The sequence below is a fragment of the Manis javanica genome, chromosome 4 (genome assembly GCF_040802235.1).
Source record: "Manis javanica isolate MJ-LG chromosome 4, MJ_LKY, whole genome shotgun sequence".
NCBI classification, from domain to species: domain Eukaryota; kingdom Metazoa; phylum Chordata; class Mammalia; order Pholidota; family Manidae; genus Manis; species Manis javanica.
The window spans coordinates 125,229,086-125,293,756 of NC_133159.1; the positions used below are offsets into that span (position 1 = coordinate 125,229,086).

A 64,671-nucleotide genomic window follows, 5' to 3' on the forward strand; every position below is an offset into this window, starting at 1 on the left:
TTCTTGGAACTTTCTAATTTTCTATAATAAGCATATATTCTTTTTCTATTCAGAAAATAAACTCCACATGCTGTGTTATAAATATCATAAGATCACTATATGCATGTGTGTAGTAAATTGAGTGGAAGAAAGTTACCCCCAAATTATTAACAGTGGTAATAAGTCTTGGTAATTTAAAAGTTTCCTTTTAGTTTTATGCATTTTTCCCAACTTTCTATAATGAGCATGCACTATCTTTTAAATAAAATTTACTGTTTTAATTTTAAAAAGTGGAGCTGGAGGACTCACTTTGAATAAAGATGCCCCACATTCCTGAAAGCAAAGCAGCAGATGCTGCAGCCAGTCTCCAGTAGAACGCCTCTATAAAGGAGCCCCAGTAGTCACACAGAGGTCGGCTTAAATCAGGTAGACTCAGCTATGAATGGGAGGAGTACCACTGGGCACTCACCGGAAGGGGCAAAGTCTGCCATCAGACTGTTCTGAACTTGGCCCCCTTTTTCTTTCCTCTATCACCCTCTAACAGGCACAGAATGTATCAGTTCCATTTGTAATTGGGGAATCTCTGAGTTGGGGCTGGGCTGAGTGAGTAGCAGCTGAACCCCTTGAAAAGGGCTTGCCTTCTCTGGTCAGCCCAGTCCCCATCACTCCCTACTGTATCCCTTATAAGACAATTATTACTGCTTTGAAGAGACACAATTTCTAGGCTGTCTTTCATATTAGCCTATTAGATCTACCAGGAAGTGGTGAGAACTACATCAAGTAGGAGTGCATAAGCCCCATCTAAAAAGGGCTGCACCTCTCACCTCCAGCCGATCATTACAATGTGGAAACAGCAGCCCAGAATGGTCTTTCATACTGTTAGAAGACAAAATACACTAATTTTTAAATGATAGCAATTAATTCATTTAAAAAGAAAATACTCTCTGGGTCAAGGAATTCTGGCTAAACACAAGATGTCTGTGAGCCATGGTTTGTTTTTGGTTGGGTGACTAAAAATACATAAGCTCCAAGTCCAATAGTCAGAGCTAAGATGTCTTATTCTCCCACATCTATAGCAGCTCTTAACCACTGATACTGAATATTAGGGATGGAACCTGTAATTCCAAAAAATAGTCTTGGCACCAATAAACAAGTAATAACCTTAAGCTAAGGGGAATGACCAGGGTATTTCAAGAACCCAGAAGTTAATGGATAAGAACTCTTGGGTACCAGCATCTCCCTTGGATCCTGAAAATTGGGGATGTAATCCCACTTCCTGGTAGGTCATAGGATATAGATTTTATGGCTACATAAGGAGCTATTAAACAATATGAGCCGAGTATATTCTACATGAACCTCTGACCGCTTACTTCACTGAGCTGGCCCAGAGCTATTGCTTATTTCCACAATGCCCTTCACAGGTCAATAAAGCTGCTGAAGATTCTGAGCTGGACTGGCCTTTGGTCTCACTGTGTTAGCTCTGAGGCCCCTGTGAAGCTGTGTCACCAAGAAAAAGGCAGTGTAGCAGTAAATTGAAATCATGTCAAAAGACAAAAGAAAGAAAAAGACAAAATACCAAATTCCAAACACTTAAATCTCTCCCTCCAACTGTCACTTCTCAACCAAGAAATCTTGGAGAGAAATATATTCAATAAGAGTAGAGCAAAATAAAGAAACATGATTGTCTAGGGCCATGAAGAATTTTAGTGCGTTTCACTGGAACTCACAGAAGACTCCTTTCCTCTAGTTAAGATTGGGAGGAAGAGGAAGAGGGAGAGACTCCTCTCAAGTCTAGAGCAGAGCTGATTTACTCAGAGTGCCCGGGCCTTATTAGACCTAGGCAATTCCATTTCAAGGTGTTCTCCAGGTCAGCTTACACTGACCATGGGGGACAAAGATCTCGTAGGATGAGAGGCCAAATGGAGAAAAAAATGAGAGCGTGTCTTTCTTTTTGGAAAGAATAGCTCTAGCCCAGTCTTGTTTATGCAGCCCTGTGAGTAAGCATGCCTCACATGCCTGTGTGTTGGGCAGTGGTGGTGGAAGGGAAATAGGGGAGTGTAGTGTAGACAGCCAAGGTGAAACTGTGGTTGGCCCCTCTGTCCACTAGGCGAAGTCCCTGCCCTCCAGACTTCTCTGGATGTGTGAAGAAAGGATGTCCCTGGGCTTTCCCTTAGAATGGGACCAAATACTGTTTTCTAGGATTTGGTCAGTCCAAATCAGAGGTCCTCCTCTTTGGATTAGGGTGGGCACAGAGAAAGGGAAATAGACTAGGAAGTTGCTTTGAGCTTCTGCCCCTTCAGAAACCAGACATTCTCCTGTCTTCCTGTTAACTTAAGGACTCAACTCAAGCCTATGGTCAATCGGTGGGCAGGGGTGTCCTTCCCTCGGAAGGAGAGCAATAAGTGACAGAGAAGTCCCACAGATGCTATCTACACCTTCACGGGCTGCCTTGCCAGGCTTCCCAGATCCCCTCTGATCCCCCAAGGACCGGGAAGGAGCAGCTCGCCCCTCACAACCACTCAGATAGTCCCTTTGATTCTGCTCTTGGAGACTGATGAAACAGGTCAAGCTAAGACTGTGAAAATTAGGTGTGTCCCCAGGCTGTACTGGCCAACTGTCATTCTTCTATTTTTCCACAGAAATTAAGCTTAACTCAAACTCCAGATAAACTCATCAGAATGGCCTATACAAGATACACCAGAAAATAATCTAGCCCAAAGAAAGCAGCACCTTCAATTTAAAATGCACAAATTCGTTGCCCTCCAGGGAGGTTTCTCAAGATGAACCTCGCTGCTCCCACTGAAAAAGACACAATCTCCCTGTTCCCTTATTTACCAGGGTGCTAGTCTGAACATGCAAGTTTTTGATGTCCTCTCCCACTGTAAACACAGAGCTCACTTGGGAGAAATCCCCGCGAAGGACAGGAGGCAGGACAGGAGAGCGCTGGCGATTCTGGAGCCAGGCCACTACTATCAGGGACCTTGTATTTACTCTTTGTGCTTCAGAAAACTCATCTGCAAACTGGATGTTACAATTGTGTTAAGTCACAGGGGCTTTGCGGGGTATGAAATAAGTTAATACATGTAAAACACTTAAAACAGTACTTAGCCCAGAACAAGCAGTTAATGAACGGAAGAAGATGTGACTTACTTTCAATATCTGGTGTATGTGTGTGTGGAGGAGGAGGAGGGATTAATTATATAACTTTCTCCCTCTCCCAAGTAGTAACTGTAGTAACTGTCCCCCTTGTTATGGCAAGGTCTGAATAAAGAGCCTGTGCTTTGCTCATTTAGGTGGTCTTTACGTATTTCCACGTGTGTCATTGTGATTTCGGGCTGTTTCAGCAGAAAGCATTATCTACTTGGAAAAAATATAGGTCCCTACCCATGGTGAGCTCAGATACCTGGAAGATTTCCTTTATCCCAGGTAGTGGCCTGGATAGAGCAAGCCATGGAGCATTTCTCCACTTTGAAGTTCTCAAACTTTAGAGTGCATCAGAATTAGCTGGAAGTCTTAAGAAAACACAGGTGCTGAGACACACTCCCAGAGCATCTGTTCCAGCAGATCTGGGTCAGGGACTGAGAATTTGCATTTCCTAACGTATACCAGGCACTGTTGGTGGTGGCCCAGGATCACACTTTGAGAACCCCTGGCCCAGCCCTAGAGCAGAACAGGCTGACCCACTCCATCCCAGGGCTCTACGGGGCTGGGTCGGCTTCCCACTGGAGAGTCCTTACAGTCTCTGTGACTTTAGGCATGATCTCAGTATCTGAAGGGATCCTGAGGAGCAAGGAGCAGTGGCAGCCCAGTCTTCTCTCAGGAACTGTCACCTCTCCAGACACCTTTTCATATAAGAAGGTCTGAAGGAACAAAGAGAGAAAAGGAGATAGGAGCAGAGAAACAGATGAAGACAGCCAAAGTGAAAGGGAGAGAGGTAGAAAGGAGGAGAGTTAAATGGGGAGAAACAGAGTCAGCTCTCCCCAGGCCTTGGCCCTATGGAAGGAAAGGCATCAAAACAGCCCAAACACTTCTGGACCCTGGGAACGCACTGGAATCACATGGAGAGATTTTAAAACACAGCTCAGGGTTTGGGCCCCATCCCCAGACACTGCTTCAGTTACCCTGGGCTGGGCCTGCATACTTTGAAACATCCCCAGGTGACTGTAAGGTGAGAACTGGGCTAGAGAACTGCTCATCCAGGTACTCATGCTGAGCCCTTGGAGAGCGCCTGCAGGTGGGCTCTGTCCAGTGTATCCCAGGAGGAACTTGACTCATCTGGTTCTGCGTCTCCTATAAAGAAAGGAGTTGTGGCTAAAAGAACAGGAAGACAGTGAAAAGGACCTGACATCTTCCTCTTCCTGGAGGCAAACAAGAAAAATCAGGAACATCAACTTTGAATGTGAGAAAAAATAGCAATTAGATAAAGACTTTAGGGTCTCTTCACTTCTTCTCCACTCTGGTACCTTCAAGAATGGCATTCATTTTTCATCACAGCTCTTTCCCACCTGAATCCTCTTCCTACGCCCACCCTCATGACCAGCTCAGAGGTGAACATCACTTTCCAGATGTTTGATAACACACACATTGCTTCATTGATTCACACAGTCATGACTGGATGTATATTTTGCAAATTTATAATCCCACTCCTGCCAGAAGGGCCAGCTCCCTAAACCTCTTAGATGTGTGAATTCCTCCAAAATCTAGAAGACCTCCTCTAAGAACTAAAATTAATGCCAAGCTCCAGAATTCCCACAATCACTCAAAGAAAGAGCTGAGGAGGTTTTATCAGCAGTTTTCCTTGCTCTGCCCACCTGTATCCTGGGTGGAAAATGCACAGTTACACTCTATAGATTATTGTGATTAAGTGGTGTGTAGAATTCATTTTAAAAAAAATAGCTTCATTGATGCTTCATAGCTTATTTTTGTTAAGACAAATATGTGTGAAAAGCAAGTGAGGGTTTTTATTGTTTCACTCATTTAATTATTTCTTTCATCCTGGGAATTAAACATTGAATGGTGAATAAACACAGGGACATGTGTCCATGTTAATTTCTGGTTTACTTCCTTAATTCAAAAACAGGGTGAAAATCAAGAGCTACCTCTGTGATCTGGAGTCAAAGCGATTGAAGAGCCACCCTTCATATCTCATCTAAAAATTGTTCTGGGAAGTGTTTCTCATGTTTTCTCTCTCAACTGTGTCCTACATGGATTCCTTCTCCCTGAGCAATAAACATCTTCATCTCTTCTTTCTTGAAGAAATGTTTCTTCACCTGTCACTTGCATCAGCTGTGACCCTTGTTAAAGGAGGACAGAAAATGCAACTCAAACTGGCTTACAGGGGAGGGGCTGTCTTCGCTCATGTAAATGCAAAGCCCCATGTGCAGGTTACAGCTCAGACATGTCATCAGGAACTGCTCCCTCTCCTCTCTTAGCTCCACTTCCATTGCCTTGGCTCCATATTTTCAGTTAGCCCTTCCCCGCATGGTGCCAAGACAGCCACATTAGGCCTGCTCTATATCTTCCTAGGTTCAAGTCCAAGAGAAAACAGGAAGCACTCATTTAACCCAAGAGTCAAACCAAAGCCTTGGGTCTGACTTGACTGCTCATGGGATCACATATCCATCGCCACATTGGTGACTGTGGACAGGGAACAGCATGATCCAGTTAACTGAGGCCAAGTCACACAATTCAGCCTGACATTGGGAATTGAACCCTACCAAAAGTACCTGGGCTGGGGGTAGGGTACCCGGTGATTCAGGGGATGGAGATAGTTCCCCAAAGAACAAGTGGTGAACAGTTTAGTAGCAGGGTGAATGGGATGGGCAGGGGTAAAACACATGAACAAGCAAAAACATTGTTCATTAAATCACCCTTCTGCTGACTTTGGAATAATAGGGAAAGTGCAATATGGAAAGTAACTAGGCTCTTAGAATGTAGAGAGCCTCTAACATTGTCCATTTATTATTATTATTATCAATAATAACAAGTTTGGGTTGTCACTAGATGGTATCTCTCTCTGAAGACAAGACTGCTGTGGATAAAATGAGAGTTCCTGTGGCCAGGATTCTCACCTGGCTGTGGTTGACTAGCTCGCTGCACACCTGTGGGCACTGCATGGCTGTTGACTCTATAAAGAGCTCCACTCAGTGCTCTGGGCACGACATGGTGGCAGGGCTGCAGGAGAGCAGAGCAGAGGCTGGAGTGGTGGCAGCACCGAGGACCGAGGCCCAGAGGATGGCTGTGTGGGATGACTGTGCAGAGAAGCCCATAGGACAGCTGTGCAGACAGAAGGGCCCAGAGGCAGAGACTGGCTTGCTGCATACAGACTCGCTCTGAGTGAATGGGATTCTAGTGACTGACCTGCCACCTGGAAATAAAGTTGGTTATAACCCTTTCACCCCAAAGAGCGTTCTGCTATCAATTTTCTTTGGTCACACTGAATCCATAGCGAACTTGCCCAGGGCTGAAACCCATTGGCAAGACACTGCGCACTATCCATCACTGCATCCCCAAGGTGGTCAGAATGAAAGGCTATTGAAATTCCTGCTACTCCTACAGCCCACAGAGAACGTGCTGCGTCATGAAGGAGAAAAGAAGTAGTACCATTAATAACCATTAATGAGAAAGCACAATATGGATTTGTTGTTTAAAATTATATCTAGCTAGGGGCCTTAATGCAATCTCTCTGTCTTGCCTGAGGGTTTCAGCCCCAGGCAAGTTCACTCTTGATTTAGTGAGACTGAAAAATGACAACGGAATGTTCTTGGGGTGAAAGGGCTTTATTCCCACAGTGGCAAGTGAATCACTAGAATCCCATACACCTCAGAGCAAGTCTGCATGCAGCAAACCAGTGTCTGCCTCTGGGCCTCTTCTTCCCCACAGCCATCTCAGCCTCTGTCCTAGGCACTGCCACCAGTCCAGCCTCTGCTCTCCTGTAGCTGTGCAGCCCAGAGCACCGGGCACAGCCCTTTATATAGAGTCAGTAATAACGTATTGCCCACAAGTGTATAGTGAGCAAGCCGACAAGGGTCAAGTGAGAATCCCAGCCATAGGAACTCTCATTTCCCTATACTCTCCCAATTTTTCACTGGAACAACTGAAAAAACACACAAAAAGAAGAATGCCCTTCACTTTAATGTATATGACAGATTAGCTACACGATTCCAGAATCTGCAAAGAATGACCTTTTACCCTCAAGCATATGGAAACCACCAAAACACATTCTGAACTTAACTTGATGAAACTGAGACTACTTTATACCTTTCCCACCTTGTGTTCTTATGAACCAAAAGATTTGGTAATATCTAATCTAAACTAGAAGTTAGGAAACTTTTCTGTAAAGTGCTAAGTATTTTTGGCATTGTGGGCCATCCAGTCTCTGTACAGTTGCAACTGTTAAGCTCCACCCTTGCAGTGTGAAAAAAGCCATAAATTTTTCATAATTCATAAATGAATAGGCATGTGTCTTGCCAATGGGTTTCAACCCTGGGAAAGTTCACTATGATAGATTCAGTGAGACGGAGAAATGACAATGGAACATTCTTGGGGTAAAAGGGTTTATCACCCGGCTTTGTGCTCCTGGCGATAGGTCAAGCACTAGAACTACGTCTACGTCCAGCAGTCTGCAGGTCTGTAATTCCCCCTCCTCTCACGTTCGCCCAGAGCACTGACCAGAGCTCTTTATAGAGTGACTTGGTCAATAATAGCTATTGCCTAGGGGTGTGGAAGCATTAGCCTAGCAGTAGGCCAATTACATCATCAAGGAGTTTAGGTTCTGGGTGAGGATCCTGGCCATAGGAGCTTCAGTTTTCTCCACAGCATGTGTGTGTTCCAATACAATTTTGTTTGCAAAAATAGAAGATGGGATAGATTTGGTCAACAGGCTATAGTTTACTGACCTGTGATGTTAACTTAAGTGCTGAGTATGTGAAGTGACCAAAATAATGTTTCACTCCCTCCTATCCTCCAGCATAATCTTACCCCACACCGCCCAACCTCATCATTTTTCTACAATCAGAAAAGAAACTCCCATAAAACAGTGGGACTGGATGTAGGTGGGATTCTGGAAGGTATGTACTAGGAGGCAGTAAATAGTAGTATTTGCACGTTATAAAGGTATATTTCTCATGGTCACAAAACAGATTTGCACAAAAAATTAAAAATAATTGTCTTGCCAATGTGTTTCAGCCCTGGACAAGTTCACTATGTGTTCAGCGTGACCAAAGAAATGACAGTAGAATGTTCTTGGGGTGAAAGGGTTATACCCAACTTTATTCCTACAATGGTAGGTCAATCACTTAGAATCCCATCCACTCAGAGGGAGTCTGCATGTATGTAGCAAGCCTGTCTTTGCCTCTGGGCTTCTCTATCACCACAGCCGTCTCAGTCTCTGTCCTTGGTGCTGCCACCACTCCAGTCTCATCTCTGCTCTCCTGCAGCCTTGCAGCCGTGCCACCGCGTCATCCAGAGCACTGGGTGGAGCTCTTTATATAGGGTCAATAACAACATGTTGCCCACATGTGTGTAGTGAGCTAGACAACCAGGGCCAGGTGAGAATCCTGGCCACGGGAACCTTCACTTTATCCACAATAATTATGTATTTAGAGACTGAATATACAGACAATGGCCAGAGCATATATAAAAGCATAAATCTGATACATGATCTGCAGCAAACAATCCAGGAAGCCAAATGTGGGGAAAATGGAAGTTCGTTTGGCCAGGATCCTCACTTACCCTAAACTACTTGATGATGTAATTGGCCTCCCTCTAGTCTAATGCTTCCACAGCCATAGGCAATAAGCTATTACTGACTGAGTCACTATGTACAGAGAGCTCTGCCCAATGCACTGGGTGGAGCTGGAGACTGGAAGTGGATTATGGACCTGCAGACTACTGGATGCAGACGTGATTCTATTTTTCAACCTACCATCATGAGAATAAAGCTGGATATAAACCCTTGTGCCTCAAGAACATTCTGTTGTCATTTCTTGGTCTCACTGAATCCATAGTGAACTTACCTGGGGTTGAAACCCTCAGGCAAGACACCCAACAATAACCCCTGTAGTAATCAGCCCAAAACCACCAGAATATGATTAGTAACTGACAATTTACTTAATTATTGCCCCCACTTCCAATTTAGGCCCAATTTAGGACCAAAAACACACCCCTAACCAATCACCTAAAATGCTTGGCCACTAGCTGCCCTCCCCCAGCTTCCACAGGCCAGCAGCCTGTAATGGGGCACCTGAGCCTTCCCTTTGTTCCACAAAAAAGCCCTCCCACTCCCCTGCCTGCCTTTGTTCTATGTCAAGAAGCAAGGGATGGTGGCTGACTCCCTTGCTAGAGCAAACTCGGAATAAATGACCCTTCCTTCTTCTCACTGGGGTGGTCTTTGTTAATTTCCAATACATTGTTGTTTTCCTGTATCTAAGTTTAAGTTGCCTCATGAGATCCTATTCTAAATTGTTTGTTATCAATCCGGTGCCACCATCCTTTATAAGGCAGGGAGGGAACTGTCAGAATCTCCTTTACTATATGATTCTTTGTGACAGTTTGCCACTGAGTGGAATTCACATGGCATTTGGAAGAGGGAATTGAAATACATGCTGTAATTCATGGATACAGCTGCCATATTTCCCAAATAATACTACAGGACATCTAGTTAAATTTGTATTTTAGTTAAATAATGTTTAGTATAAGTATATCCGATTTCCCCACACATCCTTATATGCACTATTTGGGGCATACTTATACTAAAAATGTATCTGTTATTTACCTGAAATTCAGATTTCACTGGCCACCTCTATTTTGTCTCAGTCTCATTTACTTGGAGGACACAGTGGCCAGGTTCGGTGCCTTTGCAGACCTCTCCATGAACTCCCGCTTTGTGGTTCTGCAGATATATGCTTTTTAAACACATGGCAGAGACAATAGTGTGAAAGGCATGTTATTTCTTTTATTTTCTTGTAAGAGCCACCCACTTAAGAGGGAGGAAAGGCTTAAATTGTATTGCTTGTTTGTTTTAACTCTGAGAGCTTGGCTTTGGGTATACAGAGCAGAGGGCCACATGTCGATATTGTTAGTGACAATTTCTCTCTTTTTCCAGCTCCAACCCTCCAGACCTTCACTTCCTAGCTCTTCCCACAGTCATCTAAGTTCTACTTGTTATAGTAAACCCCTTATTTCTATAATACTTGGAGTGGCTCTGACCAAGCCCGGGCTGATCTACCCCTGCCCCACCCCCGTCAGCCATAGGAACCAGTCTTTTGAGTTTCGGGAAATTCAGAATTCTTCCCGTTACCCTCTTCTCAGAAGGTTGTGAGTTCCTAGAGAGCTTATACCTACTGGCCATCAGAAGCGGGTCTACGTCTGTCTTTTGCCCTCACTGAGATGTAAACCATCTTGTTAGTCCTTGTAACCAGTCCGTGTAGACATCCACCAAGGCCTCCAGGGGATGCAGATCCTGCTGTGTCCTTGTCAGCCTGACCCTATGCTGGCCCTCTAAGCATTTCTGTTCTCCTCCTAACAATGAAAAAGGCCCCTGTCCCTGCAGCCTGTGAAGGCAAGGCAGCATTGAAAAGCCACCTTCCGGTTTCTCTCCTCAAACCCGGCCCTCCCCCACTGCTGCTCTAGCACCGGGGCCAGGCTGCATAAAAGGACTTCACGTCCTCGAATTGCTCGTGTCTTCCCTGGCAAGCCAGGCCCGGGTGTCCCTTTCTCCTGGACACCCAAGCTCTCCCAGTAGCTTTCATGCCTTCCCCCTTCCCTAGACTCTCCAGAAAGGATCAAGAATTCTACAGCTCTACTGTGCATGCCCACCCCTCCCCATCCTAGAAAGAGTTCTTAGCTCCTTTTAGGGAAATCTGCTCATCACGTCACCAGGCACGCCTAGCCCACTACCTTTTAGGATATACATTCTAGCCTCTCAGTCTTCCAGACCATGCTCTGTATATTCAAAGCCAAGCTCTTGGGATTAAAACAGACAAGCTGTACAATAACTGCTTTTCTCCCTTTTAAGTGCTTGGTTCTTACCATGAAAGAAAAGAAATAGCATGGCTTTCACTTTATTGTCTCTACTATGTGTTTAAAAACTATTCAGGAATTCAGTGGACTGTTTTAGGCTGTATCCACACTCCACTAGGGCATTAAATGTCACTACCCCACTGAGTAGAGAGCCACAGGACAACATCAAAACATATAGTGCCAGAGTGCAGCTCCAGCGGGGCGGGGGTGGGGTGGGGATGAAGCCCAAAAGGATGAGACGGAGTCGGCGCATGGAGAGACAGGACACGGAGTCAGATGGAGGTGGTCTCTCGACAAAGTGCCGATGACAGCTTTATTTATACCATTTTGCACAAGGATATCATTTTTTATGATTCTGATGATTAATTAGTATAGGCAGTTGGTTAACAAGTATAGGCAAGCTTTTTTCTTTCTTTTACTTTCTAATCTATTCATGGTTGGTCAAGCGTTAGACAGGTGATTGTTTTTCTGTTCTTTGACCAAAACTTTTCCCATTAACATGTATTCTATTGTGTTTTACGTTTCTATGCAACACAGTTTCTAAGAAGTGCATGTGACCGTAGGAGCGTGCAGTATGTAGCAGCGACTATGGAGTCTATCAGCTCAGGGTGTAATACAGGTCACCTAGTGCCACAGTTAGCTAGGATTCTTTTCCACAAAAATATTCTTAGAGGCTTTAATAAATTTGTAATCAATCTAAAATCATAAACTCATATCTTCACCTTATACTCCTTTATAGGGCACAGTAGGCAGCAAACTAAATTTCTTCTTCTTATCTACATTTCTCTTTCTTCTGTGTGGATACTAAAATCTCCTTGACATATGTTACACAGGTCCCCAAGACTCCACTACTGCAGGGACTAAACAAGTTCTTACATGGAGAACAATGCAAGGGCATTCATATCATAGAAACTCTGTTTTAACTACAAACCTTAAACTATAAACAATCAAGTCAAATATCATGTATGATTAGTCATTTGATTTTTATACTTTATATGTGAATTTAATAAAATGTTAATGTAGTAGGTAAATGCAAGATATAGATAGAAAGCATAATTTAGAACTGTAAGAAGGCAGGTGTAGATGATCAGGTTTGTGCCTACAGACCAAGTCTTAATCCAAGCTGAACAAGGGCAACAAAACATCCACAGGTGTAGAAGATTTCTCTCAAAACTGGGGGGTGAGGTTCTAAGCCTCACCTCTGTTGGCCCCCTTTTTCTCACCTGATGGCCCCCCTGTGACTGTGCCTGTCTTAGGTTGTTCCTCTCTTGAGGAATCTTACCTGTCTCTGGCTAACCAGCCATCTTACGGGACCATATAGGGGGATGTAAAGCTGGTAAGTGAGAGAGAAGTAAAATTGTTTGAAAAGGTTAGTTTTTCACTTCTTTGCAGATTTATGCTCCATGGCTTCTATGCCCAGCACTTGTTTTGAGGTATCTTTACTTCCTGAAAATTATGGTACTTGGTAATTTCACGTATGAGGCACAAATTCTAGTAAAGGGCCGTAATTAGGAAAGAAGAAAAACAAACTATAGAAGTAGTAGAGGGAAGAAAACATGAGATGATTAATTAAGTGTCAACAGGGTTATTCTATTCAATATTCTCTCATAACTTGATTTCTAGAAAACTTTCCATCACTAGTTTCACTAGCATAAACAAGGGGGGGGGCATTCTCAGTGGAAATGGGGTGGTCAGTGTTTGACTAACAGCAGGTTTCAGTACTTTATGCTAAGATCACCATTTGGCCCCTGCATGTTCTATTCTTCAGGAGCACTGTCCTGAAAAGCTTTTGGGAAGTTTATGTTCTCATCTTTTCCGTGCTGCTTAGCAAAGGTTAGCTTAGTCTTTGGCAACAATGCAAGCAAAAACAGAGCCAATAGTATAATGGAAAATAACAAAATCAAGGTGGGTAATAGAGGGAGCCAGCTGCGAAGGCCCCTGATTTGTGGGGGTCTTCCTCCAGCCTGAGCTTTGCTACACAGCTTGAGTAGCATGGCTCCCGGCAATATAGGAATAAAAAACCTCAGTTAGTATTTCAAAATGTATCCCTTACTTATAATTTTTAGCACATTCTCTCAATCTACACTACCAGAAAACCAGACCAGAAAGTACAAATGGAAAATAAGTAATAGTCAAAGATATAGATCAGTCTTTCCTACTGTAAAGGAACACATCACGAGAACTGAATGGGCTCCCATAATTCAGGCAAAAATCAATTCAGTGGGAGTTCAGCTATAACCTAAAACATTTTTAACAATCACAGAAACAAAAAGGGAGAGGGACAAATGCCTCAAACAAACAGGTAGTTTCAAATGACACCTACAAAGAACAAAATCAAGCTGGCTTCAGACTTCTCTTCACTAAGTTTCAAAAAAAGCAATGGAACAATTTCTATAGAGATTTGAGGGGAAAACAGATATTACCCTAAAATGTTACACCTATGTAGTTTTGGGCTGGAGATATGGACTTGGGAGCTAGCAGCATAAAAGGAAGAATTTTTACCTTGGATGAGTAAGTTCATACAAGTAGAGATTTTAACGCGAGAAGGCCAGCAGGTCTGAGACAGATGCTTAAGCAACATCAATATTGAAGGGATAGGTAAAACCAGAGTAGTCAAAGAGACTGAGGGGAAGAAGCCAAAAGGAGGGTGATTGCCATGGAAGTCAGCAGTCTAGAATGTTTCACAGTGAATCAGGAATCTGTGTTGAAGAGAACCAAGAAGAGAAGGGTTGAACAGTGTCTACTGAACCCAATGACAAGCCACTAGCAACATACCGAATTATAAAAGTTGTGAAATTCAATTAATTAAAAATGTAAAGATATTTGATGTATACTATTATAAATCTAATAAAATGTTAGCATTTCTATGAATAATAATTTACTTATTCCCAGTAATGGAAATGAGTAGTCCCACAACATTCAGAGTACAAAAAATGGTACCTACCTTTTCTTAATTGTGAAGTATATCATACATACGCAAAGAAGCACATAATATATATGCACAGTTTAAGAAGAATGATAAAATGAAAACCCATAAGCCAGGTTAAATAAAATATCACCAGGAACATAAGGGGTCCCTGTGGGTCCCTCACCATCCCATGCCTCTTTTCCCCCTCTGCCCCTGAAAAATTATCAAAATCTGAATTTTAGGTTAATCATTCCCTTAGTTTTCTCTAGATTATGTATGTCTAACAAAATATCATCGTTTAATTTAAAACTAATAAATACTGAAAGGACTCCTCTGCAACTTGTCTTTTTTTTGTTTAGCATTATTCCTTTTAGATTCTCCCATGTTGATGCATGGAGCTGCAGTCCGCTCCTTTTCACTGCTGTATAGTATTTTATTCTGTGAGTAGTATACAACACAATTATTTGTCCATTCTATCATTGATGAACAACTGGTTTGTTTCACATGAGTTTGCTCTCATGAATATGGAACAATTAATATTCTTATACATGTGTCCTGGTTGGAGCTCCAGGTAGCCTGGCCTCTCCTTCTACACATGTACCCAACACGTCTGCACATTTGTATCTGACTGTCTTCATTTAGTGGTATCCAAGATGGCAGCAAGGAGACTAACAATGCATGCATATTCTTTGAATTAAACCTTTATCACTATTTTGAATATTTGATATAGAAACATTGATGTAGATTCAATATCCACAGCATCACAAGAAATTTCAACATACCATTTGTCAAGGAAGAAAGCTGCTCAGTTCTGTACATATAATGCCAACTGTTAATTTTTGAATGATTGTGAAAGGCTTGAAATTTTGCATTACTGGCTTGTGTGAACAAATTTCCTGTCAATGATGACTATCCAGAATTTAAAGGGATCATTATTGAAAAGTGTTGAATAGGAATTGTGCATGGCCATTTCAGCAAAAAATCTGACATAAAATGTTATGCTCGTGGAAGCAAGTCTAAATTTCTAGTTTATGAAAAGGAAATAAGTCCATCTGAACAATCACACAAATTCAACATCTTCCTTAACACCATTTGTAGTTGCCAGCCTCTAAGATGTGCGCCAATGATTCCTGTCTTCTGGTATTCATGTGGCTAGTGTAGTTCCCTTTTAGAGTGAATGGGGTGGACCTCTATAATGAGTAGGATTATGCCAGAAATGATAATGTATCATAAGAGGTACCATGGCTTCTGTCCTACTCTCTCTTAGATCACTTGGTTCAGGGAAAGCTGGACATAATGTTGTAAGGACACTCAAGCACTCAATGGAGAGGTCCTGGTGTTCAGAAACTGAAACCTCCTGGCAGCAGCCAGCACTGACTCCACACCCAGTCAGAACCTTCAGATGATGCAGCCCCTGATGACATCGTGTCTGCCATATTATGAGAGGTCCTGAGATAGAACCACCCAGATAAGCTGCTCCAAAATTTCTCACCCATCACAAACTATGTGAGATAATAAATGTCTACTGCTTTTTTAAACAGATACTCTTTGGAGTAATTTGTTACACAGTAAGAGCAAATATACTTGTTTTTTTGTTTCCTTATCATAATTGTACAAAATAAAGATGGTATTAATTGTTTTCAATAAATCCCATACAGACACCCCTGCTGCCAAATCTCTTTCTAAAATGGAGATTAAGGTGTATAGTTGGGGGAAAAAGGCAAAAGCTGGCACTGTCAGTGTTCAGGAGGCTTCACTCTTAGACCTCTTCAAGGCATCTTCACAGGTTCCCGTGTTTGTATTTTTATGCATATTGGGACAAAGGGACAAAGAGGATGAGGGGCAAATAGGCCATGGTGGGGTGATAGAAACTTTATTGGAAGACTTTACAGGAAGTTAATGGTCCTGACTTTATTCTCTATGTAAAACATGATTAGGATTGACACTTCTGGAGGTCCTAAGCATTAAAAAAATGATGCCTTCCTATGTGCAAAATACAAACTCTACCAACTACGGTATGTGTAGGAAGGCCTTAACATTTCTTTTCCCTGATGCTTTTTTTGAAATGTCAATTATCAAATTCATCTTAAAAATCATGTGAGTGTCTTTGTTTTTGTTACTTTACTCCTGGTTGGTCTACTGTTGATCCGGCAGTGATAAAACACTCTTTACAAACATAAAGATTCATTTTCTAATGGGAACATTTTTCATCATAGCACCTCCTGTGCCCCAGTTATTATGAAATCATTTTTACCTTCCAGCTATAGCATTTCCTGAGGGCCTCTTGTTAGCCTCGCTGCCTTTGATAAGTGCTTATTCTGTTAATATGCCTTTGAAGCCCATTACAAGTGTTCTTTTTACCCAGAAATGCTGCTGTCTCTGGTTGGTGCCTATAATTAGGGGACAGGGCAGAAGGGAGCTCTTTCAGACTTGCAGATCTCATGCTACTGAGCCTATATCTTTCCTTGTCCCATCTCACCTTACTACATGCAGAGGACCAGGTTATTTATATCCTGATCATGGAGAAGGATTCAGCAGGTGGCAAATGCTAGTTTTTGAAAGGTGTTTCACATTATTCCTTTTTGAAGACAAGGTCCAGATATACAGCAGGAATGGGAGGGTCGGAGCACCCTGCACATTTAAAGCTGCTTTGCTGCATTTGAGAAGAACTGATTGGGGGCATACAGAAATCAAAGTGATCTCAGAGTCTGAGTCCCCATTTGTCAGATGAAGCACACACTTAAGGCACGGACACAGCAGGACACTAAGAAACCTCTTAAAAATATAATTGGTAATATAATTCTGAGGCTGAGCTGTGAACCACATGCTATTTAATTTTAAATTACTTCAAATTAAAATTTAAAAATTCAGTTCCTCAGTCGCACCAGCACACTTCAAATGCTTAGTGTCCACATAAGTATTGCTCTAAAGTATTTAAGTTTTCGTGGCAAATAAGTTAAAAACGTCACTGAATTTCTTTACATCTGTTTTATGATCTGACATTATTCTCAAGTTTGAAGTACGCATTTGGGGACTAGGTGGGACATCCAGAATGTGTTCAGTGTCTGGAGACCTTTAAGGAATGTCATCTGACCTTAACTAGCAGGACCCTTAACAGCACTTACATCCTACAAACCAGTGCCCTAGGACCATCACCCTTCAGCACTTGCAATAGGAGAGGCAACACGCTAAACGAGAGCAGCCGCAGGTCTCCTAGCAACAACGACGCGATCCCGCCCCTTCCCCAGCCTTCCCCCTCTTACCTTATTAGACAGGAAGGGGCGGGGCGAGGAGTCCTGTGCCCAATAGGAGGGGAGCGGAGGAGGGAGCCCCGGCTGCGTCCCCTTCGCTAGGGAAACCGCTGCTGCCCGAGGCAGCCAGAGGCCGCGCGATGCCGAGCGCGGAGGTGCGGGCCGCGCTAGCTGAGGAGAACGCAGAAGACGAAGCCGGCGCCGACCCGCGACTGCGATTTCTGGGGGCCTACGTGGTCCAGGGCCTGCGGCCGGCTGCGGGCGCCTGGGAGCGCTGCGCGGGCAGCGCCGAGGCGGAGCGGCTGCTGCACGCCTTCCTGGGCCGCGATGCTGCGGAGGGTCCGCAGCCGCTGCTGGTGGTGCGGCCCGGGCCCGGGGCCTGGCGCTGCAACCCGGGCTGGACGCGGGACCGGACTCTGGCACGCCTCGAGCTAAGGGGCTTTTTTTCCTGCGCACCAGGCCCGAGCCGCCTGGGCCCTACAGCCTCCGCGGCTCGGTGCTCTGCGGGGACGTGCCCGCAGCCCCTCTGGAGCACCTGTCCGCGCTCTTCTCCGAGGTGAGGGTGTGTTGGCCCCGCGCTGCTGCAACTGGGGAGGGGGAGGGCAGGAGGAGACGGGGCAGGGGGCCGGGGCCAGGGGAGTGAGGCCAGGAGCCGGGTTTGGGGTGTCCGAAGAGAGCAGGATGGTTGGGCGGGTCCCAGTTGGAGTGGAGGGGTGGGGCTGAGTGGGAACCGGCCGGAGCTGACCACTGAGACGTGAGGCAGCTGTAAATGGGAGCGGGGGAAATTTGAGTAGGGGCCAGGGTGAGAAAGTCTAGGGGCTAAGCTTGTTTCAGGCCTGGCCTGCGTTCCAGCCGAAGTGAGGGGACGCTAAAGTCCCAAGAGTGCCTGCTGGGTCCTGACCGCTTGCTTTTTAAGGCTCAGTCTCTTCATCCCTCCTGGACACTGGTACTGGGAAGACAGGAAGTGGTTAACAAAGGGGAATTTCTCTTCGGTCAGTAAGGTGAGGGAGGTGAAATGCTATCTATAGTGTTTACTTCTGGAGAAGAGTTTAAAAGGGGAGGTAGGCTGGCTTTGACTTCATCTTATTCATTCATCACACAACCGTGTGCCAAATGTCAGCCCTGTGCCAAGATAAGAAGTTGGGGCGTCCAGTTGGAAATGTCCAACAGGCGTTTGGAGGGGTCTGCCTGGAGCTGGGGGAGAAGCTCTCCAGAGATGTGGGTTATGGAGTGCTTCCATGAGCCCATAGCAGAAGCCCGGAAAGTGGGAGCTTTCAGGCAGGGTGCTCAGGAGAGATTCTTGTGACATTTAGATCTTTCTGGAATGGGAGTAAACGTCCCTGTAAGTTGAGTGTGCATGCTTCTGGAGGCCCAATGCCCTGGATCCTGCAAGTTGTGAAAAAAGTGTTTTCAGAGTACTGGTTATGTGGTGTTTCATGTGATAGGTGCTATGGGGAATACCAAAGAAATAGAAGACAAGGTCGCACCCATGAAATTACTCATATATTTAAAATATTTAAAGCTTGTATGACTGGGGTGGAGGTAGTTCTCTTAAAATATTTAAAGCCAATATGACTGGGGTGGAGGTAGTTCTACGGCTTGGCCCTAGTGTCGGAGCCAGCTCCTGGAGGCTCCCTGCCATGTCAAGTGTAAGCCCTTTAGCTGCTTTATCAGGAAGCTACTGAAGGGGGAATTCCAGAAGGGGCTAGAGTTGCTCTGAAGGGCCCAGAGAAGCTAGAAGCTAGGTTTCTCAGTAGATGGGGAAGTGTTTAACAGCTCAAATGGCTTGACTGCTGGGCATCGTCTGAACACGATCCCTGCAGAAATCCCTGCAGAAATCCAAGCTTGGGTAAAATCCCCTAATGTATGGTGATGATGGAAAGTGCCATTGGGCTCAGAGGTGAGAGCTGTATGGGTGGTCTGAGAGCCTGAACTAGCCTCAAGTGTTGCACTGGCTTCTGAATAAGAAGGGTAAGGATAAATTGAGAACAAAGTAACTTTTGAGGGATTAGGAGCAAACTGGACAAAGGTTCAGAGATGGAACTACACATGTATGTGGCAGACATTGGGTCCATCCCAGGGTTTCAAAAGGAAATGTATCCAGCAACAAAGGCAATTCAAAAGTGATTTTAAAACAATTCAAGCCCTCAAATGTTCCAGAATTTTCATTGGTGCATTGAAAGAGATTGGAAAACAAACTGAACATTCATCAGCAGGGTACTGGGTGAATGAATGAAGGTCTATCTATAATTAAAAAAAGGACTTATGTAGAATGATCCTTAAGATAATTTGTGTGTGTATAAAAAATACACATAAAATAAAATTCACTCTCCCATTAATTTCCAAGCGTAAGGTACAATATTATCAGCCACATGTACATACATTGGTTGTGTCACAGATCCCAGAACTCCCCCATCCCACATGAATGAACTCTATACCCACTAAACCACTCCCTCTGCCTCCCCATCCCTTGGCAACCGCCACTCTACTTTCTGTCCCTCTGAACTTGACTATTCTAGGCACCTCATATAAGTGGAATCATGCAGTATTTGTAACTTATTTCACTCATCATGATGTCCTCAAAATTCATCCATGTGACAGAATTCCCTTCCTTTTGAAGGCTCCATAAAATTCCGTTGTATATATGTACACATTTTGTTTATCCATTTCTCCCTGGATGGACATTTATGTTGCTTTCAGTTCTTGGCTATTCTGAACAATGCTGCAATTTAAATAATTTTTTAAATTTTGCTGCAATTTAAATAATTTTCTAAGAGGTGCAGAATTGTATGTATAGTATGCTACCGTTTCCAGGTGGAAGATTCACTTTCCACTGCAAAGCTTTTATAGTTTGTATGGTACCTCTTTTAAAACTCTAAATAAAATAATTGTATTTCTCAAACCTCTAACAACAGTCTTTAGGCCATTCACCCACTCCTCTGCCACCTTCTTTTTCTATGTGCCTTGAAGCTACTCCAGAGTCACTTCAGAACCCTGCCTTCCCCTGGTGCCCTAAGCCCCCCTGCCCCTCCCAGCTCTGCTGCCGACCCTCCCTGCTCCTGTGCGTTGGCTGAACCAGGCTGCATGCTCCCCTTCAGCAACACTAAAGTGAAGTCCCCACCTGCCTAAAACAAGGCTTCCTGGGTTGTGTGTGTGTGTGTGTGTGAGTGTGTGTGTGTGTGTGTGTGTGTGTGTGTGTTGAGGGGATGTTGGGAGGGGAGGTGTTAACCAGGGGAAGAAGCTATACCTTTTAACATTTTTGTCCCATTACACTAGTAGAAAGTAAAGAAAAAAATGTTTCCCAGGAAGAACAGACAATTTAGTAACTAGTTCTCCTGCTCCCTTTCTTCCTCCTCCCAATCACTTTCTGCCTGCTGCCTGGTTATTTTTCCTACAGCTCTGAAACATAGATGCTGTTGTAAAGTTTTGTGTTTTGGAGAGAGAGCATGGGATTTGGAGTTGCATGGACCTGGGCTCAGATCCTGATTCTGTCACTTTCATCAGTGTAATGTGAGCAGGTCAGCTCACCTCTTTAGTGTCAAACTACCTTGCAGGGTGTCATGAAATGTAGAACTAATGTATTAGGGCACCTGGAACAGAGTGTGTGACGTTGTAGATATTCCCTAAGGGGTAAGAATTATTGCTGGTCTGCATCCCATTTAAAAGTGCCCTCACTTCTGTGACCATCCTGTCACCTTTCTCTAACCCAAACCTGACTCTCCTTGGAGGCGCAGCCTTATTTCCCCCACTGCCCTTCTACCTCTGAGCCTGGAGGTGAGACAGGTGTCCTTGCTCCTCTAGGCTGCTTCTTGATTCATGTTGGAAAGCCTCCAGTGTGAATCTCATGCCATCAGACAAAGCCACCCTCTCTCCTCATTGCTGCACTAGGTCCTGATGACACTGCCTTCCTTCCTCTGTGATTGGGCTCCCAGTCCACTCTGACCCTCCCCAGCACTACTCCTGTCTTAACAGGTGACCATTTCAGTAGACACACAAATGATCCTTCCAAACAGGTGGCCTCTGGGCTCCTTGAACCTTACTCCTCCCTATCTTAACCACCCTTTCCCACCCATTCCCAGACCTTGAATTGCCAAACCATCCCTTCATGATCCAATTTCAGGCACCTCTTTCTCTGACCACTGCTCCTGTTTTCCAGCTCACTCTGTCCCATGTCACCACAACAAGCTCGTGACTCTGCTAGAATTTCCATTCTGTGGCTCCCACCACCTTCCCACTGTCCCTCTCTCCCCATTAGCCAGCTGGAGTGCACCATCATTCTCCTCATTCCCTTGCTCCTGACTGACTGGCCTCTGCCCTGCTTTGTTGTACCTGCTTGGCAGAATCATAATCCTGGTGAAATCCAGCCTCTGCCTACTCCATACCTGCAGCCATGAAGCTGAGTGGGTCCAGAGAAAAAAACAACTGGCTCCGCTTTAAATTCATGGCCCCAAACCTCCAACAGAGGTTTATGTTTTCCGACTGACATCCCATACCTCCAGTGCCAATTGTTTTCTTGTTCTTCACAATCACTCTTGCACACTTTCTTTCCCTCAAATATCCAAAATCTCTATCAACCTCACTCTGTGATGCTTGCTTGGTTTAAAAAAACAGAAATAATAGAATAAAATTTCCGCAGCTGCTTTTATCTAGCCCATCTGCCAGTAGCTGTACTCAGTGCATTGCCATCCCCCCCGTGGCTGCAGACTGTCTGCTGTCACCTGATGCCCACCCAAGGACTAAAACTGCCGCTTTTGGACTAATTCTGCCCATTCTCACCTCCTTGAGGTGGTCACTCCAGCAATCCTCCCCTCTCTCCTACATTCCTATTTTTCCCCTCTGCACTAGATAATTCCCATCAAACAAAATCCTCATTCCTTCCGCCAACTACCATCCTGTTTCTATGGTCCCCTTTCTAGCAACATGTCTAGAATCCACGTCTGTTCTGGCTGTGTCCCCTTCTTTTCTTGCTTTATCTTATACGAACTCACAGGGCCCTTACCCCTGCATTGCATGGAAGAGAAATGAAAGAACTTGCCAGTATCGCCAGTGACCTCCATTAATTGGAGGCTTATTATCAGTACTCTTCCTGCTTGACCTGCGAGAAGCGCTTGACATAGCTCCTGATGACCCTTTCCTTTCTTCCCTTGGCTTTTAGGAGACAGCCTTCCAGTGTCCTTCTGTCACATCGCCACTCCCTCTCAGTCTCCACTGATGGCACCCCGACTCCTTCCCAACTTCCTAACATGGGAATCCTAGGGCTTGTTCCTGGGACATCTTTTCTGTACGTATACTCAATTCCTTGTGGGCACTCACTCGCCTTCAGAGCTCCACAAACGATCGGTACCTGACATCTACCCAATTTGTTACCTTTAGTCTTCTCTGAACTCCCAGCCACCATATCCAATTGCTTACGCAATGTCCCCAGTCAGAAGTCCAACAGATGTATCAAATACTAATGTGTCCAGAAACGCATCCCCAGTCTTCTGTCGAGAACATACTCCACCCTTTCTCTTCCCCACACCAGTTACTGGCAGTGCCATTCCTCCCGTTACTCAAATCCCAAAGCTTGGAGTCATCCTGACTCCTTTTATTTTCTCACAGCCCTGTAACTAATCCATCAAGAAATCATGGCCAAATCTTCAAAATGTGTATAGGATCACACCATTTCTTTTATCTCCTCCACTACTCCCGTGCCAAGCCACTGTCTTTTGTGTCATAGCACAGCTTGCTGACCCATCCCTTTCTCTTGCTTAGGCTCCTACAGTCTATTCTCAACACTGCAGCTGGAGTGACCCTTCTAAAAAAGGTGTCAGACCATGTCAGCCCTTTTCTCAAAACCCTCCAGTGATTGCCGCTCCTCTGAGGGGGAAAATCAAAATCCCACAGGTAGGGCCGCCTGTTCACCTTGTAAGTTCTCAGTTCACTCTTTCCAGACAGGGCAGGCAAGGATCACCCTCCTCGATTCCCGTGCTGGGTCCAAGTATTCTGTGTCACAGGTAGTGCTCTGACCTGTTTGACTCAGCCCTGCTCTTCTCCCTCACCCTGTTCCCGTTTCACTGACCTCCACACTGCTCCTGGGCCACCCTAGGCATGCTCCCACCTCAGGGCCTTTGCGCTGGCTATTCCTTCTACCTGCAGTATGTTCCCCTTAAGGGTCTGCACCTCACCCTCACTACCCTCCCTAGACTTTGTTCAAATGTTACCTTCTCAGTAAGGTCTGCCTCCCATCACTCCACTGAACGATCACAACCCCTCCAGCCCACATTCCTGATCCTCCTCACCTGCTTTGTTTAGACTTCCTTTCACAGAACTTGGTTGTTGACTGTCTCTCCCCTAGAATATGAACTTCATGAGGTTAGGAATCTTTGTTTTGCTCACTGACGCACCTTCCCAGCACCCAGAACAGTACTAGCTCATAGTAGATGCTCAATAAATATTCGTTAAATTATTGAATGCATAGTTTTTCCTTTCATAGAAAGTCCATATTTATTATTTTTCTATTACTCAGAGCCCTCCAAAATCCAACCCAAGCCCATCCACCACTTTTTCTTCAGACAGCAAGTATTATGTTATCCTATGAATCTCTGCTGAGAGCTTCCTGCATGCCAGACCTTAGGGAGGATGGTGGGTAAATAAAGACCAAATGAGATATAGTCCCTGCTTTGAGATCCTAGGAGAATTCCTGTTCATACTCTCTCCCCTGGTAGGCCTTTGTCCTGGGCCCAAAGAGTCCTTTCTTAACATAAATATGAATAAAGCTCAGTTTGTGACATTCTGTCTCTGTTCACCTTGTAAGTTCTCAGTTCACTCTTTCCAGACAGGGCAGGCAAGGATCACCCTCCTCGATTCCCGTGCTGGGTCCAAGTATTCTGTGTCACAGCCACACAGACTCATTGGTCATGTATAGAACCCACCCAACCACATGAGTCCATATTTTCTTCTCAATGTACTTCTTTTGACCATTACCTGATCCTCTGTTTTTCTTTCTCATACTCCCTTCCCATCAGCTATGAGCTTTTGACTGGTATACATTCCTAGTGAGGTGTGTTAATTACAATTTCTTAAGTTGGGAGTGGCAGGAACCTCAATTTAAATTAGCTCAGGAAGTTCAAGAGCATCATGATCCAGGGGCTCCAGTGATGTCACAGGACTTGGTCTCTCTCCATCTATAAACTCCCCCTAAGGGTCCACATGGTAACAAGATGGTCACCAAACATTCCAGGCTCAGAGAAAAGAGAAAGCTTCTCTTCCTCAAAAAATTCAGACGAGACGCTGATTCTCATCGGTTCCAATTTGGCCACAGGTCCTCCCCTGGATCTGGAGATGAGTGTCAAGGAAGAGGAACTATGTTGGGTGGCCAAAACCAACTGTGTTCACCCTCCAGACAGATTCAAGGTCCTCAAGCTGGCTTACTTTTTCAAGATGCCCCCTCAGGCCACCTGTGAACAGAGTCATCCTTACTAGCATCTGTCCTGTGTTTTGCCTCTGGCCTTTGGGACAGTTTCAGTCCCCTCCCACTCACCCTGCTGATGAAGGAGGGATTCCTGCCCCAGGGTTATGGGGATGGCTGAGCACACAACATTGGACAGATGGGACCAACAGCAGTTTATTCATCACATATACTCACAGTCCAGAGGAGCTGGACACAGTGCCAGGCAGGGCCACATGGGGGCTGAATTCGGGAACAGAGTGAACAACCAGGGCTGTGCGAAGCCCTCTTTGTAGTATCAAGAGTTGGTGGGGTGTCCTGTGGGAGGATGGGATTGGCTTGTTTGAATAATTCCACTGGCTGGCATGGACCTGAAGCCCGCCTCTAAGGGATAAGCAGCAGCTGGGCCTAGTCCTTTTGATAAGAAGGGCTGTTTGGCTAGAGGACCTTATCTGCAGGATAGAGTCGAGTCGAGACCAGGTGTCATAATGCTAGTTCCACTGTCAAGGCCCACAGCACCAGCACTGGAGAAGGCAGTGTAGGGCTCTCTGGGTGTTTCTCAGAATAGCTTTTCTTTAAGGTCTCAGAAGTAGAACGCATGCCTTTCTTTCCCATGCATGTCTGTTCCAGGTTGTTATCCCTGTCTTGGCCAATGAACAGAATCACCTAGACTGGCCCCACGTGGTACGTCAAGATGTCCGGCGGCATGCCCACAGCCTCCAGTGTGACCTCCTGGTCATCCTTGAGCAAGTGAAGGGGAAAACTTTGCTGCCTCTTCCAGCAGGCTCAGAAAAAATAGAGTTTGTGGGTTCTGAAAGTGAGACCATGTAAGTACCACCCGCCTGGCCATATGGGCCTCTGAGATATGGGAGATGCTGGTTTGTTTGAATGTTTTCTTTATGCTGTTTCTGACTGCACAGCTCCTTGTACTGCACACAAGCCCACTGTCTGCTCTGTTTGCCAACATCCTCGGACTGTATGTTTCCGCTAATTATCACCCTTGCCCTGTCCCTCTGCCTGAAGGCTTTTAAGGCTCTCACAGTAATGTGGCCCTTCTCTGCCAGATTATTTCAGGGTCGAGAGCAGTTCCAATGGGGTCACTAGTTTGCTTAGCAGGACAGCGTGTCATCATTGGCAGAGACCCAGCCTGGAGGTCCTGTGCCACTGCCCAGCATTCGCCCCGCTCATCATGCCCCTGCTATCCCAGACCCTCCCCCCCAGCAGCTGGACACTTTAAGTCCTAGGGATTTTTTTTTTCCCCACAAAAACAAACCTGGCTTTGTTGAGGCTGAAGGCCATACTTCCTGCACCAAGGGCACATTAAGACACCAGCCTCTTCTCCCTTTCAGAGTGAAATCCACCAGCAGCTTCTACTTACCATTCCTGTTGTGAGCTACCTTTGTTTTTTTCCCATGAAAGGCAACCAAAATGGGTGTTTAACCCCTTCTAAGCCCTCCCTAGATTTATTTATTTTTAAAAAGGTGTATAATGGGAGATCTTTTTCTTTTTCTTTCAAGCCAGCCTATGTCTCTAAATGATACATTTTGTTATCTTCTCTCCAGCACCTCTATGAGTGTGTGACAGCAGCTACATGAGGTTGGCCTGCCATGTTGCCCAAAGTTTCCAAAAATCTGACTGTCACTGCTATGTGTTCATGGCCCATGATTTAAACTGAAGAAGTATTGCTGGGATGCCAATGTACTTCATAATGAGTTTTTACTATTGGAAGTAATTTGCTGCATATATCATTTGAAGCAATTTCCCAGTTAACTGGAAAACTTAGTGTGGTTTAATAAAAGTATCCAATTTTCAAAATAAATAAATTTAAATTACCCATTTCCTGTTCCTCTTGTATTTTAACATAATAACATTCAGTTGTAGTCAGTGTGTCGGTATATAATTATTAGTGAGTTTGTCTCCCTTTGTTCAAATTTGATAATTTCCCAGAAGGCTGGATCATATTTCAGGGAGGTGACTATCTTCTACCTTTAATACCTTCCATAATCCCTTGTGCCATATCACTGCTCAACAAATATGAATTTAACTAAATTAAGTGAATGTGGGTTTCTCATAAAAATGCGTATTATAGATTCTCTTTGTGCATCAGTTGTGCCCTGGGTTCTTGGTATGAATGGTTGTCAGTTAAGACTTTGTGAAAAGGCAACCACAGTGTGTTTTGGACATTCAGCCCCTTTCAAAATATCCCTAATTTATTTATTGTAAAAAGGTGTATGAGGGGGAATGCTTGGGAATTCCATTCTTCATTGGAAATATGAGGACAAAATGAAGTCGATAGTGGTGTTCAGATGGCTGACAGTCTGCCTTGGAAAAGGAGGTAAATGAACTGTTTCTTCTTGGGGCTCAGGACAGAACTTATACTGAATGAGGAAATGGCAGGTCATGAATAATTGTGTGCATGTCCATGCACAAGCATTTTGTCTGGGGAGGGAGGGCTTGTACTTTTCATTGACCACTCATCAGAGGCTATCATCTAACAAGTTACAAGTGCCTGGACTAAATGGAACTCTGACCTATTTTTAAATGGTTTGGGGTTCTGTTTGGGGGACACCCAGAATTAAGTCATCTCCAGTAGCCCAGGGGATTTGTTGTGTCTTCCACAGCTTGGATTCCACATATAAATCAGTCATCTATGCAATCGAGTCGGCAGTGATCCAGTGGAGCCGCCAAGTCCAGGTGGTACTCAGGAGACAGTCTTCCCAGCCACTCCTGCAAGGGGAGAACCCCACCCCGAAGGTGGAGCTGGAGTTCTGGAAGAACAGGTAGGTACAAACCCTGGGGAGCAGATGGATACAGAGGATAATGCCTGGGGAGCCAACCACTGAGTCTGCTGCCACTCCCAGATGTTTCCCATCACCCTAGGGCAGGCAGCTCAGTCGACTGAACTTTTCTATGCACAGAAGATGCATACTTTTCCCAAGGGACAGTAGCCATCCCTCCTTTCTTGGGCTACAGTCAGTACATCTTCTGATATTTCTTCAAAAACAGGCTCTTTCAGAAATCTTCTGCATCTGTGGATGTTTTGCTGCCCTTGTCTAGCTTGGATTAATACTTAGTCCATAGGCACACACCTGATCATCTACATTTGCCCTCTTACAGCACTAAACTATGTTTTCTACCTTTATCTTGCATCTACCTACCACTTCAGCATTTTATTAAAAATAAAAATAATAATAATAATAAAGGGAGAAATGTGGGATCAACATATAAATCAAGTATAAAAATCAAAGGAATATTCATATTTGACCTGATTGTTTATAGTTCATAATGCGTGATCAAAACCGAAAGTTTCTGTGATGACTGCCCTTGTACTGTTCACCATGTAAGAATTTATTCACTATGTAAGAATTCGTTCACCATGTACGAACTTGTTCGTTATGCTTCAGAAGATTGGAGACTGACGAGAATTAGGCTTGAGATGGATTAATGATTGTACATTGAGCATTGACCTCCCTATACTGAATTTTATTGTTGTTAACAACCATTTGATCAATAAATATGAGAGATGCCCTCTCAAAAAAAAAAAACAGGCTCTTTCAGCTACTTGTAAAATTAATTAACTCTCTTTCATATCTTTTTCCTACCTGTCTGCTCCTTCTCCATTGAAAACTCAAGGCTCTTTGCACACACATTTTGTAAGGATCTAGACAAAAGAGGATTTTGGTGGTTGGCTGCAGAACAGTCTCTCCTAGGTCCCAGCCAATGGTTAGTAGGGCTGGGAAGCCCTTTATCCACTATGTCCAAGCCCCACAGGCTTCCAGAAAGACCTAATTATTGCTCCTGCTCATTACCCTCCTTTCTCCCAGTCTGGCCTTTGGGTTTCATCCCCAAGCAAGTTCACTATGAGTGAACCGAGTGAGACCGAGAAATGACAACAGAACATTCTTGGACTAAAAGGGTTTATACCCAGTTTTACTCTCCTGGTAGTAGGTTGAGCACTAGAATCACGTCTGCATCCAGCAGTCTGTGGTCTGTAATCCTCCATCTCTGCCAGCAGTCTGTGGTCTGTAATCCTCCATCTCTGCCTCCACCAGAGCACTGGACAGAGCTCTTTATATAGTGACTCAGTCAATAATAGCTCATTGCCTGCAGGTGTGAAAGTATTAGCCTAGCAGCAGGCCAATTACATCATCAAGGAGTTTAGGGTCAGGTGAGGATCCTGGCCTAGGGTCTTCAATTTTCCCCACACTCCCCATTTCCTTGTACCTATTTATCATTGTGCTGATTAATCCTTTACTCAAAAGCAGACAGATGTTCAAGGCAATGTCCCTGTCCTTGCTGTGAATGGATATTGTCCATGTCAATGACCAGTCATGCCTGTAGGGCTCCAGCCCTGTCTGCACCATCATGCTGGGTTGCCCCCCACCCAGTCCACCCACCTTGCCTGGTTTCTGACCTTCTGCTGACCTACTGTGGGGCCTTCTTCAGCCTTCTTCCTCTGACAACACCTCTCTCACCCTGCCCCAAACCTCACTGTGAGAGCTAATGACTTCCAGCTGCCAGGCTTTAAGCCACCAGATGGTCACAGTGGGGTTCCCTGCTGTTACCTCCTGGAGCTGCCCTTTGAACCTGTTCCCATCTCAGGCCTTGGTCGTCATGGTCCAGGAACAGATGCCCTGGCTGTTTGGGCCAGAGCCGGCCTCTCCTCTGTCTATGTGAGGGCAGGTCATCGCAGCATGGCTAGTGTTTCCTGATGTTCACCTGGCTTCACCCTTCTCCACCATGTTTCAGGTCTGAGGATCTGGAATGCATTTACAATCAACTGCGAACGATAAAGTGAGGGGCATGGCTGGGCTCCTGGACAAGCTTCAGAGCAGCTACTTCCCAGCTTTTCAAGCCATGTTCAGAGATGTCGTTGCAGGTGAGGACCAGCAAGTAGTTTCATAAATACATTTGACTGAAATTTTGTATTTAATGCTGAATCATCATCTGTCTCTGATTTCAGCAGCTTCCAGTCCTTCTAACCTTGCACGTGACTTAATCTGGTATAGTGGCGAGAATTCCAAATCTCGAAGCAGGAAAGAAGCTACCCTGTGCTCTGTTTTATTCCTAGTGCTTTGTGATGTTGGCAAAGTCACCCAACCTCTCTGAGCTTTTGTGTCTACTATGATTATGATGCACACATTAACCCTGAACTTCCTGGGCCACTGTGAGATGTTATCAGTGGCAGTACTATATTGACTGTACTGAATTGTCCAAACACATATTGTAACTTCTGACCTGGAATCCAGAATTCAGGTTCCTCCACCCCCAGCTCCTTGAGAAGTTTGTTCCATTTCTAGCTCCATTCTGCTTGTTCTGTTTCTGCTGTCAGACAGGACTGCAGTTTCCTGGCCATCTGAGCACCAGGCAAGAACGGCCCTTGTCAAGATTGCAAAGCCAGCAAAGTCTATAATTAGAAGTAGGTAAATTTTTTCAGGCTCCATCCCCTCTCCCCAGTGTACTTTCCTTCTTTCCTTTGTCCTATCAAACCTCCTCCCAGCTCTTCAGTATTATAGGTCAGAATGTACTTTTAAAACGGTACTTGCAATTTCTTATGATTTAAGCTTAATCCAAGCAGTGATGTCCAAACCCTTTTTTTCTTCTGGAGAGACGAATTTGCTCTGTTAGAGGTGAGAGAGCCCTGTGTCTGGAGCCCACTAGTCACACCTTGTCCCACCTTCTCTTCCTCATGCCTTGGGGTTTGGAAACCACTCAGCTAAAGGGGTGAAAGTTCCAATGGGGAGTTTCTGACATGTGCTTATAACAGATAAAGCAGCATAAGTTACTAGTCTTTCAGGTCCTTCTGGGCCTTAAAATTTTATCACAGAGGCCACTCTACCAGCACCTAAAGCTGGCTTGGAATGCAGGCCCTCTTGAGGCCCTAGTTTATTGCTTTGCTGAGGGATTTTGTGTCCTGGAGGAATCAATAGTTGTTCCCAATTTATACTTCAATTCAAATGGAACAGGTGTCCCCAGAGTGGTGTGTTTACCTCTGTTGCTGTGAGGGATGACGGTGGGAGACCTATGGACAGGTCTATTAAAAATGCATGAAAGGGCAACTGTTTTTAGCAAGTGACACCAGTTTTCATTTGTGGTAGTGATTTGAAGTTTTCATTTTATATGATTTTATTTATCAATTTATGAGTGTATGAGATTGAAAATATTGGTTTCAGTTCAGGAAGCATTGGTCTAGCTCTGGCACAGCCAGGAACAGGGCTAGGAGCTGGGGATACAATGATGGCTGAAACCTGGTTTTGCCTGTAAGAAGCCTGGTTTAGCCAGAAAGCAGGAGAAGGTACAGAGACGAATGGAGGAGATCCAAGATGGAAAGACAGGAAACTTCACTGAGGTGTAGTGAATGCCATGATAGAAACTGAAACTGGTGTGCAAGGAATTGGGAGCAAAAACAAGAGGTCCCTGACTGAGAGGGACTCTGAGAAAGTGTGGAGGGCAAGAGGAAATACGTTTTGAAACTGGAGTAGGAATTCTCCAGAGAAAGATGCTGGGGAAAGGCAGGGAGGCAGAGAAAATGTGTAAGTGAGAAAGCCGGAAGCTAGGTCTTAAGAAAGGCTCACCTTAAACCCTTCTCCCGATGATGGCGAGTGTAAATAATTGATATCTAGCTTTATCCTAAATGCCTCCTTTTTCTGCAGCAGTTTCCATCACCACTCGCTTGTGTTGCGCAGCCTCTCCCCTCCCCATCCCCATTCCTCTCCTCTCCTACATCAACCCCTCCACCGAGGGCTAGCCCGGGGCAGAACCTCCCCCTCCAGCCTGTCCTCCTACAGCCACCGCAGTGGAGGCGCTGCTGGCCTTGCCTGGCAGCCGCCCTGGGAGGGGAGGGGAGCACAGCTCCTAAATGACTGTTGGCTGGAGCACACCTTACCCTGTGCACACGTGCTAATGATGTGACTTTGCATATAGACAGCTCTTCTACCATGGGGGCCCCTAATCTGCTGGGTATATTCAGTAAATATAAGCAGCGCCAGCCCCCAGTCTCCCCCGGGTCATTACCCTCACAATAGCTGGCTCAAAGGCTGCTGTTTATTTCTGAATCAAGGGCATGGATGTGTAAAAAGCAGTGGCCCCAGTTTACTCAGAGGATGACTTGAATGTCACCACACTCTCTGTTGCTCTGCTGCTTCCTCTCCTGAGTTTCCCCTCCTTTGCTCTGGTTTATTTCCTTGCTCTTGGGCCAAATGCCACCATTTCTTTTCTCTACTGCTTTTGGCTCGTCCTTCTCTTCTACTTTGTTTCCTTTGCTTTCTTTCTCTTGTTTTGTTTCCCCTTACCTCTGTGGTTCACCCTGAATTTCCATGCTTTTCCTTTTTCCTGTGGCTGCTCCTTTCCCCATCCTGCTATTTCCTCCTGTCTTTCATGGTCCATCTCCCAAACCCATGTTCCAGCTCACCCCCCCTGCCGCCTGGCTCCCCATCTCTTCCCTGCTCAGCCCAGTGCAGTGGACACAGGCTATTGATTACCCAAACATATTTCATGCAGCCCTTTAGTTAACATTCTGTGTATCTCTGTGATCAATGCCTGTTTGAAATGGGATTAATCTGCTTCTGTGCAGCAAGAATTAGGATGAACCCAGCCTTATTCATACCTCTTGCTGTTTTAACGCATCCAGTATGTGGCTGCCAAGATGTGGGCAGCTGCAGTTAACAAATGCACAAAGCCAAGTTAATAAAATGACATGGATGCATTTATGCTTCTGCATGTTTGTGTCCAGGGCTATGTTGTGAAGGGCTGGTTTTCATCTCCTTAGTTCTTTTGGCCTTTTTTTCCCCTGATTTGTGTTGTTTTTCCTCTCTCTCTCTCTCTCTCTCTCTCTCTCTCTCTCTCTCTCTCTCTCTTTTGCTCTTGCTCTTTTATTCGAAAAAGTTTTATTTTGCACATTGCCTCTTCCCTCTGGGTGCCTGCTAAAAGGAAGTGGGGTGGGGAGGGGGCCACTCGGCAGGTCTGCCCTGTGTGGAGTTGCTGCGTTCTCAGGATACCATCCTCCTCCTCTGCATCCCAGCAATGACACAGCTCATTTCTTACAGAGCCAACCCTTGAGGAAGGGAAAGAATAGGGGAAAAAAGAACTAACATGTTTCAAGAGCCCATCTCCAGCCTGTATCCTTACGGTCATCAAAAAATCGAGTTATTGATACCTGCACTTTAAGAAATGAGTGCGGTTGAGAATGACACATACATTAACATGCTCACAGTTCCTCAGCTGAGGTTGGTGTAGCTAAGATTGTACCCAGAGGCTTGCGGCTGCATGGATTGTCTCCCCGCCTCACTCAGCTGTCTCCCAGGGAGTTCTCAAGGTCTGCTTCCATCCCCTGCCCTCTGAGTGTCCCAGGCTGGTTCTGTGGTTCCATCTGCCCTTGTTCATTCTGCCTTGCACACTCTATTTTTACCACATGATGTCTGGATCTTTTTTCCTAAATAAACCATTTGGCTTAAATTATCATTCCCATTTAATGAGAGGGCCTTGTTAGACTTGATGACTTACTTAGGAAATCGCCAAAGTATATAAAATCTTTGTAATTTGAATGAATAGTCAAAAATCTAAGGGAAAAGAGTCATTCAGCTGCCTCTTGAATCCTTCCTTCACCCTTCGGGCTTGATGCTCCAGCACACACTCACATTCACACATACCTCACACACCGTGCCACACACACACATGCACCGGGCACAGCTCCTATGAACACACATACCACACCTGTGCACACAGATCACCACCTGTGCACATGTGTGCTGCACATATACATACCCACAACACATACATACACGCAGACCACATATACCACCACCACCACCCCCTGGATACATACATACTCACATCACACACCCACACAGAGTTCATTTTTGTGCCATAATATTGTAGATGCCGCAGGTCCCCTGTTTATGTTTCTGCCTGCAGCCTCCTCCCTCCAAACAATGCAGTAAGCAGCTTGGAGAGAACCCTTATTTCTTTCATTATAAAATTGCTGTAAAGCTGTGATTCACTTGGAGACAAAATGATTTCCTGCTGAGGCTTTATGCGAGGTGATTAGCAGGGAGATAGGTAGGTAATAGGCTGACCTAATATGCCCTGCTTTTTCCTTTGCTTTTTCCACCATCTCCAGCCACTCTGCTTCCTTTCATTCCGGGCCTAATTGGGATGGCTTCTCTTTCAGGCTGCCCTAAGTGTGTGGTCACGTAGGAGATCATTAGCTGCATAAGGTCGGCCTCTGTCCAAGGGTAAAGAGAACAGTCTTTTCCCCAACGACCTTTGGAGATTTTATTCTATGAATGTCAGCTTTGTGCTCTCCCTTAATGAATTCTGGAGACATTTCTTTTAAGCTATGGTATGGCCTCTCCTTCCAGAATGGGCTTGTGTTTGTGGGACTTGCTATTATTCCTGATTTTGATTCTCTGCCCCATGGGCCATGGCATGAATGGAACCTTCCCCCACCCCCACCCCCTCTAAAGGTTGTACAGCTTTTCATAAGAATAGGACTTACTCGGTCAGGTCAGCCACCTGGGACCTTGTGCTCTTTGTGGCATCCGTCTGGAAACGCACACCTGTTTATCAGCCATAATCCACCTTTCATCCACACCAGATCCAATGACATCAGGGTAAAGATAGTTAATTACGGTGGCTACTGTTTACTAAAGTCACACCAAGGCAGTCTGCATGTAACTCAGTAACCCCATGGCAAGTTGGGAATTGAGCCCATCTACAAGTTGGAAAAGTAAGTGTCTTCCTTTAAGCCATATAAACCCCGGGGACTTTTAGCCCTTGATCTGGGGCACCTTCCACAAGGCCTATACCCCTGAAGTTGACATTTTCAGCCTTTATGTACCACGGTGAATTTCATGTGTTTACTACTGTGATGAATACAAATGGATATTTAAAAAATACCATTTAAACCTCCTATTGGTGTAAATAGCCTTTTATCTGCCTTGTGAGGACTTCTAAATAAAAAATGAGAAGAACTTACTTACATTTAAATATTTTAAGACACAAAGATATAGTCACCATCATGATGAATTGTTTCTGCAGTTGTAAGACAGTTTCCTGCCTGATTCAGAAATCTTCTCTACAATACTTCTGATGTCAAACTTCTACTAAAATCCATCCTTATAAGGAGAGCTTACTACCTCTCTTAGCAGCCCATTCTACAGTTAGACATATCTGGATATCAGATGGTTCTGTCTTTATTAAGTGGAAAACCACATGAAATTGTCATTTCTTGTAAGTCAAAATGGTAAACTACAAGAAATCTTATAAGTTCAACCTACAAGTTGAGCCTGAACTTGCTTCCTTGTCCTGTTCACCCATTTGCCTTAGTTTTTGCCTCAGAGGAGCAGCACGCAAGGTTCTACCTTGAGCTTTTGGCCAAATGCATTTGAAGGTGCAGTTCATCCTTGGTTTAGAATTCTCTCCTCTTGTCTAGTTTTTCCTCTTTTCTCCAATTGCTCCTGAGATCATGGTTCCTAGATTCTCTACCACCTTTTCACCTTCTCCTAGAGGTACTACTGTAGCTGTTAAGAGTTCAAAGATCATATATTCATTCATTCCACAAATAATTCTTCAGTGTCCAGGACTCTTCCAGGGACTGAAGGGGGCTAAATAATATATTATAATGCCAGAGCATGGTAAGAGCTCTGGAGAAAGCTTAGGGCAACAGGGCACAGAGAGTCCAGAGGAAAGAAGGAGTAGGATGGGGGGTTCATTTAATAGGGAAGTAAGGAAAGGTCTAAGACCTTGAATTGAACCTCAGGTAAATGTATTGCCCATTATGTGTTTGTTAAGTTACATAAAGTAATGTAAATATGTGTTCTTTTTGGTGATAGAGTTTCTCCCAAAATAGAATGATTAAATAAACATTTCTCTAATATCTATGATATATCTGTTACATTGGAGATGGAACACCTCCCAGTGACCAGCCAAAACCATGCCTTAAGTATTCCTGAGAAAAAAAAATAGTGTAATAAAATTATAGTCTAGTTTTCTGATGTAATCAAACATATCAAGATGCATCTGTCTTTTAAAATGGTTAGAGAGTATTTCCTAAAAATTGAAATTGACATCCATGGGATGATGAAAAATTGGTACCCAGGTGACATTCCATGGCAGGCACAAATACATTTCTCCTGTAACACTGATTCCAACTAAGCACTTGTTAAATGACTTAATTACTACTTAAGTCAATATCACTTAAGTAAAATTCATTTCAGCTTTCTTCCCAGTATATAAAGTTGAACGTGTTTTTAAATAAAGACTGACCCATTTCCCACGATCAGTGGCAAGAGCCTCCGGTTTGGGTGTATATCTTCCTTTGCTAGGCTGGTTCTTTCTTCTCCTCACTTCAGCTACTTGCTGATAGCCATTCCTGAACATAGCTGAGCTAAAAAGCATTGCCAGGTGGCTTCCCAAGATTGCCTGCATGCCCCCTGCCAACCTGGGGCAGCCACTTCTTACCACTTCCCAGTGCCTCTGTCACTTCTATTGAAGTTGGTGTCCCCACAAGAGAAAGGAGCTGGGCAGCCCTCTGCAAGCCTGAGGGGTCACCTGTTGGCAGTGGCCATGGGCAGAGGGCATATCCCAGGACCCTGTGGGGTTTTCAGCATCGTGACACAGTGTTGCTCTTTCTTGCCCTTCAAAATTCCTCAGAGCAAAAGACCCTCTCCTAGGGGCCCCACCACATTTGCCAAAATCACACAAAGGTAACTTTTATTTCCCTCCCTCCTATTGAAGAGGCATGCTCATAGGCTGGAATTTGTAATGGGAAGAACATCTTTGTTTGGAGGTTTTTACGTGAGATGTAAACACAATCTGTCATGTGAGTGTGTTCTGGAGGCTGCTGCCCTATCAGCTCTTTCGGTGGACTTGGGAGGGTTTCTTCCCAAGGCTTTGGGTTGCACTGTCCACCTTCACTTTATTCTGAGCACAGCCGGGACACTGGCACGTCAATAGCAGGGATAGTAATACACACTTACTGGGTATTTACTGTGTGCCAGGCACTGGTCTAAATTCTAAGCCTGTGCTGACTTACTTACCTCTTACTATTATTATCCCTTTCCAGATGAAGAAACCCAATGCAGAGACATCAAGGAATTGCCCACTGTCACCCAGCTGACTGTGGGGCGTATCACACTGCATGTACTTGGCAAGAACAGCCTGCAGGTTTCTTTTCTTGCTGAGAACTATTGGAAAGATCTGCTTTCCTCTCAATATCCCTCAAGATAGCTGCCATTCTAAAACCAGATACAATGGGCTTTTTTAAATAGAGTTAAAAAAAATCAGTAGTAAAGCCACCAGTTACGTAATGATGTTACTATATTTTAGAATTTATAAGAGAACACAAAAAAGAAACAGGTATAAATCTGATTTTTTGTTTGTGTGAATTTTATCTATCTGTACTTTCTCTCTGCTTTGCAACTGAGTTTAACCAGGAGTTATTTATAACCACTAAATCTAATAATAAGGTTACAAAACTTATCAGGCTTCACATTTTCCTAAGCAACCATCACCCCCACATGATTCCTAGCTCTTCCCATACTAATCTGAGTGTTATCTGCTGTTGTTATCATCATAATTATCATTATTATTTTAATTCTTTTATGAATTGTTCTTGTAGGATCTTCTGAACACAACCTTGGACTTCCACAAACTGGGAAAGCTTGAATTTAGTGGCATCAGAGGGAAAGCCCTGAGTCAGCAGATTCAGCAAATGTACGAGGAATTTCAAGAGATGTACAGGGTCTTCTCAGAATCTTCTTATGACTGCTTGGACCCCCAAAGCACGGTAGGACTGAGAAGGGCCCACCTGCAAGCTTTTCTCTCTCAGATGCCTCCAGCCTGTAGAGTCTGGGTATTCCCTTGCATTTTTCCTGTGCATTTCCTTTGGCTCCAGAGTCCATGGTTTGATCAAGAGAGACCACTCCTAATTATTCTTTGTGTCGGGAGAAAGATCAGGGAAGGCCCTTCCAGCTCTTGACTATTCCAGGGCTTCAGGGATAGGGTGATCTCAGAGGCCCCGGCTGCAGGTTGCTCTGCCGCTTTCAAAGCTTTAAGCTTCCAGCAGTGACTGCTACACAAAGGCCAGATACCCCTGAGCAGAGTTTTATTCGTGGAGTGGGGAGGCATAAGTGATGCAGTCATTTCTTATCTGTTTTTCTGATCTAACCCTGGCTCCCAGGAGAGTAGCCCTCAGGAAGGCCAGAGTTTTCCAGGATTGGGACACAAGAACCCACATCTTACCTGCAGCCCAGGGACGCTCAGACCTGTGAGTCCAAATCCAAAGTAGAGATAAAGATGCGAAAGGGCCAGTACTGAGCAGCAGACAGAGCTCCCTGAGGAGGGAGTGGCTGGGATACTGGAGAAGGAATTTTAAGAGCAAGTGAGGGGAAGAAGGAGGAAACTGGAGGCTTGGAGCACCTTCAGACAGCGGGAGATTTTAGTTGGCCAAACCCAATAGTTACCACTTCCTAAAAATTCCATTAATCTAAAGAAGGAAGGAAAAAAAAGGTGGACTACAAAGCAGAATATATTCCATGTGTTTCCTAACACTATGGTAAAACAAAACAAAACAATATTCTAGGCATAGGGAAACATACTGCAATGTTCATGTGGCTGGGCTAGAGAAGTAGGAAAATACTATGTTTTTAATTTTTCTTTGTCTTTTCATAAGACTATGCATTCCTGTTATAAAGCAATAATAGCCAATAATAATCATTCCACAAATTAGAGGTTTGAGTTAACAAAGTTTCTCTGAAAATTGCTACATTCTAAGAAACAGAACAGCCTTTAGGTTGCCAGATGAAATGCAGTAATTGGGGCATGCTCATACTACAAATGGTATTCAGTGATCTGAAATTTAAATACAGCTGTATGTCCTGTATTTTTATTTGCTGACTTTGGCAACCTCAGGAACAATGGCTAGCTGCTGTCTCAACCAATTCAGATGCACTTAGAAGAAATGATGTGAATTAGTTTAGTAACATTGTTCCTCATGGCCAGATTAGTTTGTTTACAGTGAAAAAATAGGATTTTGACTCAAGGGAGGAAGGAAAGCAGATGGTTAGGATGGAATAACCCTGTGGTTGGGGCTGTTGTGCTGAGGCAGCCCTCACAGCAGCACAAGCTGGGGTTGTGGGTGACAGAGAAGAGGCTTCAGGAGGGGACAGGTGACACAGAAAGGGAGGTGACAGGGTGCTGGCCTCACACTTGACTCCCTTTGTCCTTTTGTCTAGAGTATCTGGGGACAAAAATGCTGCAATCATAGGGTAACTGATGACCTACAGGTATAACAACTAAATCACACCAAGGCGAATTTTAGAAAATTAAAATAAATCCTTGGTATAACTGACTGAGATACAATGGTTGATAGTAAAGAGTATAGTGGCATTGGCCTTTAGAAAATGTTTTCCTTATGTCCATATGCTGTCTCTTTAGGAATTTGAAAATGATGTGTCTGAATTTAAACAGAGAGTAGATCTCAACCAAAGACTGGGGAATATCTTTATTCAGGCCTTCGATGACACGCCCAGTTTGGAACATGCCTTTAAGGTTTGTGCGGTCGCATGGACCCTGTGCCTGATTCTTCCCCCACCCTCATCTGAGGAGGGTAAGGGTGCTCTTCCAACTGTTTTGTTCCTGGTATTAATTAATTAATATCAGATATTAATTGTTCCTGATAGTTCATTGTGGGTGTCCTGGGGCCAGGGAGTGTGCAGAACTGGGTTTCTCAGGTTGATTACAAATGCATTTCTGAAAACATGATGAGGAAGAAATATTTTTCAAAAGAGTTTCTTTTGGAACGGGCTCTTTGGGCCTTATCAGTAGGGTGCCCATTAGAAGTGAAGAAATCTAGTGGTCACTGTCCTGAAACTGTGGCTGTGCAGGACAAGTGGCTACTTAATCACTGCTGTCAGGTTGGTTCAAGCTGGAACAAACCACCTGCCATGTAAATGCTTATATAGTTCAAGTACAAGTAACTAGACTAAGAAGACCTGTGTCCTTGCCCTATGATGCCCAGATCAGATGGTACAAGCACATGAAGGGGAAGGTTTAGGACGATGAGCAGTTAAACAGCTGCATAACTGAGAATTCTGAGACATGAGGCATGAAGATGTAGTAGAACATGATAAGTCTTCTATGTACTATGAGGAGACCCTATTCTGTAAAGCCTTAAGGATTAGAACCAGAACTAATCAGTGCAAGTTACAATGAGCAGATTCTGGCTCAATAGGGGAAAGAGATTTTTGTCAAAACTGCTCAAAGATGGAATAGACTTCCTTGAGAAGTTAAGTTTCAAGTCATTGAAAATATCTCAAACATAGAGTGGATGAATGGAGGACAATTGAAGAACAAACTTAAACTCAATTTGGGTGACCCTATGCTCTTCTAGAATACTGGGGCCCCCAAATTGCCAGGTTCATTAACCACTGAGGGTGTTGAGTGTGTGTGTGTGTGTGTGTATGTGTCTCCTTTAATAAATACCTGCTACCTGCTGTTCCGTAACTTGCATAGGAAGACTCTTGGGACTCCTCTCTCCAAGCATTTGTTAGTTCTTAGAAATTTGTCAGATGTTTATTAGAATTGGTTCTCTCTGAAAGTTTTTCTTGTTCTCACTCTCAGACTTTAGCCTTCTAAATTCTCCCCAACATCCAGCCCACTTAGCCTTTTTTTTTTTTTTTTTTGCCATATTCATTTTCACCCTCCTGCTCTATTTTTGGTCATATTTTATGTAGATCAGCTTAACCTTTCTGACATTTCTAGTTTTCTCTTTGTTTTATCGTTTATCCAGATTCTTACAACACAAGAGGGTCTGGTAGGTAATTCAACAGATAGGAGTCCTTCTTTAGAAGCAAAGGACAGGGGGGCAGACTATGAATACCCACCAATTAATGATTATTGATCCAGTTGCACAATAACAATTTCCTGACTCTCTTACTTTGGTAGGCATGTGAAAGAAAAGCCAGAGAATAAGATTTATACAACCAAAGAAAGGTTGAATCTGTGACTTTCTCCTCTTCTTTCTCCACCTCCTCTGCAGCTCATAGACATAGCAGGAAAGCTCCTTGAAAGAACACCAGTAGCACAGGATGTAGCCGATAAATACCTGGTGCTCATCCAAATGTTCAACAAAGACCTGAATGCAGTGAGAATAATCTACAGTCAGCGTGTCCAGGAGGAGGCAGAATTCGGTATGCTTGATGCCAGGGGATGGGGTGTGGAAGGGGAGGTTCCATTCCAGGGAAGGGTGTGCTTCACTCCTATTGTATTTATTGACTGTTCACTGTGTATCCATGACATTTCCAAGAAAAGCAAGCACAGCCTTCTTATCTGAAGTTCCAGACCCTCTTGGGTGATTTTAGAGTGCACTGAACTGCACATTTCCCTGTGTCTGGGGCTGATATTGGCAAGCTGACGCAGAGTTGTAACATCTTGATGGCTTCCAGTTCACTGAGACCTTAGCATAATGTATGAGTTGACCTTCGATCCATGTTGCCACATTGATTAATCTCCAACATACCTCACCCTACAATAGATTTTCACATGCCTGAGAAAAGTTGCTGATCCCTTCCAATGCCATAGCAACCATGCTTCTGGGGGGAGGAACCAGCGGGAGCCTGACAAAGGGTGGTCCCACGCCAAGATGTGATGGCTCTATTTTTATTGCAGTTCTTAATCTTATCTGTTTGAAAGTTAAACACAAGATCAGTTCAGCTTTACAAACATTTATTTGATCTTTGCTGTATGTAGGACACATTTGTAGACACTGTATGCAGAGACAGGCCATACTAAGGGATAGACTACTTAATACCAAAAGGTAGTCCTTCAAAGAACCCACCATCCCTGAACAGAGTTAACAATAACACATAGCAGAGTATAAGTAGTGCTCGATTTGAGTCCTAAAGAACCATAACAAAACAAGATGAACTGTGGCTGGAAGATTCAAGGGAGAATGTGTGGAGAAGGTGGCAAGAGGCAGAGCCCTGAAAGGGGGCATGGGCAGCCCAGGCCTCTAAAGCAAAGACAGGGGAGGATGCAGAAGGTGCCCAGTCAGACCTGCTTGTAGCCAAACAAGGTGTAAGGAGAGAGATTAGGGCAGCCCTGGAGTTTGGGCTGGGTTGTGAAGTGCTCTGAGTACCATATTAAAGAACCCAGACTTCACTATTCAGGCAATGGGAAATCATCCAAGGTTTTTAAGTATTGGAGTAGCAGGACCACTCTGTCTATAAACAGGTTTCATAGTGTGGCTATTAAGAATGCTTCCAGTTAAGAAACTATTCTCAGGAAGTCGTTGGCCTTGGCTTTATGTGGGGGTAACCCTCATGACTTCATCCAGTCAGATATGAAACTCAAAACCTCAGATACCTTCAGAGGCCATATTAGTTTTCCATTCCTGCCTGGCACATCATCTCAACCTAGTATCTTTTTTTTGTTTCTCCTTGAAGATTTTATTTATTTATTTATTTATTTATATTTTGGTATCATTAATCTACAATTATAGAAAGAACATTATATTTACTAGGTTCCCTCCTTCACCATGTGCCCCCCCACATACACCTTCACAGTCGCTGTCCATCTGCATAGTAAGATGCTGTAAAATCACTATTTGTCTTCTCTGTGTTGCACAGCCCTCCCCGTGCCCCCCACGTACTATACATGCTAATTGTAATGCCCTCTTTCTTTTCCCCTGCCTTTATCCCTCCCTTCCCATCCATCCCCCCCAGTCCCTTTCCCTTTGGTAACTATTAGTCCATTCTTGGGTTCTGTGATTCTGCTGCTGTTTTATTCCTTCAGTTTTCCTTTGTTCTTATACTCCACATATGAGTGAAATCATTTGGTACTTGTCCTTCTCCGCCTGGCTTATTTCACTGAGCATAATACCCTCTAGCTCCATCCATGTTGTTGCAAATGGTAGGATCTGTTTTTTTCTTATGGCTGAGTAATATTCCATTGTGTATATGTACCACATCTTCTTTATCCATTCATCTACTGATGGACTTGTAGGTTGCTTCCATATCTTGGCTATTGTAAATAGTGCAGCAATAAACATAGGGGTGCATCTGTCTTTTTCAAACTGGAGTGCTGCATTCTTAGGGTAAATTTCTAGAAGTGGAATTCCTGGGTCAAATGGTATTTATATTTTTAGCATTCTGAGGAATCTCCATACTGCTTTCCACAATGGTTGAACTAGTTTACATTCCCACCAGCAGTGTAGGAGGGTTCCCCTTTCACCACAACCTTGCCAACATTTGTTGTTGTTTGTCTTTTCAATGATGGCGATCCTTACTGGTGTGAGGTGATATCTCATTGTGGTTTTAATTTGCATTTCTCTGATGATTAGCGATGTGGAGCATCTTTTCATGTGCCTGTTGGCCATCTGGATTTCTTCTTTAGAGAACTGTCCATTCAGCATCTCTGCCCATTTTTTAATTGGATTATTTGCTTTTTGTTTGTTGAGGTGTTTGAGCTCTTTATATATTTTGGATGTCAATCCTTTATCGCATATGTCATTTATGAATATGTCCTCTCATACTTTTTGTTCTATTGATGGTATCCTTTGCTGTACAGAAGCTTTTTAGCTTGATATAGTCCCACTTGTTCTTTTTTGCCTTTGTTTCCCTTGCCCAGGGAGATATGTTCATGAAGAAGTCACTCATGTTTATGTCCATGAGATTTTTGCCTATGTTTTTTTCTAAGAGTTTTATGGTTTCATGACTTACATTCAGGTCTTTGATCCATTTGGAGTTTACTTTTGTGTATGGGGTTAGACAGTGATCCAGTTTCATTCTCTTACATGTAGCTGTTCAGTTTTGCCAGCACCATCTGTTGAAGAGACTGTCATTTCCCCATTGTATGTCCATGGCTCCTTTATCGTATATTAATTGGCCATATATGTTTGGGTTAATGTCTGGAGTCTTTATTCTGTTCCACTGGTCTGTGGCTCTGTTCTTGTGCCAGTACCAAATTGTCTTGATTACTGTGGCTTTGTAGTAGAGCTTGAAGTTGGGGAGCAAGATCCCCCCCACTTTATTCTTCCTTCTCAGGATTGCATTGGCTATTCAGGGTCTTTGACGGTTCCATATGAATTTTTGAACTATTTGTTCCAGTTCATTGAAGAATGCTGTTGGTAATTTGATAGGGATTGCATCAAATCTGTATATTGCAAAATGGCAGGATGGCCATTTTGATGATATTAATTCTTCCTAGCCAGGAGCATGGGATGAGCTTTCCATTTGTTAGTGTCCTCTTTAATTTCTCTTAAGAGTGTCTTGTAGTTTTCAGGGTATAGGTCTTTCACTTCCTTGGTTAGGTTTATTCCTAGGTATTTTATTCTTTTTGATGCTATTTTGAATGGAATTGTTTTCCTGATTTCCCTTTCTATTAGTTCATTGTTAGTGTATAGGAAAGCTACAGATTTCTGTGTTAATTTTGTATGCTGCAACTTTGCTGAATTCCGATATTAGTTCTAGTAGTTTTGCAGTGGAGTCTTTAGGGTTTTTTATGTACAGTATCATGTCATCTGCAAATAGTGAGAGTTTGACCCCTTTTTTACCAATCTGGATTCCTTGTATTTCTTTGTTTTGTCTGATTGCCGCGGCTAGGGCCTCCAGTACTACATTGAATATCAGTAGGGAGAGTGCGCATCCCTGTCTTGTTCCCAATCTCAGAGGAAAAGGTTTTAGCCTCTCGCTGTTCAGTATGATGTTAGCTGTGGGTTTATCATATATGGCATTTATTATGTTGAGGTGCTTGCCCTCTATACCCATTTTGTTGAGAGTTTTTATCATGAATGGATGTCGAATTTTGTCGAATGCTTTTTCAGCATGTATGAAGATGATCATGTGGTTTTTGTCCTTCTTTTTGTTGATGTGGTGGATGATGTTGATGGATTTTCGAATGTTGTAGTTGTACCATCCTTGCATCCCTAGGATGAATCCCACTTGGTCATGGTGTATGATCCTCTTGATGTAGTTTGGAGTTCGGTTTGCTAATATTTTGTTGAGTATTTTTGCATCTACGTTCATCAGGGATATTGGTCTGTAGTTTTCTTTTTTGGTGGGGTCTTTGCCTGGTTATGGTAGTAGGGTGATGTTGGCTTCATAGAATGAGTTTGGGAGTATTCCCTCCTCTTCTATTTTTTGGAAAACTTTAAGGAGAATGGGTGTTATGTCTTCTCTGTATGTCTGATAAAATTCCAAGGTAAATCCATCTAGCCCGAGGGTTTTGTTCTTGGGTAGTTTTTTGATTACCAATTCAATTTCGTTGCTGGTAATTGCTCCATTTAGATTTTCTGTTTCTTTCTGGGTCAGTCTTGGAAGGTTGTATTTTTCTAGGAAGTTGTCCATTTCTCCTAGGATTTCCAGCTTGTTAGCATATAGGTTTTCATAGTATTCTCTAATAATTCTTTGTATTTCTGGGGGTCCATCATGATTTTTCCTTTCTCGTTTCTGATTCTGTTGATGTGTGTTGATTCTCTTTTTCTCTTAATAAGTCTGGCTAGAGGCTTATCTATTTTGTTTATTTTCTCGAAGAACCAGCTCTTGGTTTCATTGATTTTTGCTATTGTTTTATTCTTCTCAATTTTGTTTATTTCTTCTCTGATCTTTATTATGTCCCTCCTTCTGCTGACCTTAGGCCTCATTTGTTCTTCTTTTTCCAATTTCGATAATTGTGACATTAGACTATTCATTTGGGATTGTTCTTCCTTCTTTAAATATGCCTGGTTTGCTATATACTTTCCTCTTAAGACTGCTTTTGCTGCGTCCCACAGAAGTTGGGGCTTTGTGTTGTTGTTGTCATTTGTTTCCATATATTGCTGGATCTCCATTTTAATTTGGTCATTGATCCATTGATTATTTAGGAGCATGTTGTTAAGCCTCCATGTGTTTGTGAGCCTTTTTGCTTTCTTTGTACAATTTATTTCTAGTTTTATACCTTTGTGGTCTGAAAAGTTGACTGGTAGGATTTCAGTGTTTTGGAATTTACTGAGGTTCTTTTTGTGGCCTAGTATGTGATCTATTCTGGAGAATGTTCCATGTGCACTTGAGAAGAATGTGTATCCTGTTGCTTTTGGATGTAGAGTTCTATAGATGTGTATTTGGTCCATCTGTTCTAGCATGTTGTTCAGTGCCTCTGTGTCCTTACTTATTTTCTGTCTGGTGGATCTGTCCTTTGGAGTGAGTGCTGTGTTAAAGTCTCCCAAAATGAATGCATTGCATTCTATTTCCTCCTTTCATTCTTTTAGTATTTGTTTCACATATATTGGTGCTCCTGTATTGGGTACATATATGTTTATAATGGTTATATCCTCTTGTTGGACTGAGCCCTTTATCACTATGTAATGTCCTTCTTTATCTCTTGTTACTTTCTTTGTTTTGAAGTCTATTTTTTCTGATACTATTATTGCAACATCTGCTTTTTTCTCTCTGTTGTTTGCATGAAATATCTTTCTCCATCCCTTGACTTTTAATCTGTGCATGTCTTTGGGTTTGAGGTGAGTCTCCTGTAAGCAGCTTATGGATGGATCTTGCTTTTTTATCCATTCTATTTCTCTGTGTCTTTTGATTGGTGCATTCAGTCCATTTACATTTAGAGTGATTATTGAAAGATATGTACTTATTGCCATTGCAGGCTTTAGATTTGTGGTTACCAAAGGTTCAAGGTTAGCTTGTTTACTACCTTACTGTCTGGCCTCACTAGCTTATTGAGCTGTTATAGACACAGTCTGATGATTATTTCTTTCCCTTGTTTTTTCTCCTCCTCCCTTCTTCATATGTTGGGTGTTTTGTTCTGTGCTCTTTTTAGGAGTGCTCCCATCTACAGCAGTCCCTGTAGGATGCCCTGTAGAGGTGGTTTGTGGGAGGAAAATTCCCTCAACTTTTGCTTGTCTGGGAATTGTTTAATCCCTCCTTCATTTTTAAATGATAATCGTGCTGGATACAGTATCCTTGGTTCAAGGCCCTTCTGTTTCATTGCATTAAATATATCATGCCATTCTCTTCTGGCCTGTAAGGTTTCTGTTGAGAAGTCTGATGATAGCCTGATGGGTTTTCCTTTGTGGGTAACCTTTTTTCTCTCTCTGGCTGCCTTTAATACTCTGTCCTTGTCCTTAATGTTTGCCATTTTAATTATTATGTGTCTTGGTATTGTCCTCTTTGGATCCCATCTCTCGGGAGTTCTGTGTGCCTCCGTAGTCTGAACAACTATTTCCTCCCCTAGTTTGGGGAAGTTCTCAGCAATTATTTCTTCAAAGAGACTTTCTATCCCTTTTTCTCTCTCTTCTTCATCTGGTACCCCTATAATGCAGATATTGTTCCTTTTGGATTGGTCACACAGTTCTCTTAATGTTGTTTCATTCCTGGAGATCCTTTTATCTCTCTCTGCATCAGCTTCTGTGTGTTCCTGTTCTCTGGTTTGTATTCCATCAGTGGCCTCTTGCATCTTATCCATTCTGCTTACAAATCCTTCCAGAGTTTGTTTCACTTCCATAATTTCCCTCCATATGTCTGTAATCTCCCTCCGGACTTCATCCCTTAGCTCTTGCATATTTCTCTGCAGCTCTGTCAGCATGTTTATGATTTTTATTTTGAATTCTTTTTCAGGGAGACTGGTTAGGTCTGCCTCTGCAGATCCTTTCTCAGGTGTAATGTCTTGGACTGGACCAGATTTTTTTGCCTTTTCATGGTGGTAGCAGTGGCTGTAGGCAGGTTGCGGGTGTGTCAGCTGGGAGAAAAAAGTCCTTTCCTGCTTGCTGGATACCTTGCCCTTCTCCGCTGCCTGTGACGGTTACTCGCACTCCTGGAGCAGCCACCGGGTTAGTACCCTAAGCTGCTGTGGGCAGGGTGTCCGTCAGAGCAGCGCAGAGCCCTGTGGGGAGTGGCAGGCACGTCAGGTACACTCCTCTGTGCTAGCGACAACCCAGCCGGGCAGCTGTGTGATAGCAGCAGTCTTTGGGTCTGGCCCAGGCAGCTGTGCATTGCGCTGGGCTTTCGGTTGGCTGCTGGGAGCACACCTGCTCCCTCTGGCTCCGCTGCAGGTGAGCATGGGGCTCTCCCATGCAGGCTTCTACCGGGCTCCTCTGGCTTCACTGCCGCCAGTGTGTGCGAGCCGCGCCCGGGCTGTTCAGTCGCGCCACTGCAGGTAGCACAAACCTCTCCTGTGGCGCACGGATCTGCTCCCAGTCCCTTCTGGCACTGCGTCCCCAGCACACGCTGCCACTCTCCTGCTACTGGGCCGGTGTGTTGGGGTCTGTGCCAGTTGGAGGAACAACTGGCAGGCTGCTTATTGCTGTGAGGGGCTTCAGAGCTGCACTGCCTCCCCAGGGTTTAGGGCACCTAAGTTTCCCCTGTATTCCCTGCTGCCAGGACAACTTCATCCAGTTATGGGGTCCCTGTCTCTTTAAGACTTGCAGAAAACACTCACTTTTCTTTTTGTCTCAGGGGCACCACTTGCAGGGACCTGCCCACAGGTTTTGCTTTTCCATTTCTCTAATATCCAGCACCTTGTGCACCTTGTGTCTGCATTCTGGGTGCGGATTTCTAGAGCTGGTTGTTTAGCAGTCCTGGGCTTTCACTCCCTCCCTCTTCCAACTCCTTTCTTCCTGCTGGGTTTTGGGGTGGGGGAGCGTTCAGGTCCCACCTGGCCGTGGCTTGTATCTCACCCCCTTCATGTGATGTTGAGTTCTCACAGATGTAGATGTATCCTGGCTGTTGTACTGCATCCACTGGTGTCTCTTTTAGGAATAGTTGTATTTATTGTATTTTCATAAACATATATGTTTTGGGGAGGAGATTTCCTCTGAACTACTCACGCCACCATCTTCCCTTGAAGATGACAACCTAGTGTCTTAAAACCACACACATCACTCTTCTATAGCCTCACTTGGTATGCCTTGGTTTTCCACTCAGAGTATCACAAGGCTGAAATCAAGGTATCAGCCAGGCTGAGTTCTCATCTGAAGGCTCAGGGGGGACAAACCACTTCTGAGCCCATTCTTGCTGGTGGAATCCAGTTCCTTGTGACTGTAGGACCGAGGTCTCCATTTCCTTGTTGACTGCCAGCTGGGGGCCACTCAGCAACAGAAAGAGCTCCCATTCCTTACCAGCTGGCAAGGCTCTGTAGCTGCCTCCATCTTCAAACCAGTAAAGGCACAGTAAGTCCTTCTCATGCTTCAAATCCCTGACTTCCTCTTCTGCCACAGAAAACCCTCTGCTTTTAGGGCTCAGCTGATTAAGACAGGCCTGCGAGGAGCCTCTGCCTTTTGCCATACAAGATAACATCATCACAGGAGTGACCATCTCACTGTATTCAGAGCTGCTACCCATACTTCAGGAGGAGAGGGTTATGCAAGGATGCGGTGTCATCCTAGAATTTTGCCTACCATGGGGGCCAAGCAGAAAAATGGCAGTAATGGATCTGGGCTGAGCATGAGACATCAGAGTGGGGATGTCCAGGGTAAACTAAATGAAGGGGCCCCGTTCAGCTCCACTTGCCAGTTGGAAGTGGCTGCTGATTGTTTCCAGATCTTCCAATTTTATGAGGGAAGCTGGAAACTGACTTTTTTTCAAAAAATGAAATCTCATAATTGTTAAATCTGGGCCACTAATTATAAGCAAACATGCCCACTGTGTGAATTAAAATAAGAATATCCAGGCAGTGCTAACTCTGGGCAAGTGCTTCACAGTCCACATGGCCTGTCTCACTTATAATCTTACTAGATTCTAACAGGAACCCTGAGGTTATTATTCCCATTTTATAGGTGAAAAGACTGAGCCCCAGAGAGATTAAGTTGTCTGTTTATGACAGCATTTCTCAAGCCTGACTGTGCAATTAGGATCCTCTCAAGAGGTTTTTAAAAAATACAGGTGGGCTGGGCACTGCCCCCACCACCCAGATCAATTAATCCAAATGGCGAGGGCAGGGCCCAGGTGATGCCAATGGGAAACCAGGCTGAAAGTCACTGCTGTGAAGTCAGAAAGCCAGTGGGTGGTAAAGCTGCCTGGGGACCTCTGTCCGCTGACCCTGTTCAGTGTTCTCCCCAAGGTCACACTTCCTTATTCCTTAGCAGAACATGGTGATCTTGCAGGAACACCCCATCTCAGTGTGAGCACAGGTGACCTTAGCATGTGGAGGTAGATGAGGCCAAAGCAGAGGCTGGAGAGGTTCCTGGGGCAGAGTGGGGCAGGCAGCTAGAGCCTCCCTTCAGTCTGGCTGTGCTGTGTCCCCAGGGTTCTCCTCAGTGCACAAGAACATGCCCACTGTGGCTGGGGGTCTCCGCTGGGCGCAGGAGCTCAGACAGTGCATCTAGGGACCCTTCACCAACTTTGGATACATCACACATCCGTGAGTATCTTATTCTCAAAGGTAGGTGGTTTTAGGCTTCTGATGCTGCTCTGGATTTTGAGTGTTAGTAGAAATGCAACTCACTAAGACACAAAAATCATACTCATTTCTTTTCATTTCCTGCAATTGCCCAGTGTCTAGTCCATTTGGGCTGCTGTAACAAAATACCACAGATGGGGTGGCTTATAAGCATCAGTAGTATGTTTGCCACACAGTCTGGAAGCTGGGAAGTCCAAGATCAAGGTGCCGGCAGATACAGTGTCTGGTGAATGGCTTTCCGTTTCATGACGGCTGTCTCCTCACTCTGCTCACATGGCAGAGGGGTCTCTGTGGAGCCTCTTCTACAGGGGCACTAATCCCATTTGCAAGGGCTCCACCCTCATAACATAAGAATCTTGCAAAGGCCCTGCTTCCAGACATCATCACCCTGGGGATCAAGCTTCAACACAGGACTTTTGGGGGGACATAAACGTTTAGTCCACAGCAACCACATAGCTTTTGGCCAAACAGTAACCAGATTGATATATTGTACTAATTAGGGAGCCTCTTGATGTTAAATGGAGCTTAATGGACCATGGCCTGACCCTTTCTGCTCCGTGAGGTTCCTTTTCAGAGGAAAATGAGTGAGAATTTTCAATCCCCCTGGAATTCCTCCTCACAGCTCCCTCTGACACAATGTCTCTTTGGAGGCTGCTGGAAAACAGTGAAGCCCAGTGTCACGCATGGTGTAAGGACTTGATGTATGCATCAGAACCCCTTGGGTACCTATAAAAACGCAGATTCCCAGGCTCACCCCTCACCCACTGGATCCCAGTCTCGGGATGGGGCCTGTGAGTCTGCTTCCTTGGCAAGCCTCCCCAGGATTGTGACAACTGACCGGGTTGGAAACCAGTGACCTACCTCATAGCTGCATCTGGAAGTCAGGCTAGTGAGCGCCTCTCGACTTGCTAGAAGCGAGAGAGAGCATTTTGCCATGTTCAAGATGCTGCCTCTGGAGGCCAGTCTTTCCCTGAGCCCTCTCTCTAAAGGCTCAGTCTCGTCTAGAGCACCTGCTTTGGCAAACAAAGGAAGTGGAGTCTGGACATTGGCGTTACGGGCATTTTGATGCTAGGAAGGGCTTTAGAGACCCAAGGGCCAAGACCAAATGCTTTCAGGGGCCTGGAAGACAGTGCAAGGCAGCTGGGAGGGAGCCCGGAGGGGGCCTCCACCACTCCATCGAGCCTGGTGAGCAGAAGAGCAGACTCAGTGTGAGCAATCTCCAGGACTGTTGGAGAGAAGCTAAAAATCTGGATTTGTATGTGCAATGCTCTACTTCAAAATTCTCAAGTATTCCACATTTTCTCAGACTCCACACAGATCACACAATCACGCTCCTGGGGCAGGTCTGAAGTGTCATGGGGTAGGAGGGCGGCAACCATCTGCAGCATCTGCTCTGATCTGAGCGAGAGCTTTGTTTTGCAGATGAAGAAACTGATAGAAGCAGAAATGAGGCAACAAACCTAAATTCACAAAGAAAGGCAAGGAAAGAACTGGAACAAGAGCCAGGGGCTCAGGGCTGCTAGCCCAGAGCTCTTCCCAGGGGCCCCTACCATGGGAAGCTTGGCGGCAGGGAGAAGATGTGAGTGGGTGGGGAGGAGTGGGTCTGCTTCTAGAAAAGTAGACAGCAGTAGCTGCCCGTGGTCTAGTTCTCTTGAAGCAGACTTCAACGTGTGTGTGCAGGAATTCAGAGATGCTCTTGGGAACAGCATCTGGGGGTTAGGGGAAGGGATTGGGCAGAGGGAGAAGTGAGCTGTGGTACAGTTGCAACAAGGCCTCAGCCCATTTTATGGGGAACTCTGGCCCTCTGGCATTGCAGGGCCTCCTCCTCCCACATTAGCTAGTTGCTGGATGTCGGCTGTCCTGGGAGGGGCCCAACTTGGGGCAACATGGCTTTTTCTGGCTGAGGCTGTTCCCAAAGAGGGAGGCAGCCGTGCTTCCTCTCAGCTGCCTGGTCCCAGAAGGGGCCCTGAATGGTACCCCACCGTGTCCCCTACAATTCCCATGGATATGCCATTGGTTTTAAAAATGAATTCACATTTGTCTTGCACTCTCTCTATATAAATTGGTTAATTAAAGTGTTTTAGATGCCTCACCATGAAGTACAGTCTACATACAGGCAGTCAGTCCTCATTTCTATGGCTTCTTGGACCTTCTGGCCAATGCCACAGACCCCCGTGTGAGAAGCCCCTCTCTCCTCTAGCCTCTTTCTGTTCCAGATACGAAACTGAGATCTTGGATCATGAACCTTGCAGAAATCCCACAGCTTGAGAGGGGAGCCCACCCCCTGGTCCGAAGCCCTTTGTACTTCTTACTGCCTGGCAGCCGCATCTCCCCAGTCACCATGTAAGGAAACTAAGCACCTGGAAAAAATGGCCAGGAAATCCAGGACTCTCTCTGCAGGCATGAGGGCTTACACTGAAAGTTCAGGAGATCTTGTGAAGACACTCTGTATTGGTTTATATAGCAAATGGATTTTAAAGAATCTTTGCAATAAGCTGCATCATTTTGCTAACAGAACAACCAAGACCAGAACCTCCAAGATACTTAGTGTGAAGGTTTCTGAAAATGATGGATATTTCACCAATTCTCCCAGGAGCTGGACTCTCCTGGGAACATACAGTGTTGCAAAGGAGTGTCAAAACTGGGGGAACAAGTGTGGGTAACAGTGCCTGGGGCCAGACTCTGCTCACATTCCTCTGTGGTCCTCAGCATCCCTGTGGAATCTGAGTGTGTCTGTGCATGTGAGCATCTGTACATGTGCATGTGTGTGTCTGCATGTATGTGCATCATGTGTGCCCAAGTTTGGGGGCATAAGAAGTGGAACCTCCTAGGAACATGTCAATGAGTAATTAGTAGCAGGGTTTCTCATTGCCTGTCCTAGAGGGATTTCAGAGAGAGAGAAATGTATGTATACACACATACACACATGTATATAACAATGCTTATGCATATGTGTTTGTATGGATAAACATTGTTATATACATATGTGCATGTATAAAACATTGTTATACACACATATGAAACACTTATATACATACATGCATGTATGATGTTATATATGTTACATAGTTTTTGTTATGTTATGATGTATAATTATATATCATTTTTTTCCCTAAATATAAAATACAACAGCACCTAGAATTTTTCTTCCATGTCTCAATTTCCCTTTCATTCACATTTTTGAAGGACTTCATTTCCCTGTGCACGACTGGCTGGCTGGGGTGAGAGGGTGGGTGGAAGGTTCTGCCATCTCTGTCATCCTTGGGGCTGCTTGTGTTTCAGAACCTGCAAATGCCCCCTAGTGGCCCACAGAGGATGTTCAGGAAGAAGAATGAAGACTCATTTTAAGGGCATTTGAAAACTGGCTCACGAAACTGTTCTTTATAGGCTGCAATTTGTTATTCAGACCATTATTTTGACTTCTTCTAATCGGGTGCCATTTTTTTTCTCTGTTATATGGATAGTTGCATGGAATCAGCTGAAGGAAAGTGCATGATACAAAAATATGAAGCAATGCTCTCCTTGCTGGAAAAATAAGCACTTCTGGGATTGTCTTGTTCTGCAAATTGCACAGGCCCTGTGATGCCTTTTGCAGTCCCGAGTTGGTTCAGATCCTCATTGGCTGTGAAATGTCACCCATGTTTTAAGTTATAAACCCAATATCTGTGAGTACAGTGCTTCTGGCTTGCAGACACAGGGCCTCTAGGGAATGCAACTCTATTCTAGAAACAGACACTTGTCCAGTGTAGTTTTGTTGGGAGCATGAACTTGGCAATCTAGAAAAAGTAGGGTGCTCTTCCCGGCACTCTGAAATCAGTGTGATGGGAAATCACAGCAGCTGCTCACTAAGCAGAAAGCAACAGTGTGTGCTGCACAGAGAGAAAATATGTTTTAAAAATATTTCTTGTATCCTTCTATGGAGAAGACATAAGAATGAAAAGTGTGCAGAGGTTCATAGTTGTTCCTGCTTTAAAGCTGCGGTAAGTCTTTTGGGGGCCCAGGGTCTGGTGCCCACACTGCCCACAGTTGCCAAATCTCTCAGTGATCATGTCACCACATCCCCTGGCTGAAAAGCCCTCAGGAGGGCCTCCTACCATCCCTTTACCAACACATGCAAAGCCTTTTGTAATGTGGCCCTTACCTCCCTCTCCAGCCTTAACCCTTAGCCCCTCCGGCCTCAGGTGTTCTTAGCATACCTGATGTTTTGGCTGTTTCTTACCTCCAGATTTTGGCCATGCTGTTGTTTCTGCCAGGAACACTCTTCTGCTGCCCAGCCACTACTCATCCTTACACTCAGCCAGGCATCGCTTCGGCCCCTCTTCCACAAAACCTGCCTGGCCCTGTCACCCCCACCCCTGCCATTAGGCGCCTAACACCCTGTGCAGCTCTCTAGGCCTGCACTTGCTACAGTGTTTCCCGCGGCCCCTGCCACTAGCAGCCTTTACCACATGGTGGGGCACTCCTGGTGGCTCTGTCCTTGCCCATTGCAAGGCAGGTGTGCAGTCAGCCTGTGGAGACTGGACTATGAGTGTCTGTGAGCTGCCTGCAGATTAGTGTGAGAGCAGATCTTACCCAGTTACTTCTTCCCTCATTGGCTGAGACTAATCACAACCTTTATCCCCTACAAAGACCTCATGCAGCCTCTCTTTCTGCTCACCTCTGATGAGCACCATTAGAAATGAGGGGTTACCTGCAGGAGCTGCCATGCCTGGCTGAGTCAATGACTTTGACTTCAGAATGTATCCAAGTATTTTACTAATAGTATCTTCAGTTTATGGTTTTATATATATGTGTGTGTGTATGTATATGAATGTACATATGTATATGTGCGTGCACACAGATAGGTATGTTGTAGATATGTTAATATATCTCTCTGTATAGATATATATATCAAATGTATCTTTAGTAAATCATTGCTAGGTGTTGCGGGGGAAAGGTGCTTATGAAGTGGCTGTTGTCTCTGATCTGCACAGATATGAGACAAGTCTTTATGACGACTGGTGTCAGACGGTATCAGAGAAGTCACAGTACAATCTTTCCCAGCCACTTCTGCAACGTGACCCAGAGATGAAGCAGATCACTGTCAACTTTAACCCACAGGTAAGTCAGGCAGCAGTAATTTCCTTTTGTGTTCTTGGAGAGTTTTGCTTAACTCTGCTGATTTCAAAGGCAAAATGGCTTTTTATTAGAACATATAAAAGCTGCTCAAAAGAATTTGCACCCTGGATTTCCTTTTGAGGATAAATTCCTCAGTGTCGTGTTTTCTTAAGTTGTCCAATGTTTATATTCTTCTCCAGGGTTAGCCGATATATTTGCTTTGATTTTGCACAACAGAAAATATTGCAAAATAGTTTTTAAATTTTCATATGAGAGCAGCTTTATTATGAACTTGACTTCCCATATGAAGTTAGGGAAGTACATGTAAGATTAACTCATCAAAAAGTTTCAATATCATATTTTAGGTATACTCTACCTGAAATTCCAGAAGGTACAAACAGACATTGCTACCCCTCTTGGGACAGATAGAAAAACAGCATTACAGACCAGTTAGTACCAAACAGTCGATTAGGCCTACCTTGAATGCACGCTCTGTGTGAAGGCACTGACTAGAGGCTGGAGGGCCGACCAAATGTAACACTGGTTCCTGTTCTCAGGGAGTCCTCAGCTAGTTGGGAGCTAGAATCTCAACATGCACAAATCTATCTTTATTAGATACCATAAGACGAACCTCAAAGGAGTAGCTTTGGAAATAAGAATCCAAAATAAGATTTTAGTGATTCTCAACCAAGGCAGTTTTGTCCCACTGGAGGCATTTTTGGTTGTAAACTATGGATGAGTGCCAGTAGCACAGTGAGTAGATAGTGGGGATGCTGCTGGCTCTTTACCTTGCACCACAAAGAGTTTTTGTCTGCAAGCGTTAGTAGTGCCACGGTTGAGAAGCCTTAGTCTAGATGATCCACGGTGGAAGACTGTGTGGATTGCAGCTGCCATGGGCAAATTAATGCTGGAAAAAACTATGGCCAAAAGTTAGCCCACATCAGGAAGTACATCATTCAGCCAAAGAAAAGTATTGGCCACCCCGAGCTAAAAGCAGCCACCTTCCTCTGTCCTGATGGCAAGCACTCTGGGAATCCAGTGTAGAGAGAGGTGACAGCTAAGCCAATACGCATTTCTTCAAGTCACCTCCAGCCTGTGGAACTGAATATAAATATGTATATATGTAATATCTCACCATTGTTTCAATTTGCATTTATTTGGCCACTGGTAAAGTAGAACCTTTTTCATGTGTTCATTAGCTGTTCATGGTTTTCCCATGAATTCCTTGTTTATGTCCTCTGCCCACTTCTGAGTGGAAAGGGCCTCTTTTCCTGTAAATTTGTTAGAATATTTGATAAATATTTTGTCAGATATTAAGAAATCTGTTGCAAATACTTTTACCAGTTGAAGTGTGCCATTTTGTTATGTGTATCATATTTTATGCCTGTAAATTTTATCTTGTATTTTGTGGTAGTATGTTCTGAATGGCCTTCTCTACCTCAATATTATATAACTACCCCACATTTTCTTTTAATATTTGTTTTCATTTTTTTGCATCTAGATTTTTATTATCTATCTTGAGCTTTATTCAAAATCAACTAGAGGCTGAGGTCATTTTCCTGCTGAGTAGTTAGCCTTTGTCTAAACCTTGAGTAGAGTTGGCTAGGCAGCAATGAAGAACTGGCCCTGGGCCCCTGGAAGGAGAGTCAGGAGCCCAGGGCTCTTACACAGAGTCGGGAGTGGGAAGTAGTGATGGGTCGGAGGACTTACAGCTTTTTGTTTGTCATCCATACCTATGCACATCAGAGGTGCCGGGATGATAGATAATGAGAAATGGAGCCTGGAAACCCTCATAAACCTGTTTTTTCCCTTGGCCACATCTGCTTGGCTTCTCACTTCTGCACTTGCCACTAATGTCAGCATCCCACAGAAGTTCAGAAAAGCCTGGGTGGCTTCCATTTCCTGACCTCCTCATATATTAAAATGTGAAGACATGACAGCCCAGGGTTACTGACAGGAAGGGATATTTCAAATGATTCTTTTCCATGGTTAACATTGTACAGTGGGCATCTCCCCTCAGTTCTGTCCCTGTCTGTGACTATGTGTTTGACCTCATTTGGAGAGGATACTGTTTGTCCCAGTTTGAGTCTTTTCATGCACATGGGTGGCCCAGACCAGATGCACCTCATCCTTCAGACCACCATCTCTTGATGGGACCTGGCTCAGCCAGGACGAGCTCTTCCTTCTGCCTGACAGTTTCCTTTTCCAAAACTAGGTTTAAGGAACATGTAGGAACAGGAGTTCAGAGGGGATCCAGAAGGTATTTGCATCCCTGGGTTTTTCTTGTCCTTGAATTACATCGCTGATACTCACTGCCATGAAACTACAGCCACTTTCGTCAGTTCTTTCTCCAGCTGATTTTAGTGCTTAAAGAAATGAGTTATCTTGAACCCAGGCAGATGAAGCACATCCCCGAGACGGCAGCAGCCATGTTCTCTTCCAGGGAATTCTATCGGCAGCTTGTGGCTAACTTGGAGCTAATGGCCAATTGGTACAACAAGGTTTTGAAAAGTCTGCTAGAGGTAGAATTTCCATTAGTGGAGAAGGAGCTGCAAAATACTGATCTCTGCCTGAGAGCTGCAGAGGAGACTCTCAACTGGCAAATGGAAGGTAACAGCACCACCTGGAGTCTGGGGAAAACATGGGGAGTCAAGATCCTAACAAGCTGGTAGATCCTCTGATGATTCCCTGGTGATCTGGTTTGTATTTGAAACATAAGTCTATCCCCTCAGATGTATATCCAAAGTGGAGAAGACAAGGGAGATTGGTGTTCCTTCTTCCTTCTCTTTGGAAATGATTAGTAGGCTTAGAACATTTTACTGCCAGGCACCTGGGGAGGCTGCATGATTGCTTGAGAGAGGCTCCATCTCTCACAGTCTCCAGCGCATACTGGGCACTCCTTGAATGAGGATTTTTAGTATATTACCACTGTTAATGTTCTTAACTAGACTATGAACATCTTAAAGGTGGGGACTTTTCATTCACTTCTCTTGTATACTCTGATTCAGTTCAACAAATTTTCATTGATGGGTTAACCTATGCAGGGTAGTATGTGAGAGACTGTTGGGAGACTGAACCCTATCCTCAAAGAACTCACATGTAGTGGGGACAACAGACATATGGACAACCCAAATCACACAAGATGGGCTGTGAAAATAAGCCATCATAAACTTAAAAATAAAGTGTTATGAATAAGGAGAGGGAGATTAATTTGCATTAGGATCCTCAGAAGAGTTAAAGTTTGAAAAGAAGGTGACAGTCAACTCACAAAAGTCTTGGAATGCCATATTAAACAAGTTGGAACTTTATTACTTATACAAGGGGAATGATATTCTCAACATTTAATACAGTGAAAGTTCTTTAAAAAATAAGACTCAATAACCCCAAAACAAGTCACCAAGTTGCACTGCTGTGCCCAGCATGGGCACCAGCTATTGTTGGGTGTTTGGTAAACATCACTGTTTCTTTTCCTGAATAATCTGGGTTCTGGTAAGAGCTGACTTTTTGATACAACTAGGAGAAAAAGGCCCTTATGGTAATGAAGTGATGTGTGCAGAAAAAGTCTTTTGAAACCCAGGACTGTTAAATCCCTGTCTTTCATTGAGACTAGACTTTTAGCTGTGCCCCTGTAAGCTATCTCAATTAACTGTATTTCTTTTGGGGAACAGGTATTTTGGATTATGTCAGTCAAATCACCAATAGTATTCATGATCTTGAACAAAGAATTCAGAAAACTAAAGACAATGTGGAAGAGATTCAAAACATCATGAAAACATGGGTGTCTCCAATATTTAAGAGTTAAGATGGAAAAAAGGAGTGCCTTCTTTCCGTGGATGATCACATGATCGAGTGCAAAAATCTTTTAGTCTCATCAAAGAATCTGGCCTTAAGATTCTATACCCTTATTCAGGTAATAATCAGCCTCTCAGACACACATAACTGTAGTACAGGGAAAGCCTCAAGAAGTGTGTTTGGGTGCAAGAAGTAACTTGAAAATTAGAACAGTCGATAGATGCTATGTCTTCTGCAGTTAGGAATAGCAGTTTATACTCATAGCAAAAGAACTAAAAGCAACAGAAAGGGGGAATGAAAAGTCACATTCTGCATCAGTGTGTCAAAATCAGTGCTATGTTAATAATGACACCACTTAGTAGCCACTTAAGTCCCACACGAAACCTCAAAGGGGATGCTAAGGATAGAATCCTAAAGTGCCTGCTACATGAATCACCCCAGACTTGCCCATGCAACCTAGTGAGGACCTCCAGCATCATTTTCAGAACCTAACTTTGTAGAGCCTGGTGAGGTGAGAGATTACCATGGCTCCCTAACTGCACTTGGTAAAGAGAAGAAAACAATGCAGAGGACTGCACTCCATGCAGTGAAGCTCTGCCCTGCCTTGTGATCAAGGCAACTTCCTGTCTTATCAGAGACCGAGCAATGGAAAAGTGCCATAAATGGCCACCAACTCCAACCCCACTGGAGCAGCCATGGGGCAGTTCTGGCTGGCAGGCCTCATGCACTAAGTCAGTAATGAGTCACAGTTGGTAATTTGGGGTTACCTATGCTTTGAAGCATGGTAAGATGTTGCACTTTTGACTTTGTTCACTTTCTTTATCTGTTTTCTAATATGTCGGTTTTTTAATTATATCTTTCTAGTTAACTGGGGGTTAATTTGCTCATCTTTTTTTCCTAGCCTGTCAGGGTAGAAGCTTAGGGTACTGACTGTAAGACTTTCTTTCTTACTAATGCAAGCATTTGATGGCATAAATTTCCCTCTTAGCAGGACATTAGTAGCATTCATACATTTAATCTGCCTCATTCTCATTATCTTTCAGTTTTAAATTTTTTCTCTTGCAACTTCTTTAACTCAGTGGTTGTTTAGAAGTGTATTGTTGAGTTTCCACATATTTGGGGCTTCTCTGGATATCTTAATGAAATTGGTATCTCATTTAATTTCCTTGTGTTCAGAGAAAATACTCTGTAAGATTTCAATCATTTGGAGTTCCCTGAGATTTGGTCCATGACCTAGAATATTGTCTATCTTACTGCATGTTCCCTGTGCACTGAACAATATGTTTGTTCTTCCATGGGTGGCTGTAGGGTTCTGCAAATACCAGTAAGTTCCATGTGATTGGTAGTGTTGTTCTGATCTTCTAATTGCTTTCTGCATTTTTTGTCTATTTGTTCTTCTAATTACTGAAGGAAGAGTGGTAAAATCACCTAGGATTTTGGATATGTCCGTTTAGTCCTTTACTTCTGTCAGATTTTTCATCATGTATTTGAAACCTTGTTAGTAGGTACAAACACATTCATAATTATTACAACTTCCTGATGAATCGACCATTTCATCATTATGAAATTCCCTGTTGATTTCTGGTAATACCCCCTTGCCTTGAAATCTGTTTTCTCCTGACAATACTATAACCTTTCCTTCCAGACTCACCATCCCTACTTATTGCTTTATCCATCTGTTCCCACTTACCTCCAACCCATTGCTTCTCTGGATTCGAATTTATTCCCTTATAGACATGCAGTACATGGTAGAAACTTTCTTTTCTAACAACTCTGCCTGGTAATCTCTGTAACATTCAGACTATTAACATTTGATATAAATACTGGTATGGCTGGAGTTAGCTCTGCCATTTTGCTATTTGTGTTCTACTTGTTTCATCTTCTTTGTTCCTCTACTCTTCCTTTCTTACCTTGTTATTGATGACATATATTTTAGGATTTAATTTCTCATTGGCATTTCAGCTTTTGTTGTTAGATTACATTTGCAGCAGTGGTTCTATGTTTCTGCATGTGTCTTGAACTAGTCAAAATCTACTTACAGTTTTCCCATGAAATATGAGAGATACCCACACTACAGTGTGACCTAGCAACATATGGTTCAATTCAAAACCACCCTGACCCCCATCTGTCACAGTTCTGAGGTGTGTGTGTGTGTGCACATATGTGAAACAAATCCTGCAGTAGAGTATTATGATTTTTCACTTTAAAATTTCAAGAAAAATGTTTATTGTGTTTTATATTTACCCACAGACCCACCATTTTCAGACTTGTTTTTCCTTTCTATAGAACTGCGTTACCATTTGTGGTCATTTGTCTTCAGCCTGAAGAACTTCCTCTGCTATTCCTTGCAGTTCAAGTCTGCTAATGACACATTCTCTCAGTTTTTGTCTATCCAGAAATGTCCTCATTTCACCTTTGTTTCTGAAGGAGTTTCACTGGACGTGGAATTCTGTGTAGACAGTTTTATTTTTCTTTCAGAAGTCATCTCATTGTCTTCTACCCTCTAATGTTTCTGACAAGAAGCCAGCCCTAATTTGTATCTTTGTTCCTCTATATATAATCTATTATTTCTCTCAGGCAGCTTTTAATAGCTTCTTTTTAAATCTTTGTATTGTTTTCTGTTTGACTATGACGTGCCTAAATAGGTTTTCTTTATAGTCATCCAGCTCAGAGTTGGGGATTTTGTATTTCAAAATTTGGGAGTTTATATTTAACAACAGTGTCTTGAATCTGTTTGTCCTCAAATTTAGGGAGTTTTTAATCAATTATGGCATTCTTGTCTGATAATGCTAACATCTATTTTATTTTCTGAGCCTGTTATTTTAGTGTGACTAAAGTGTGTTTTTCTCTGACTTAAAAATAAGGCTAAGGAATAAGCATTCCAAGATGGGTATGGCAGCTATTTTCTGAGTCTGTTCTTATTAATTATTTTCTCTCTTGGTTAAATGTCACATTTTCCTGCTTCTCTGCATGTCCAGTAATTTTTGTATTATGTTCTAGTCATGTTGGATGCCACTTTAGAATCTGGGTGTGATTTCCCTTAAGGAGTTTGTATTTTGTTTCGGCAGGCACTTCACTTACCGCTTGATCCCGTTGATGCTCAATATGAAGCTTTGCTGAGGGAGGGTCTAAAGAGGCCTGAATCTAGATCAGAACAGTTCTAATCCTAAGCATGGCATTTCTGGGGTCTAATAAATTCCTGGGTTACCTGCAGATAATTTCTGGTAGAGCACAAATGTCTTCTGGCACTGCATGACCTAGACAGTCTCCATTCAGCTTCGAGCCTCAGTAACTGTTCTCTGCCAGGCCTTGCAGAGCCTTGCCCTAAATGTGGACAACTTACTATTCAAGGGCTCAAGAGGACTCAGTAGCCTTAGCAGCCCAGCTCCAGTGCCACCTGTTCTGCCCAGCAGGAAGGGTGTTGTTACTGAGCTCCACTTCCTCATGCCATGGTTCGGAAAGTGTGTCTATGTAGAAAGCCAGGTGGTTGTGCAGCTCACCTGGAGTATTTCCCTCCTCTCAAGGATCACATCTCTGTATTGTTGGTTACCCAGTAGCCTAAACCAGTTGTTTCTTGTATTATACCCAGTTCTATAGTTGTTTGTAGAAGAATAAGTCCGACTTGTGCTCTTTCTTCTTAGGTCACAGGAAACCCCAGCATGTTTGCTCCTTAGACCATAGTAGATCTGAGGTAGAAAGGTGAAAAGTGCAGACTGAGGGAGGAAATAGAGCACCCATGCAAAGCAGTCATGAAAACCAGAAGTTTTAGAGAAAAAAACAGACATGCACATCTGAATAACATCCAAGAGAAACTCTATATCATCACTGTGTTATTTGTGTGATGATGGACTTTAAGTTATTAGGAACATCTTCAACTGACTGAGAAAGGAAAGCTGTAATACACTTTAGAAACTTCAGAGTTCTGTCACTTAAAGGCAGGATCCCGAGGTTGTTTTTTAATTCAGGGGGATTTACAACCTGGAAATGTTTGTAAAGGGATAAATGAGTGTGAATCACCTAGAAATTTTAGTCCTGCAAACTCATTGCCACTCGCTTTAGAGAGATAAGATGAATGGGAAGTTGCTGAAAAAAGGCTTAATAATGAAGATGAGGCAGAGCAAATGGGACAACTCTACTTGTCACAACCACCAGGTCAGGAAAGACCGAGAAAGAGAACAAGAGCAAGAGAGACAGAGACAGAGGGACAGAGACAGAGAGGGAGAATGTGGCGTTCATTTATGTGTATGTGTTTTCTCAATTACTCCATGTGATGAAGGTTTTTAGTTAAATTACAACACAAAACACTCCAGCTCATTTCTAGGGATTGTCCAGGAAATGCTTTACTTGCTTGAACCCCAAATTTCTTATAAGCCTTGAGTCATAACACCCCCCACCCTTGGTATTCCCTCTGCCTCCCCTGTCTTCTGTGTTGAGGCAGCTTCCTGCCCAGCCCATCAGCCAGCGTTTATGAGGTGTGCACACTGCACCCAGCAACATGGCCAGACACCACCCTCCTTTCTTAGGGACAGGATGATACCCCCTACTCCCTGCCTGGGTTAACTTTGTGTTCCTTCCAGCCAGTGGCTAAAACCATTAAACAGAATGGATCTGATACACATGTAATAGCGAAGTCTCCACAAGAATGCTTTTTTTCTCTATGTGTTCTTTTCATTCCCATTACTGGTGACTAGACCAGTCCTTCCATGTTATTAAACATGGTTTAATAAATCCATTCTCTTTTTCATAGGAAAACCTGGGTCTGTTTTCAGCAGACCCAGCCTCTAATATCTGGAAGACTCACATTAAGTACATCGATGACATGTTGCTGGATGGACTCTTCCTAGCCATTGAGTGCTCCCTCAAGTACCTCCTGGAAAATACTGGTATTTACTGGCTTATGGATGTGGGTTATTCCTGGAGAGATAATAGTCATAAAGTGTATTGAGTTATAGTAAAGGGTAACTGAGCGTTCTGTGACTTCTCCCAAAATGCTGTGGACATTTTGTGAATTACACACAGTAAAATAGCAAAGGTATTGAGTTTCTAAACTGTTCAAAAAGAAAAGACCTCTCCAAAACTTGGACAATAAACCAGGGTCCCAAACAGTGAGACCTATAGCAAAAGCAAAACCATAAAATCTAATCAATCTAAATCAAGCTTCAGAAAAGAGAAGTGACTGAATTGGAGCCGTGGGAAGCATAGTCAGACAGCTTTGTCTTCCCTGGTCCACCTTCCTATTTTCTACCTTCTCAGGTTTGGTGAAGTCAAGACCATTCCATGGCTTGGGCTGGCCTCCCCATCCTCCCTCAGAATACAAACCCTGCCCAGGTCAAATGCTGCCCACTCTACCCAGGAATATTATCCCCCTTCTGACCTCTTAAAGTTGCTTGTACCAAGGTTATGGAACCACGACAGCAGTCTGGTTTGAATGGTAATAATGCTGTCTTTGTATCTGACACACAGATTAGGTTCTCATGTTTGCACATGGGATAAAAATCTCATGTGGTCAAAAATGGTCTTGCAAGTCTTTAAAACCCTGTAGACTACATGCAGCCTGATCTATCAAATTATAAGTATCTAACACATATAATAATGTGGAATAATACATCATGAGTACATATACAAAGCACAATAGTACAGATGTTTTAAAACTATCCTGTGAATGTAGTATGACTGCAATGGTATTGGTAAACTCTCATTTCCTCAAGTTAAATATGTGTTTGAGGGGACAAAATAGAATACGTGATCCCTACAGTTTTGAAGGCAAGACCCTAGTCTTACATATCTTTGAGGATCCCAGGTTTTTTTTAGTT

The 64,671-nt window shown here is 43.9% G+C and overlaps 2 protein-coding genes across 9 annotated transcripts; both read left to right on the plus strand.

Annotated features, from left to right (window-relative positions):
- The first annotated feature begins 17,215 nt into the window (after positions 1–17,215).
- Positions 17,216–25,349, plus strand: LOC118972615 (dynein axonemal heavy chain 9-like). 2 transcript variants are annotated; one of them, XM_073234811.1, is made up of 4 exons: positions 17,216–17,716; positions 22,316–22,441; positions 22,915–23,046; positions 25,220–25,302. In XM_073234811.1, the coding sequence occupies exons 1-3, from the start codon at positions 17,301–17,303 to the stop codon at positions 23,006–23,008; spliced, it is 636 nt and encodes a 211-aa protein (XP_073090912.1). In that variant the 5' UTR covers positions 17,216–17,300; the 3' UTR covers positions 23,009–23,046; positions 25,220–25,302. The 2 variants fall into 2 exon arrangements, with proteins under 2 accessions (XP_073090912.1, XP_073090913.1); XM_073234812.1 differs by lacking the exon at positions 22,915–23,046 and having other exon boundaries at positions 25,220–25,349.
- A 4,013-nt stretch (positions 25,350–29,362) lies between these two features.
- LOC140849024 (dynein axonemal heavy chain 9-like) lies at positions 29,363–58,969 on the plus strand. 7 transcript variants are annotated; one of them, XM_073234803.1, is made up of 7 exons: positions 29,363–29,468; positions 37,209–37,376; positions 39,026–39,139; positions 40,629–40,779; positions 53,895–53,949; positions 54,943–55,069; positions 58,735–58,969. In XM_073234803.1, exons 1-7 carry the CDS (start codon positions 29,457–29,459, stop codon positions 58,834–58,836), a joined length of 729 nt encoding a protein of 242 aa, XP_073090904.1. In that variant the 5' UTR covers positions 29,363–29,456; the 3' UTR covers positions 58,837–58,969. The 7 variants fall into 7 exon arrangements, with proteins under 7 accessions (XP_073090904.1, XP_073090905.1, XP_073090906.1 ...); XM_073234804.1 differs by lacking the exon at positions 58,735–58,969 and adding an exon at positions 57,510–58,727; XM_073234805.1 differs by lacking the exon at positions 58,735–58,969 and adding an exon at positions 57,282–57,503.
- The last annotated feature ends 5,702 nt before the right edge of the window (positions 58,970–64,671 follow it).

Excerpts from the sequence above, each read along its gene's own strand:
- LOC118972615 (XM_073234811.1), top strand. The coding sequence starts at position 17,301 with ATGCCGAGCGCGGAGGTGCGGGCCGCGCTAGCTGAGGAGAACGCAGAA. Across the intron at positions 17,717-22,315 it reads TGTCCGCGCTCTTCTCCGAG|GAGACAGCCTTCCAGTGTCC; the intron begins GTGAGGGTGTGT and ends CTTGGCTTTTAG. Across the intron at positions 22,442-22,914 it reads GTTCCTGGGACATCTTTTCT|GCTCCTACAGTCTATTCTCA; the intron begins GTACGTATACTC and ends TCTCTTGCTTAG.
- LOC140849024 (XM_073234803.1), top strand. Across the intron at positions 39,140-40,628 it reads GTTTGGAACATGCCTTTAAG|CTCATAGACATAGCAGGAAA; the intron begins GTTTGTGCGGTC and ends CCTCCTCTGCAG. Across the intron at positions 53,950-54,942 it reads GTTCCTGCTTTAAAGCTGCG|ATATGAGACAAGTCTTTATG; the intron begins GTAAGTCTTTTG and ends TGATCTGCACAG.